At 37.2% G+C, this 59,963-nt stretch overlaps 3 protein-coding genes and 2 non-coding genes across 6 annotated transcripts; 3 read left to right on the forward strand and 2 right to left on the reverse strand.

Moving 5' to 3' along the window:
* Positions 1-1,322: 1,322 nt before the first annotated feature.
* On the reverse strand, positions 1,323-18,658 carry nup98 (nucleoporin 98 and 96 precursor). The gene is made up of 33 exons (XM_058757944.1): positions 18,501-18,658; positions 16,864-16,970; positions 16,664-16,759; positions 15,967-16,149; positions 15,703-15,842; positions 14,995-15,102; positions 14,643-14,826; positions 14,385-14,566; positions 14,138-14,269; positions 13,858-13,990; positions 13,606-13,698; positions 13,376-13,519; positions 13,107-13,240; positions 12,786-12,973; positions 12,565-12,684; positions 12,201-12,484; positions 11,997-12,110; positions 11,634-11,772; positions 11,349-11,526; positions 9,441-9,593; positions 8,229-8,447; positions 8,023-8,149; positions 7,511-7,928; positions 7,177-7,412; positions 6,474-6,743; positions 6,221-6,378; positions 5,994-6,134; positions 4,470-4,624; positions 4,146-4,367; positions 3,790-4,031; positions 3,098-3,252; positions 2,896-3,007; positions 1,323-2,724 (listed from the first exon to the last, which is right to left on the reverse strand). The coding sequence occupies exons 2-33, from the start codon at positions 16,940-16,942 to the stop codon at positions 2,522-2,524; spliced, it is 5,442 nt and encodes a 1,813-aa protein (XP_058613927.1). The 5' UTR covers positions 16,943-16,970; positions 18,501-18,658; the 3' UTR covers positions 1,323-2,521.
* A 3,420-nt stretch (positions 18,659-22,078) lies between these two features.
* On the forward strand, positions 22,079-22,153 carry LOC131529570 (small nucleolar RNA SNORD65). The gene has a single exon (XR_009268139.1). It is a non-coding gene; the product is annotated as a small nucleolar RNA SNORD65 (small nucleolar RNA).
* Positions 22,154-22,313: 160 nt separating this feature from the next.
* On the forward strand, positions 22,314-22,386 carry LOC131529571 (small nucleolar RNA SNORD65). The gene has a single exon (XR_009268140.1). It is a non-coding gene; the product is annotated as a small nucleolar RNA SNORD65 (small nucleolar RNA).
* Positions 22,387-25,140: 2,754 nt separating this feature from the next.
* nsrp1 (nuclear speckle splicing regulatory protein 1) lies at positions 25,141-31,010 on the reverse strand. The gene is made up of 7 exons (XM_058757151.1): positions 30,946-31,010; positions 30,158-30,245; positions 30,023-30,079; positions 29,810-29,938; positions 29,432-29,639; positions 29,250-29,352; positions 25,141-26,201 (listed from the first exon to the last, which is right to left on the reverse strand). Exons 1-7 carry the CDS (start codon positions 30,963-30,965, stop codon positions 25,340-25,342), a joined length of 1,467 nt encoding a protein of 488 aa, XP_058613134.1. The 5' UTR covers positions 30,966-31,010; the 3' UTR covers positions 25,141-25,339.
* A 1,974-nt stretch (positions 31,011-32,984) lies between these two features.
* Positions 32,985-58,122, forward strand: ssh2b (slingshot protein phosphatase 2b). 2 transcript variants are annotated; one of them, XM_058758221.1, is made up of 16 exons: positions 32,985-33,229; positions 35,789-35,832; positions 44,365-44,545; positions 47,693-47,808; positions 47,899-47,963; positions 48,195-48,316; positions 48,402-48,467; positions 48,557-48,622; positions 49,173-49,367; positions 49,730-49,823; positions 49,939-50,067; positions 50,154-50,200; positions 50,383-50,529; positions 51,281-51,481; positions 53,170-54,079; positions 55,482-58,122. In XM_058758221.1, exons 3-16 carry the CDS (start codon positions 44,427-44,429, stop codon positions 56,790-56,792), a joined length of 3,588 nt encoding a protein of 1,195 aa, XP_058614204.1. In that variant the 5' UTR covers positions 32,985-33,229; positions 35,789-35,832; positions 44,365-44,426; the 3' UTR covers positions 56,793-58,122. The 2 variants fall into 2 exon arrangements, with proteins under 2 accessions (XP_058614204.1, XP_058614205.1); XM_058758222.1 differs by lacking the exon at positions 44,365-44,545.
* The last annotated feature ends 1,841 nt before the right edge of the window (positions 58,123-59,963 follow it).

Below are 59,963 nucleotides of genomic sequence, written 5' to 3' on the forward strand. Positions count from 1 at the left end.
CTTTAGATTCCCAGCTCCATTTAGGTGCTTCTTCTATTCAGTTCACCCCACTCATTTTCAGGTTCAGGTCAGAGGACTGGAATGGCCAGCAGAAGCGTGGTTTTGTGCTCAGTGACCCATTTTTGTGTTATTTTTGAGGTCTGTGTTTGTATTATTGTACGGTTGGAAGATCCAAACATGGCCCATTATAAGATTCCTAACAGATTCAGTTACTTATTGATTTTATTATCTGTTGGTATTTGATTTTATCCATGATGCCATGTGTCGAAACAAGATGTCCAGAACCTCCAGCAGAAATCTAGGCCCACAACATCAAAAATACAGCAGTATATTTCATTGTACACATGGGGTACTTTTATCCCTGTGTTCACCAAACCCATCTTGAGTGTTTGCTGCTAAAATGCTCATTTTTTAATTTCATCTGACCATAGAAGCCAGTCCTATTTGAAGTTCCAGTCGTGTCTGATAACTGAATATGCTGGAGTTTGTTTTTGGATGAGCCAGGAGAATTTTTCTTGAAACCCTCCCAATCAACAAGTGATGTAAGTGCTGTTTGACAATCTTTTTTTTTTTTTTTTTTTTAAGGTTTTCTGACCCTGAAACTCAACTATTTTCTGTAATTCTCCAGCTGTGGTCCTTGGAGAGTCTTTAGCCACTCAAACTCTCCTTCTCACCGTGCGTTATGACGATATCGACACACGTCCTCTTCCAGGCAGTTTCATAACATTTTATGTTGATTGGAAATTCTTAATTATTGCCCTGATGGTGGAAATGGGAATTTTCACTGCTCTAGCTCTTTTCTTGAAGCCACTTCACTAATTTGTGAAGCTCAATTATCTTTTGCTGCACATCAGAAATATATTCTTTGGTTTTTCTCATTGTGATTGATGATTAAGGGAATTTGGGCTTTGTTTTCCCTCCCATTTATATTTCTGTGAAATAGGCAGCCATTGCTGGATAATTTCATGTTCATAATCACCCTGGAATGCTCAAAATTGTGAATATGAATGGGAACATACTTCAGAGATATTTTACTGCTTATAATTGTGTCCAACGTGTATTGGAGACAATTATAGGCCCCAATTATAGCCCCCATTTTAAATTTGTATTATCCAATGAAAGGTTAGATTTTTGTGAATTTTTTAAAATAAAAGATCAAAAAGGATTAACAATGCAGATTAATTTCCACAGCCTTCCTTGATCATATTTACCAAGGGTGCCGATATTTTTTACCATGATTGTATATGTCTCTATATCTATATATAAACAGAATATATATACACAGATTTTTATTAAATGAAATTTATTTTATTCATAGTTTTATAAAAGAATTAAGCACATTCATGCACAGCAATAATCTGACAGCCACAAACACCCATTCAATGAATCTTAATTTCCTGAAACAAACCATTTAATGTTTACAATGTTTTTAGAAAATAAACATTACAGGAGACAAGCACATTACTAGTGGCTGAAGCATTTGTAGCACTAAAAAAAAAAAAAAAAAATTATTGTAAAATAACCAACAACCTGAGAGGATCAAGGGTTCACATAATGCTGTAATGTAACTGCATCAGCGAAACCCTATCCTAGTCAGAAGAAATGTCAGGCTGACTTTGATTAAAGATCTGAGAATCACCAGTCACTTATTGTTGAACACTTTAGAAACCTCAAAATATATTTCTATCAACTTCTTTGATCAATAGAATTGAATTTATTTAGTTTTACATTAGGCAAACCTTTAACAATAAGGTCTTTCAAATGAACATGTCAAAAACCCTACAAAAATAGATATGCCCACACTTTTACATTTTTAAATGTTGCCATATATTTTGTTGTCAAGAGAGATTCATTTTAAATAAATGGTTAACCTCCTCGAAAAGACCAAACCTTATTACAAGCCAGGTTGAGCAACCTTCATCATTTACACCCACAGAAGCACGCTTGCAAACTTATAGACTACGGCAGTCCATGGGAACAATAAAAATACTGTACTTACAAAGGTATACACACAGTTACACTAAGATTTAAAAACACTGTGATTGAAAAAAAAGTCCGAAGAAAATTTTTACATTTTTAAGTCTTTATGTATTGTTTGGTGGCCAGAGTACACTGTAGGCTCTAAACACACAACACAATATTATATTTTATCTTTGAATGGACCAGATGATAGATCACAATGTAACTTTTTAACTTAATAGACAAATGTAAAAGTACTCAAATCTGGCATTTTCCCTCCGAGTATCTCAGGAAGATGAAATCAACGGGTGTATTCAAAGAGATACTTTAACTATTCAAGACACTCACATTAATTTCTATAACTACAATACAGGATTTGAAAGGGGGGAAAAGCCCCTACACAAACACACAAGGGAATGCTTTATTCACACGTATCGTGCCTAAATATGCATCGAAAGTTAAACCACGGCCTGAAACAGCCATATAATTGGAGTGCTGAAGGTTAACCCAATCAAGACATGTTATTTCTGCAGATCTGATTGAGAAACTTTTATCTTGATATTCAGTGACTGATAACATACTCTTGCAGGTACGATTGAGTAAGGCTGCGGAGTTCCTCTAAAGCATAGTCCTCCGGCATGGGTAGACGTCCAATGTGTGGCGCAAGCTGGCAAAGAGGGATGTGTCGGAGATCTGGGGTGCCTTCACCACCTTGCTGGAGACTCAAGACCACCCGAAGGATGTTAGCCACACGTTTGGCCATCTCTATAAAGGCAAGAGAGATGCAGGGTTAATGTTAATGAAATGAGGTTTCAAACTTGAGGCACTGAGGAACATAATATCTAGCCAGTTCCAAGGAAAGCAGTTGAAATTAACTTAGCAGCAACATTATTGCAGTATAAAGTTCACACAAAAAACAGCAAATGATTTTCAGACCTGATTGTGCAAGTCGGTCTTTAGCTTTGGAGCAGGGGAGGCGCTCTATTCTACTGCAGAGAGAGGTCACCTCTGTATTCAGTTGCTCCAGCTCATAACCTGGGCTTTCCGTCTAGAGATAAAAGACGACGACAATCACATTAGTAGTTTCTTAAACTTTTGTTCTAGTTGAACAACATACTATCCTGAACAGCAAGAATACCTGTTGGATGTCATGAAGCGTCTGAATGACATGGATGTAATCAAGGTAGACTCGTCCAGACGTGTCCCAGTCCTGAATCTTAACACTGCGCTCTGGCACTGCTAACCCCTCTAGGAACTCCAGAAGGTACTTATGATTATCGTTAATGATGCAGTCTGAGGAAAAAAGACAGAATGACTGAATTAGTACAGTTAGTACATTCATACAGAATTCATCAGAAGCTAAAAAAAAAAAAGTTCAATCAGAAAATACAGATTTAAATATTTCCTTTGACAAAATCCACAAAAAAAGTAGTGTGTGTAATTTTAAGTTGGGGAACCAAATTTAAAGTTACAACACAAACTCTAAGACATAGCTAGAAAATGCTTAAATCATGCAGTGTCAGTCAGATTTACTGACAGATTTGCTGTTTGAGTTTAACAATTGGCAAGTAGTTACTTTTGTTTCATAAAAGTCTATACTTCAAATTTTTATATATTACAGTGCATTTTACAGTTGTTTTCCGCATGGCTCAGATGTCCGATACAGAAAAGAAAGGCTCAGTGGTGAAACCACTTGCAGTTCTGCTTATGTGTACAACATAAATGTGTTGTTTAGAACTGGGCAGCAAAATGAATGTGTGTAGCTTGCATTGCTGCAGACATGACATGTTTTTTGAGAGGCATGTTTGTGTGCTTTTGGTTTATTCAAACCTGAGGCCAGGTGCTGGATGATGAGCCGATGGCAGTGATTCCAATGGCCAGCCTTGTAAAGGTGCAAAGCCTCACTACGTTTGTCTCCCTCTCTACAAGCACGGATGGCCTTGGCCTGATGGATCCACTGGATGGGGATCAGCAACTTTTCTGTGAGAAACTGCTCTTTCTCCATTGACTCTTCTGTCTCCTCAAGGGAGCAATGCAAGTTGAGCATCTCTCTCACTGCACACTCTCTACGCCTGCAAGCAGTTACAAAAAATGGAAATAGTCTCATGTACAATCACTCAACTCATCCTGATCCTATTAAACCTATCAAGGACTAAATGAGTACTCTGAACAGAGCAGACACTTACCCAGAGTCAGGTATGTGCAGCAGCACGAAGATTGCCATCTCCCATAATCCTGCACTCTCCAGCTGGGCAGCATAACTTGCATGCAGCAAGCTCTGGCATGAGGTGGACAGGTGGTTGTAGTTAAGAGCCTGCAATACGTTCCACAGGTGCCAGCTCAGCCGGTAGTCCAGATGATCAGCAGTTACTGTACTGGGATCAAGTAGCTGTTGTAGGCTATAGTGCCTAAAGAGAGGAAAAGATGATAAAATCAGCCTGCATAAATACACAGCTGTGGACACCATCATTAATTAAAAATCAGGAAAGAAAGAAGACAATATTAAAAACCTGTCACTGTAAAGTTTGAGCAGGTGGAAGCAGATGTCATAGAGTGGCTTTTTGGATTCAGTCTCCTCCATCTCTTCATCCAAACCCAACAACTCGAGTTCATCTACGTAAGGAGGTAAAGGAGGGCAAGCATACCTTTTCACTTCCTCTGAACCCTGAAACACACACAAATGCAGTTAATACGGCATTTCAAAATATATAATTAAGCAGCTGATCAAGAATCTCTCAAGGTGGTGCAGAAATGACAGATTTGCTGTTGCTAGTTGCCATGGTACATAATTCTATTAGAACCAATTCCAATTCTTCAAATACACTTTTTCTTACTGCATCGACATTAAACAAAAGTCACTGACATAAGGGCTTTTAACATTAAAGGCTTTTTCACACTGAACGTGAAAATTCAACACAATGACTATTTTGAATCCAAACAATAGATCCCTATGGGGCTATTCCCACCAGGTGGCAGGCACGATCATTCGCGGCACTAAAAAGCAAATTTCTATTAATTCTGCACTGAATTATGTGATCTGAAAAGCACGGTCCGTTTTCTTCCACATGCGTGAGTGTTATATGAGTCAGAGCGCGATCACTCTAGACCTGTCAATCAAGTATCTCCTACCCTTCCGTATAAAAAAAAAAAAAAGAAAAATATTTTTCTACACATGAAAAAGCAAATAGACCGGATTATGATGCATGCATAAAATACATAAAAATAATGGTATTTTTATAACAAAGGATGTTTATGACAAATGATAAGCAGGTATAGTGTTCATTCCATTATAAAATACACAAAGACTGCATGTCTGCCAAAATCTACAACAGATCAAAATCAGAAGTTATTACAAACATTCAATGATGTTTAAAGTGGACTTTAAAGCAAAAACATTAATAACCACATACATTTTCAAGTGTAGTTCGATGCTAATTGTACCTCTAATTATATTTTAAGATGTGTTCTTGTAAACATTATAGATAGTTTGTGTTTCTGGTGTGGAACCAAACTTTATTTATCTTAATTTAATGCTGTTGAGCAACGGACAATGTTAAATCAATATATGAGATGCATATCTGAGGAAAAATGCATTCTTGGTCAGCACCACCTAACTTTAGCGTGCAGGCATGATTAACAGAAGGTGATCAATCATTTCGCACTCTGTGTGAAAGCACCGTTCGTCGGCGATTTGCATCGCACTCCGTGTAAAACAGCCTTAACACTTAAGTTTAGGGTCAGCAAGTTTTTGATGAAAATAGCAGTTTATATTAGATAATTACATCTCAAAATATATTAAAATAGAACAGCTTTTTATTGCAATATTTCACAATGTTACAGCATTTTTGATCAAATAAATGTAACCTTGGTGAGTTAATTGGTGAGTAAAAAGTTAATTCATACAAAATCACTTACAAATCTTAAATTTAAAAATTCTTGCCCTCCTTATGAAATTTTATAATTTTGTAAAAGAAACCAATATAGTTTTTCAAAAACAACAACAACAAAAAAAACTACATTGTCATGTGAGGTACCTGAAACGCAGATTCATATTTGGCGAGTGCATCAGCTACAGATGCAGTGGGAGGCAGCATGTACCACAGATGGACAGCAACACACCGCTTCCAATCAAGCTCAGAGCACACGTTTATACAACTGTCTGTTGACTGCCACACCTTTAAATCACCAAAAAAATAAATAAATTACAAATCATAAGTAGTAAACACAAAAAACATGAATCTAGATTTAATGGTATACTTACCGGTTTTCCTGCAAGCAAAGCAAATATTCGCAGCCTCTCCTCCTCTATGAAGGAGTCGGTCTGCATGCTGTTCCAGTCACTGAGCTGCAGAGCCAATAGATCTCTACAAAACTGAGAGCCAACAGCCTGAGATAGCAACAGAGCAAGACGATGGTCCCCTACACACAAACATCATCTTTATTAGAACCACTAAAGTTATTGTACAGTATGCAGCTTGACATTGTGCACATTTTGTTCTTGAATGCTTACTCACCACTCTTCTGGGACAATTTGCAGGCCTTGCTTATGCAGTGGCCGGTAAGGTAACTGAATATGGCCTCAGCATGGCTGCGCTGAAGGGCTCGGCCCACCTCCTCCTCAATGCACTCAGCCGCACACTCAGAGAGCCAGTGCGAGAAGCTCCTTCGCCTCTCAAGCTGCTGCTGGTAGTCTGAGAAGTGCTCAGTCTCCACATCCCGCTCACCCAGACGACCCCAAAGAGCAGCACACAAGGTCCAAACTTGGCGCCAATGGGCCAAACAAGCTAATGTGGAAAATAAAACAGATTTTTTTTATATAATATGCATTTTTTTTTTTTTTTTAAATTTTAAAATTATTTAACATCCATTAAGAATTTTATAAATACACAAACACAACCGTCTAAAGGTTTAAGATTGGTAAGATTTAAGAAGTGAATAGAAAGTTAAAAAGAACAGTATTTATAAGAAATTGAACTGTTCTATAGCACTGTAAATGACTTTACTGTCACTTGCTAAATATAAGAAAAAGTTATGGTCCCCACTCACTTCCATAATATTTTTTTTCCATACTATGGAAGTCAACGGGTTCCAATAACTGCTTGGTTAACTATAATCTTCAAAATATCAAGGTTTGGAACAACTTGAGAGCGAGTAAATGATTATAGATTTATAAAACCTCCTGAGAAAGGAAGAGGAAAACAAGAAATCACTGCATACCATCCCCCCCTCCTCCTACATCTTTGTTGACTTCCACAATCCACTCTGCATAACCATGCAGAGCATCCACTCCTTTTGCTGGCTGGATGAAGGGACAGTAGTCCTCTGTGTTGATTGTGCTGTGCTTTAGACCGATCTCCAGTGGTCTGTGATACAGAGCAAGGCTCTCTGCTGACTGTTTGGGCTCCAGGCCGACCACCTGCTCCATACGCACTTTAAATTGGCTTTCAGTGATCCTAGTATAATGCAACAATAGGAAAAATTAGAGAAAAATTCTGCTGCACTTTAGTTGTGCGTTGTTTGCACTGATAGACTATGGAGAAGCTAAACTTACGGTTTGCTTTTGGTAGGTTTGGGTAAGAAGCCAAATCCCATGATCTCTGCTGACTGCTCCTTCATTGCCTCTGTGACGCTAAGTTGATCTCCACAGTGCACCAGTGTCCAGTTGGGACCCCAGCCCACTCTGAAAGATCGCCCTCTGAACAAAGCAGCGTCCATCAACAGACGGCCTTTTCCTAGAGTTATGGAGCTCTCCAGAGGTACTGGCCCCCCTTGCCTGCGGGCCCCCACAGTTCGAAGAGTAGGTTCTGGAGGAGGGGCCGGCAAGAGGAAGGAAGGACCCAACGATGGCCATGGAGATTCTGATGCTAGTGACTTGCTAAGCTTCTGAGGTATTCCACTAAAAGGAGCCTCTGACAACTGGGAAAAAAGTCCTCCTCCTGAGGTGAACTTGGTTTGTAAAAGGGCTCCAACTGTGATAGAAAAGCCACAATATCACACATGTTTCAAGAAGTACACTTCCCACAAGTAAGTAAATTGCATTACATATATATTGGGCTGGCATACTTGATTGCCGACCAGCTCCAGAAAGCAAAACTTTGGGGAAAGCCACATCCTGTATGAGCTTTGAAGAACCATGCTCTTGAAACAAGTCACATTCATCATCCTCTGACAAGAGAGAGGCCTTCATAATCTGTATAGAAAACAAATCAACATTAAAACAACAGAATATGACTTGTTTCTAATCTATGACTTAATTGCACACACGCTACCTGTAAGGTATGAGGGTTGATGCCCATTGAGGAAGCAATCTGACTGGATGCAGACACTGGCTCGTGCTCCGCAGGAGTCTCAGATCTCAGCTTTTCCTCCAAAGTTCTCTCTCCATCCTCCTCACCCAAAACACTGTCTGCCGGGTGTTCTTGAGTAATGTCAGCCATGTCACTGTCCAACTCCGACACACGGCTGAGCAGCTCAAGAACTGCTGTACTCTACACACATGGATACAAAGAGATCAAGTCAAGTCGTCGCTCTTGATCCAAAGTGCAGAGTACAGTTAAAACAGATTTTTCATCCCTATCAGTCCACTTCAGCAAACTTAAAGCAAGCTTTCGAACAGAAATCAATTTTTCCCAAAATAACTTCAGACATCAAGGTTCTAGTTGCTGCCTATTCAAAACATTGCTGTGAAAGCATTGTGTAGCCATGAAACGTCCTGACACAAACATTTTCTTTATTGCACCTTTATTTGTCAGTAAAATACATAAAATCAAAACAAATTCACACACTGCCACTCATACATTTTTCACTGCTATACTTCCAACTAAATCAATCTGAAACCCCACAAGCTCATATTTGTAAAATATCAGACAGACTTTTAATTACTGCATGTAATGTCATTTAAATCACCTGTTAAAAGTAAATCTAAAATACAAAATGGTCAAACAAACTTTGCTTGTGTTTCACAAATATCATGACATACAAATATACTTCATATTTTGGCAAAGATAAAAGAACCCAAGCATAATGCTCGGCTGCATCTTAATCCACTCAAAACACATTCAGAAATACCTCTGTATTTTCATTCTGTCTAAACAAAGTAATATTTTCATTAAAGAAAATGAAATGCTGTAACAATTAATATTCCACTGAAAATGAAAAGTCTAGTCTTAACATTTAAAGCACCTGCTAATCTCAACTGCAAATAACAGTCAGCTTTACAAACTATAAATTAGATAAAAGGCAACTCCCTTTGTTATATGAACTTTCTCTGTAAACACTTAATATTTAAAACGTGTGCACAGCATTTCAATAACTTCCGATCTCTTGGCATCACAAATGAAAGGCATTTGAACCACTAAATCTCTTTGCCCTCTCCCCGCTGCTAGTGTTGATCTGGACTGCGGGGAGCACAGCAGGTATAAGTGAACTTGAGTGGCCCCGGAGACCAATGTGTGTCAGACCCAGTGTGTTCCTCAGTCTACCTGAGCCTGTGGCGCCATCTGCTGCTGGGTCAGTGGAAGCTGTGGGATCCCAGGTGGAACACACGTCTTCAGCTTCTTCAGGTCAAGCTTTGCCGGGGGGACTTCCTCTTCTTCATCAGATTCCTGGAGTCCGTACTTTGAGAAGTGGGCCACCTGTAGAGGAGATTTTGGTTACATCTTCAATATTTATACATAGGGTTGCAAAGGGGCGGAAAATTTCCAGAAACTTTCCATGGGAACTTTGGAAATATTCCAAATTTGAAACTTACCAGGAATTTATGGGAATTTAAGGGAATTCATTGGAAATTCATAAAACTGAATCATATACAAACATATACATATATATTTTTTTTTTGGATCATAGGCTCACTTGCATGTAAACTAATACAAATTTTAAAAATGACATTTTTGGGGGGGGAATCTGTGATGCTTTTTTCAGGATTTATTGATGAATAAAAACTTATGAACAGTTTATATATTTTAAAACAGTTTTATATTTTCTAACAATATAAGTCTTTGCTACTACTTTTTTAAAATTAATTTAACACATCCTTGTTGAATAAAAGTATTAATTTATTTTTTTTTTAAAACGAGAAAAGATACTGACCCCAAACTTTTGAATGGTAGTGTATTGTTAAAAAAGGATTTCTATTTTAAATAAATGTGTGTGTTTTTTTTTTTTTAACTCTTTATTCATCAAGGAATCCTGAAAAAAAGAATCACAGATAGTAATAATAATAATAATAAAAATATTAAGCAGCACAAAATTTTCCAAAATTGATAAATAAGCATATTAGAATGAAGAATCATGTGACGCTGAAGACTGTAGCTTTGATCACAGAAATACATTATATTTTAAAGTATATTACAACAGAAAACCATTATTTTAAATTGGAATACCGGCAATACTGCACAATATCACTTTTTTTTTTTTCTTCTGTATTTTTGATCAAATAAATGAAGGCTTGATGAGCAAAAGATATGCAATGTTTCAAAACATTAAAAATAGTAATGTGTCCAAACTTTTGACCAGTACTGCACTACTGTATGATAACAGAAAACTTGCTAGCAGGAGCATCACAGCTTGAGCTAAATAGCACATAGCCTACCTCATAAACTGTCTAGCTACTGTATAAACACTTTTTGGTATTTACTAGTTAAATGTGAATCCCATAGATCAAATATATTTAGAATATCAAAACTTAGATGTAGTCTTTGGGCTCAAATGCAGAAAGTGCGGCTTCAGAGAAAATGGAGGGGAATCCCCCTCTTAGGTGACTAGAGAGGATTGTGTGTGGGGGGAGGGTCAATTTTAGACTTTTGTTTTATCTCACCTAAATGTTTGTTCAGTCAGTGTATTTGTTTTTACTACGGTATAGCCTAATTTAGTTGCACAGTATATTACACACAGCACAAGGAAGTTTTAAACATTTTTTGTAATATTCATGTAATTTATATGAATACTTGCCAAGATGGACATTTTGATATTTTGTGTGCAGGATTTAAGAAATGATATGTGCATGTAATGGTAGATAAGCACAATGCATGTAGGGGGCGTGGCCTCGATAGCCCTGCAGTAAGCAGTGTGCTGTGTGCAATTGAGCAATGTGTAGAGTAGAAATTAAACTGAAATTGCATTAAATCTGGTTGTTTTAACCAAGATTATGCTGCAAGTTTTTGTTCTCAACCACATTTAAGTTCCCAGTTCCTGCAATTTAGTAAATTTCCAGTTTATTTCCATTAATTCCCGTTAATTCCCATGGAAAGTTTCCAGTCTTGAAAATTCCCGGAATTTTGCAACCCTATTTATACATGACAACAGCTAACTACGCAATTCAAGATCAGTCAGAAAATAAAATGTGGATTGAAAATAGAGCAATAAATAGAATGTGGAGTAGACGCTCATACCTCAAAGACCCAGGAGCCAGTTTCGGGTCGGTATTCCAAGAAGCGGGCACCCTGTTTACGCGAGGCTGCCTCAAGCCGGCCCTCGTAGTTCATCTCAGTCAGCCTCTCTGGAATCTTAATCTGAGCGCATGTTGTCTTGTCATTGGGCCACACACCATCTAGAGTCACCTCAGCACGTCTGCGTGTTACAAGAAACAAAATATATTGGAACAACAAAGAGAAACTCCGTTTTAAAGAGCAACCAAAGTGGTTGAGGAAGAGGCAAATGTGATCCATGTACTTTACCTGTTTAGCCCCTCTCCAACTGGGGGCTTGTCTTTGTCATCAGGGTACACAATTATCTCCTTACGCCTGAAGTGCACAATCTCATCCAGGTTCATGTTGGTAAGATTCACCTCACCAGAGAAGAAAACTGATCCATAGCCTGCAAAAAACAAAACACATTGCTGTCATGCTCCACTCATGCTACTACCAGTAGTCAACATTTGAAGTGGATCAAAAAGTTCAAAGTCATCTTAAGACAAGAACATATTTTGGTTTTAGGACAACTTTGATGAAAGGTTTTGATTCACTTCAAATGTTGACTAGTGTAGATTATCATTTGTTCTTGGTGCACGGTGGCTTTTATATACTTTTTAATACTTTTACCTTTCCTGCCAACAGTGAAGTTCTCCACAATACACTCCCCATTCTCATTCAACATCCTTCCCAGCTCTTCCATTGACGGAATGGTGTAGTAGCCCACACGGCTAAGAACTATACCTGAGAGAGAACAGAAATAGCTCAGAATAAGATTTGTAGCCTATTAAGTACAGTGTATGTTTTGAAGAATGTCAACCACGACAAGCATACCAGCTGGGTGAGGAGGTTTCTGAGCCTCCAGCTCCTCGTCTCTCTCCTCCTGAATGGAATCCTCTGCTAGAGAGATGTCCTCGCTGCTGGCCTCCAGGCCATTGCGATGACTAGCAGTTCCCCGCATGTTGAACTCAGAGATTGTGTCCTGTAGCAAAGGGCTTGGCTGGGCGTGTGGAATTGGTTTGGTGATCGGGTTGGTGTAGAACTTGGAGACCTCCAGATCATCCTCCCCACTTCTCTCCACAGTTATGTCTCTGGTCTCTCCTTCATCCATACTCAGACTGATGTGTGACAGGAAAACATTGAAACATATGGTTGCATCTTTACTAACTGTAATGGTTGAGAACTAGTGTGAACTTACCCGAGCCCGTTTTGTGGGTATTCTGAAGGGGAGGCCAAGTCATCAGCCTCTCTGTTCACAGAGCTGTTATACAGACTGCTGTTATTCAGATTCTTCAAAACAAGCTTCTTTATGCTCTTCCTAAAAGAAAAACATGCAGACAGGAACACTTTAGTTAGTGCACTACATCTTGAGCTACATGTTCAATAAGAGTAGCTGGAGTTATGAAGTCAGGTTCTTACCTAGGCATGAAGGCTCCATTGTTAAGAGAGGGTTCATCATCATCAAGTCCATCAAAAAGCTGAGATTTGGAGGAGCCTGAGGAGGACAGAGCTTTGGGACGAACACGGGTGGCAGGACGAGGGGTCAGTTTGTACTGAGTAGGGGTAGTCAGGGCTTTCTGGGCAGCTGGATTTGTGGGCTTCAGACGCTAATGATGGAGAAGATATGTTAGCAGTGCATGTACTGTGCTAAATGGTGAAAAAACAAGGTCTTTTTTTGATAGACTATAATCTATTCAAATAACCAATGTGTAAGGACCATGTAAACTGTAAAAATCAAACCTCTTCCTTCTTCTTTGGATCTGACAGTGGATTTCTGAAGAGGGGTGAGTCTCCAAAAGGAGAGTAGGCCAATGCATTGATCTGCTGTTGGAGGACGGCCTGCTGCGCAGCTGATGCATTGGGGTCAGTCAGAGCTGTGAACAAAACATAGTATACCAGTCATATATTTTACAGAAGCTCAAAGAGATCTACCTTGCATGAAGTACTCAATTTAACACGACTACAACCAGTTATGGGAATGAATTCATTTATGAAGCATCAGCACTGACCCACAGGCTGTTGAGGAGCACCAAAATTCAGAGTGTTGGCTCCAGTGTTGAAGCCTCCAGTCCCAAAGGTGCCCACTGACCCTAGGGTGGAGCCCAGCTTGTTCTGGTTGTTCCCAAACAATGACGTCTGGCCAGTTCCTACAGCTGAAAATACAGACTAATACTTAGAAACCATGTTTTCATTCTTACAATAACAAATGACAACAAAAATCATGCACCCTAAAACATACCTCCTCCAAAGCCAGTTCCCAGTCCTGTTCCCAAGCCTGTCGTAGCAGTTTTGTTCCCAAAGAGACCCCCACCAGTACCAGTTGCACCAAATCCTAAAAGTACACCAACATTGACATTTAAGAAGAAATATATCGGAAGTGCACACTGGTGAAATGGCGCCTACCAGTTTCTTCACCAAAACTGAGAATAATTTGATTACAGCAAATACTAGTCAGCGTTAACATTATACAACTTTATTGTTAAAGGCTTACCAAAGGTTGAGGTGTTTGTGTTAGTCCCTAGAGTAAGCGTAGGCTTATTTGCAAACAGACCAGTGCCTGTTCCAAAGGAGGGTGCGCTAGTGGTGGTGGTGCCAAATCCAGCAGGCTTATTACCAAAAAGATTCTGTGAAATAAAGAGGACAAGTTAACCATTTAAAAAACAATGCAAAGAAATTTTACATCTGAAAACCTAAAAATGGACTTTTGAAAAATGCAGAAAAGTGAAAGGTACAAAAAAAAGAGAGGTAACTGTAGCCTCTCCAGATGTCACCTGTGTTCCCACATTCCCAAAGCCAGTGTTCGTTTGGCCGAAAATTCCTGTGCCGAAGCCAGTGGCCGTACTTGTGTTAGTGTTTCCAAACAGTCCTCCTGCCTGAGAGGCAGCCGTGTTGCCAAACAGCCCCTTAAAAATAAAATATTGGATTAAACACAGAATTAACCTGATGTTAGATTAATAAGATCAATTAAGAATATTTAGTAAGTCAGTGCAGACATTTACTACAACAGCTTGAACTCACCATGCTGCTGTTGTTGCCAAAGGAGAAAGTGTTGTTTTGGGTGGTGGTAGCTGAGCCAAATGGTTTGAAGAGACTGGAAGCTTGCTGCTGTTGTTGTTGTTGTTGTTGTTGCTGCTGCTGCTGCTGCTGCTGCTGCGGCTGGCCAAACAAACTTCCTGTAGTTGTACCAAAGGCCCCAGTGCCTGCAGTGCAAAGACTTAGCCCACTTTTTCAAGACAAAAAAAAATCCAAACAAAAAATTAAGGAAGAACCACTTACTTGCGCCAAATGAGGTCTTATTCTGGCCGAAGCTGAAGCCAGTGTTTGGAGTTGAGGATCCAAAGAGTCCAGTGCCAGTACTGGGAGTAGCTGTGGCTGCTGCACCAAAGAGGCCACCCGTGCCAGCTGCCATGGGGTTGGAAGGACCCTTCCTTCCTGCCTGGTAATCCTCAAGCCTTAATTCCTAAAATCAAGGAAAGAAAGGCATATATTTTTCATCATGGCTTTAAATCCTCAAGACTCTAAACAACACAATGTGTTACACATTTTGTTCTCTGCAGACAGTTTATCAAAGAACCTGACAAACAGTGCTTGTGACAATTATTTCAGCAAGCTGCTGAATCCAACCTACCTCTAGGGATTTGTTCTCATATTCCTTCATGGCAGTGATACACTGGTGTTTGGTGTTGATGCTGGTTGTCACACCTCCTTTTACCATTGTGTCACTCCCAGTTGGTGGCTACAGCAGAACACAAAAGATTTAGATGAAAAACCATATATGAAAACGGGTAGCTAAATTACCAGTATGAAGAAGTAAAAAACAGTACCGTATTGACCTGAATATAAGAATGTTTTTTTCTTGGAAATACATCTGAAAAAACGCGGTCGTCTTCTATTCAGGGTCTAGACTTTGACATGTCAATAATACACCCACAATAGGTGGTGCCAAAAACGCATAAAACGAGTGTGCCATGAAATATGTAATGCAATGCGTGTTGTAAAGATTGCGAGTGAAAACAAAAGAAAAAGGATAGCCTAAATATTACAGAATTCAGATGGGCTACCTGTTATTTTTATGGTATATCAAAAAGTGTATATTTTTCAATGTCATTGTTGGTACATTTTACCAGTGTTTACCATACACTCAAAACAAATTAAAATAGGAAAAATATGCAATATGAAAATAATTTAAGAAAAAATGCATTTTACAGAGAGAGAAAAGAAACAAAACAAGATTTGGTTTTTAAAAAGCATTTTTTCAAAAGGTAAAAGGAGGTCATCTTATAATCAGGGTTGTCTTATATTCAGGTCATTACGGTATTGCTATTTCTAAACGAACATTGAATTTGATTGTTGTGCCAGGGGGAGCAGCAGTGAAACTTGATGACCCAAACAAAGAGCCTGATGTTCCACCAAAAGGGTTGGATGTTGTGTTGGTTGTCCCGAATAATCCACCGCTACTGGTACTGGTACCAAAAGCTGCAAAGCAATTCAAACAGTTACTTAGGTCCATTATGTTTGAGCTATTCTTTTAATCCAAGACACTACTTCTACAATAAATCAAACAATTTATAGCTACGTTGGAATGCCGCAGGAAACTTACTGCCAAAGGTGGCTGGTTTGTTGGCACTAAAGGCATTATTCTGCTGGGAAAACAATCCTCCACCTCCAGTGTTGGTGCTTCCAAATAGGCTGTTTGATGTGCCACTGGTGGCACCAAAACCAAACCCACTACTGGTGGAAGATGTGACAGGCTGACTGAAGGTACTTGAGCCAAATAGTCCACCTTGAAGACAGACACATATTGTAATACATTCTTGTGGGATCACTCACTTCTTAAGCGATAGCACATCAGTTTGTAATGCAATCTTTCCTCAAAACCATCTTCAAATCAATTTTCAGTCTTCTCAATGAGTCACCACTTGACTGAATCTGATTCATTCATTATTAGCAAACTCACTTTTGAGATGACAGTCAACAGCAATTTTTTTTTGTTGTTCTGTTACAGCTTAAGTCAGCACTATCATGCTCTATTTTGCAAAAGAATAACATGCAGAGTAAACTAATCTTCTCAACCTTCAGTGCTCAAATCAGTGAGAACTACTGGTCCTGCAAAACCAACAGGCAGGATCAAATTGCCATGTTACATCTACACAAATAAATGAAACCAGAATCTTACATAAGGAACAACTACAAGCAAATTAAAAAAAAGCAATGTTTTAAAAACTGATAGATTCTATGAGCATTTAAAGATGGCTGTGAGATTCTGCAAACACCTACTGCTACAGAAAACAGCATACCAGGTTTGTTCTGGGTGGTCCCGAACAGTCCCCCTGTGTTGTTTGTTGTCCCAAATGCTGAAGATCCAAAGCCCCCTGCTGCTCCAAATCCAGTATCTGTACAGTATTAATTCTTACTTCTCAAATCTACTGTACAGTATTAATTCTTACTTCTCAAATTTATTTACATATAAAATACTTTAGCATACATATTAACTTACTTTGTTGCCCAAATGTTGAAGTAGTCCCAAATCCTCCTGTCCCTCCCCCAAAGGGAGCACCAAAAGATTTGTTGAACATCTTGCACTGCTATAGAGCCTGCATATGTCTGCACAAAAGACAAAAGCTTTCAGTTTTAGCACAGGAAATACACTCAGCTGATTTATGAACAATCAATTTATTCAATACATAAATGGTTACTAATAGGTGTTCCAACATTGTTTTGTTCACTACCATGCTGAATTTTGCTCAATCTCAAGACTTTCAATATGCCAATGTTACAAATGACCAAAATAGTTTATTTCTGTAAATATCACTAACTGGTGTTTCTGCTAGGAAATGATTGGAAGTTAAAAAAGAAAAAGTGTTGTACAAAATCTTACACATGCTTTCTGCCCCCGATTAATGGTTCATAATTTTAAGTAAAGGGACTTCTAGTATAATTCTAAAAATGTGGTACACATGTATTTTTACTGAGACATCTTTAATGTTTTTATTAAGTAAATGCAAGAATACATTTTATATTGTCAGTAATATTTCAAGATGACCATACACTGGACTGAAGCAATGTAGGTTTACTTCAGTATCCACACACCTTCTCAGTTTTTTTAAGGAAAAACATGTACAAAAAAAAATCATAATTGTATTACATTGCTTTACATGTTTTGCCCATGCTTTAACCATGTAAAAACAGCAAACGCACTAATAATTGTTTTTTTATTTTTTAATTGAAAGCATTTGATTATTCTTACTATTATTTCAAAAGTCGGGCTTTGCAGGATTAATAAAGTTTATTTTATAAACTTGGAATGGTGGCTTGTACACAGCCACACAGTCTAACTGGACAAATCAATATACTACAGCTGCGTATTTAAAAAAAAAAAAAACATTTTAATTTGCATAATTCATTTTCATACTTCTTCAAATATCCATTAGAGAAACAAATTTGCTTTCACGAGAATTCTAAGCGCACCAGCTATAACCTAAAGGTAAAGCAGAGAGAAATGTGAGAACACGAGTATAAATTAAAAAGCAGCACAAACATAAACATCATGTGTCAGATACATATGATGTACGGTAAACTAATTTGTTTCAGGTATCGTTAAATAACTTGTAATGTCTGTTATTGTTCACGCAAGTTTTGACGTATATTAGCAATGTTAGGCGCCAGAAATTTCATGTGCCAGTTGACCTACGGCCTGTGAGAAAGTGTTGTTTGTTTTCTTTGTGTGTGTGTGTGTGTGTGGTTTTATTATTAACATCAAAAGCTCATCAATAAATTTCATTGCATATTTTGGTTTGCTCCGGATTAAACCTGAGAGAACCAGTTTGCACGGACAAGTGCGAACCAACGCAGCTAGGAGCCAAAAAAATGAAAGGCAAGTTAGCCGTCATGTGCTTACATTAAAGTTTCTGTTTCAAATACAAATATGTAGAGCTGTAACGAGCTGCTATCAATCCATTTAAAATGTAACATGTTTCAAAAACCTTTTGATTTACTTAATCTACCATACAGATATACAAATGCCATACGCAAAGTTTCTACTTTCACATTCACATGGCTCACTACAAATGCTAACTTGCTAGCAATCAGGCTTGAAACGCACTTTATCCAACAAACAGGTTTAATCAGACTTACCGTTTATTCTGCATAGATTGGTTAATCAAACGTCCAGCAAAGAGCTCCTCACTCGAAAGGCTCGATATTTATAACAAACGCGAATCCGGAGTTGTCCGTTTAGGATATCAACTTGCTAACTCTCGGTCCCTGCTCAGTGTTGATGGAGGGAAACGACTTAGCCAGCTAGCCGATAGCAATCAGCGTCATATTTAGACCTCAGACGTCATCACGCATCACGTGTTTATTTCCTTCAGTTCGTCTTTTCACGTGATGTACGCACGTGGCGGATGTTTTTATATAAATGTTCGTTTAGGAAAAGATGTTGCTGTTGTTGGTATGCGTACTCCTGTATCATTACTAATGTTCATAAATCCAAATGTCCAACCTGGAAACCAATAAACATACCCCATGGACATTTGGAAAGATTAATATGAAATCAGCGTAAATGCATACAGAAATATAGGCCTATATCAAATATAACACGGCCATAGCAATTTTCAATTTTTATATAGAATGTTAATTCACAGTTAACGGCTAATTCGGTCCATTTAAAGGCAATCTAGTCCCTTTATAAAGGTTTTTTTTTTTTTTTTTTGGCGAAGAATCATACCATTGGAATGGAGTCCATATGTACACAACCCTTAGGTGTGGCACACTATTGTGGATGATCAACACACGATTTGTTATACAGTATTGAGTAGGTAGAGTTAACTAGGTTTTATGTGTTAGTAGGTTTTTCCAGCAGAAATGAGCGGCTCGCGCTTAGGGTTCAGGAAGAACGATACCAGCGATTTTCTTACTATAGGGAGGTGAGAGGGTCTGTATTATTTACTATCCACCTTTTTCTTGACGTAAAAATGGACGCGGCCATTTGTAAATTTTATGGGTCTAGCTTCCGGTCTCATCCGCGTCCAGCTATTTTTAGTTGTACAAAACAGTTCGTTTTGCTGCTTTATATTGAAAATTAGTGTGTCTTATCACATTATTTTAATGTATTATCTTAATTATGAACACACTGGTTTGTAGTGCAAACAGTTTTACCGTTTACTGTACGTTGTTATTCTTCTCGTTATTTACCTATAGCGGCTAATGAACCGGAAGTCTCACCCATAGGCTTACTTCCGCGTTGAAGAAAAAGGTGGATAGACCCTTTTTCTGTTAGTAAACATTGTGACGTTATTCTGTGGGCGGGGCTTAGGTGGTGGCAGAAAGATCCCCCTGACCGCTTCACTAATGCTAGCTATGAAGTCTGTTAGCTTGTTTTTTTTAAAACAATAACTGGAGAAATTCCGATTTTACCTGCATATGTAAGGTTACTCACTATCCGGGACCTTGATTAGCTTTAATGGACGAAACCAGATTGGCCGACCAGCACACGCTTTTACTCAAAGGATAGACGATCTGACAGGATTACATCCGGTTGAGTGACTCACATCTAACGTGTATAGTAAAGACAAACTCACAGTGTCTATCTAGTCATGAAGATGTATATATATTTCCATTTCAGCAGGCAACTATTTTTACAGCTACATTATTATTCCAGCCACAATTACTCATAACAATGTATATACAATTACATATGATTAAGCATATAAATCGTCAGTTTTTTGTTTAACACACATGCACACAGACATTAGTTCATACACTACATAGTAGTGAGATGCATAAGAAATCTTTAGACGCGCCCATAACAACAAAAGACAATACTTTATTGAACCTGCAAACGCTAGCATTTTTGACGATCGTTTCCGTCCAGTCCGCTCGGTTTATCTCGTTTAACCACAGCTGTCCTCAGTTTTTTTTGTTTGTTTGTTTTTTTGTCTGGCAGTGGCAGCAGCGTTAAAATTTCAATATTTAAACATTTCTAAATTCTGACTTTATTCTCGCAATTCCGAGATTACATCTCACAATTCTGATAAGAAAAATCAACTGGTCATTCTGTCTTTTGAGTTTCTATCCCACATTTCTGGCATTTTTTTCCTCCTCAGAATGGACAAACTAAATCGAGTTATAAAGTCCGAAATATGAAATATAAAGTTGCATTTGCGAGAAGAAAAAAAAAAGTCTCAAAAAAGAATTGTGAGACAAAATAGATCATGTTAAATGTAAAATGTTATAGGTTTAAATAGTATTTCATGCTGTAACTGTAGGGCAAATATAATATATTCCCAATGAACTGCATTATGTAGACCAATTGTTTTAATCAAATTTATGCTTTAAAAGTAGAGCAATCATAGCAGGTTTCATTCATTAGTCTGTCCGTTTAAACGTCTGCGTTTAGTTTCAAATGGCATTCACGTTGCGACACTCAATCGCCATTTACGGATACCATAGGAATGAATGGGAAGTGCCGTAAGCTAAATCCCACTTGTCGCAAAAAGCCAGTGACTTCTCTTTTTTCATGGTAAACTCTAAAAATAGTTCAATCCAAACGTATTGTTTAGTGTAAAACTTGTTGAAAATTAGCAGATAGGCTGTCCATTCATTAAATGATTAGCCGTTTCCTCTAAAAAAAAGAAAGCTGTTTATTCAGCGTAGTGAAGCCTCTCTTCATTTGACATCCATTTAAAAAAAAAAAAAAAAAACGGCCTCTGATCTCCTTTCCAACGTACTGCCAGACCGGAAGCGTTAGCTTTAGCCGTTACTGCGTTTTCGGCTAATGGTTGCAGGCTTCCCTTCTAGCAAAGAGCATTGCGGCGTCCCAATGTGCCTACTAACGCACCCTACTGATCGGCCTACACGCACCCTGTCACTGTGAAGTGGCCTGTCAATCATCTTGTCACAGTTAACATCCTCCACATTTCATTTCATTTAACTTCCTACCGTATTAGAGAGAAAATAAGTTGATCTGCCAGTCACGGTCTTATTTGCTCATATTTTCTGCATAATGATGCATTTAAGCAAGAGCTGATAAAATGTAAAAACTGGAACTTGAATGCAATGTAAGTCGCTTTGGATAAAAGCGTCTGCTAAATGCATAAATGTAAATTTAAAAGTTAACGACCAAATGGATGTTTATAAAAGTTCGCATTGCTGTTGCAGATGAAATATAACACGGATAACAATAAATAAATAGTTTTTACCAGTTTAAATGTTGATTATTAGTAACTAAAAAAAATAACCTTTTTGTAAACCTCTCTACCTAACGGTCGATCGCGCGCATCCGCCACGTTTGTAGTTTTTCTAACGCTGTAGTTCTGTAACCGAATCCTTCGCCAAAGCGCAATGAGAGTGTGCACGGATACACACTTCAAAAATCGACCTGAAATAGTAGACTTTTGGCATACTCTTTTCAACATGCTATGCTTTGGTACACACTTATTGTAATCTCACATACTATTTAGGATGGATAGTATGAACATTGGAGCTTTGACTATACGTTTTGACCTGTGGAGGGCAGTACGCCTGGTGGCGTCTACACTCGTAGATCCTGAAGAAGAAGACTAGTACATATAACACGAGGCGAAAGCGAACAAGTCCTTTCTGTTCTGATGTAGCAAAGAACGAGTGTGTGCTCAGGAAAAAAAAAAATCCGACTCTTTGCTGGTAAGATACAATGGACATATTTTTGCAATAATACCTCTTTCCATAATGTGTTGTGATGAAACTTAAACTGAAAATAGCTGGAATTACCGTCAGATGGTTCAGTGGTGATGATCGGTTTTCTGAACACACTAAGTTAAATGTATACGAAGTATTCTAAGACATGTAAGAGAGCTGTTCCTTAACAATGTGTGTCTTCCTAGGTGTTTTCCGAGGTCTTCACAAATTTATGGTGAGTTCTGCAGAAATGTTGTTAACGTTACTTATTTTAAATGCTAGCCGAGTTCAATATGATGAAACCTAAACTGAATAGCTGGAATTACCGTCAGATTGATCAGTGGTGATAAACGGTTTTCTGACTCGGACAAAAAAAAAAAGCCTTTAGCTTCTGTGAAAAAATGGCCTACAAATGACCTAAATAGTGTGTTCATTTACCCAACAGATTCCGATGAAGGAGGTTTGGACGGCTTTATCCTTAATCTTCATATTCCTATGAATTTCATGTTTGTATTTTATATGTATTGTAACTCAAGTCCCAATAAAAGTTCTTATTTGTTCAAATATTTCGTTTTCTTCATTTATCATGTTTCTGTGGGTTTGGGAAGTTCCTGACATGTTGGTAACCTCCTGAAACCCAGCTATGGCGTTTTTGCCTCCGTAGTGGACATTCTATTTTAGTGAATTTCTCTGAGACCTCACAAGTCACCGTTTAAAGCCTAAATGTCCTGTACAGAGCACATTCAGGGCTTTTTAGAGATACTAAATATTTGGAAGTTTCGGTCCTAGGTATTCCTAGATCTTTAAAGATGGCTAAATTTAATTTGGTAAAGTTTTACATCCTTATGGAAAAATTATTATATTTTGTAATTGTCATTTAAATCTGAATTTTCAAATTATTTGTCAATTCAAATATGACTTCCTGTTATGATACCGGACACTTCATACAAGTCCACTGTAGAGGACACCAGGACTAAAATCGTGTTTATTTATTTTGGGAGATATCATTGAATGGGAAAATCATTTTTTCTTATGAAACATTAGATATGAAAATCTGACCAATTATTACTTTGACAATTTTTTTTTTTTTTTTTTTTTTTTTCAACATGCTCTCCCAACAGCAACACCTTAATATGCAAATTAGATGGGAAATTTTAATTTAATGTTTAATGGGAAAACAAGTTTTTGGAAGTTTCCACACATATTGCATAAAACAAAATGGTATATCAAATCATGTTATGTATTTTATAACATAGTTGAGAATCCTCGTTAAAGTTTAGTATTAAAAAAACAACTGAAACTTTTTTTTTTTTTTTTTTAAATCCCATTGTTTTGCCTTTTTGATGTCTCTTCATGCCATTTTATTTTTAGAAAAACTGAGTCCTAGTGTCCTCTACAGAATAAAATATAATTTTTCAAAAATGTTATTTTTCCTTTTTTTTTTTTCTTATGCTCTAAAGCAGTACCTGGTCCTGGGCGCCCCCCAACACTGCACATTTTGTATATCTCCCTTATCTGACACACCTATTTCAGGTCCTGGAGTTTCTTCTAATGAGCTCATGAGTTGAATCAGGTGTGTTTGATTAGGGAGACATACAAAATATGCAGTGTTGGGGGGCGCCCAGGACCAGGGTTGAGAAACACTGCTCTAAAGTATACGATACGATACACTTTATTGTCAGACAAAGTCTGAAATTTGTCTTGCGTTACAGCAGGTTCACTCAAAATTGCAATACTTTATCACGTAAACAAACAAGACTTTCTCAAACATAACACACACAAAAAAAACTTGATGTACAAATGAATTCTTTAACTTAATTCGACTGTATCTTGGGACCTTATACCGTCGATTAGATGGCAACAGCACAAATTCATCATACAACACATGATTAGGTTCAGAGACAATATTACTGGCTAATCTTACCAGATTATTATAGTAGGATAGTTCATATGCTTTTTGAAGTGGCTGACCCACTATTTTGGAGGACATTTTTAGTAAGTTCATTAGCTTTGTTTTTAGACTAACAGATAGACTCTTATACCAAACTGAGTTACAGTATTGCAAAACACTCATGATTACAGACATAAAAAATAAGAAGAGAATCTGCTTTCTTACTCCAAATGACCTCAATCTACGGAGAAAGTAGATTCTTTGCATTGATTTTTTGCAGATACTATCTATATGATCTCTCCATGATAATTTGTTGTCTATCCATACTCCTAGATACCTGTATACTTCAACTTGTTTGATGTTCTCTTCATGTATGACAACAGGTGTTGTACGAATGTCTGAAGCAGGCCCAAATACTATCTCCTCGGTTTTTTTGATGTTAATACTGATTTCATTATAGTCACACCACTCGACCAATCTATTTACCCCCAATTGATGCTGTTCTGAACACTCTTGGTTATTCAATAATGATATTAACACAGTATCATCGGAGTACTTTAAAATATATTGGTCAGTCCTGTTTGATCGACAATCATCTGTATACAGAGTAAATAACATAGCAGAGCTTACACAGCCCTGAGGTACACCAACATTTGTTTTTACTTCTGTTGACAAGACATTGTTCACTTTAACTCTTTGGGTTCTATTGGTAAGAAAAGAGGTGTACCATTTAATTAAGTATGGATTCACGTCTAACTGCATTAGTTTTGACACAAGAGTGTTAACTTGAATTGTGTCGAACGCAGATGAAAAGTCAAGAAATAATGCTCTAACATAAGAGTTACGTTTATCTAGATGTTTGGCAATCATGTGCACTAAGGCAGCCACTGCGTCCTCGGTACTGCTACCTTGTTTATATGCAAACTGACACTGATCAAGTCTTCCTTTGACATTATTGACCAAATGTTTAAGTAGTATTCTTTCTAAACATTTGCTAATTACTGATGTAAGAGCTATGGGTCTATAATCTTTGTATTCTTTTGGACAGAGTATTTTTGGTATCGGTTTTATGGTTGAAGTTTTCCAAGGCCTGAAAGATTGGTTGCCATACTGGAGCTAGTTCACAAGCAAAGCTCTTAATAAGGCTAGGGGCGCATCCATCTGGACCAGCAGCTTTTCTGATATTAATAGACCGAAAAGTAATGACATGAAAAAAAACTAAATTCACAAAGCTTTTTGTTTTTTCTTTATTAACTGTTGACAATAAAGTGAAATTTTCAAAAAAAGAAAGAGCTCCATTATCCCCAAATTTACAAACACTTAGGTTCACTAAAGCATTTAAATTATTTGCCTTAACCAAACCCATATGTACGGTTTCAAAGACTGAAATGAAGTGTGCATAAAAGTGAGATGGTCAATCCATTTGCTAGTCGTCATCTTTTTCAATATAGGGCTTTGCAGCAAAACGAGCAAGTTGCCGGGCCAGATATCTCTCTCTGGCTGAATTTACAGTCTGGTCACTGCAGCGTTTTGCAAACTTACTAGGTTTCTGTTGTGCATCACTTTTGTCTTCAGTTTCCATAACTTTTTCTTCTTTATCATTGTCTGTCTGTCTCTCGCTCGTTTTTTCCTCATCCTGGTTTTTCCTTTTGCTATCCATTTTCTCGCTTTCTTGGTCTCTCTGATCTTGCTCTCCTTTACGGTCCCGTTCCCTATCCTTTGGGCTGTTATCTCGTCTGTCTCTCTCTCGTTCTCCTTTATGGTGTCTTTCCCTGTCTTTTGGACTGTTGTCTCTTCTGTCTCGATCTTGCTCACCTTTCCTGTCTCGTTCTCTGTCTTTTGGGCTGCTGTTTCTTCTGTCCCTGTTACTATGTCTGTCATCTTTGTCTCTGTCCCTCCTGTCTCGGCCTCTGTCTTCTTTTCTGTCCCTGTCTCGCTCCCTTTCTCTTCTGTGGTCCCTGTTCTCCTTTCTGTGACTGTGCTTCTCTTCTCTGTCTTTGGTCCTCTCTCTATCTTTATCCTTTGCTCTGTCCCTGTCTCTTTCCTTGTGACTCCTTTCTTTAATCTCTTCCCTCTCATGCTCTCGCTCATCGTCACTATCTGAAAGAGGGGATTTTTGTCTGTAGTGCCGTTTTGCGTGATTGCTGTTTGTGGTCTTAGTGAATGCAGCTTTGTTATCACTCTGGTCCTCATCGCTGTGGGATTCTGCCTCGCTCTCTCTTCGATTCACTGTGGGCTCCGGGGTCGGTGACCTTTCTGCTGCTGCAGAGCCTGTAGCTTTCTCCTCTCTAAAACAAGTTAAAGTTGATTATTAATCATTTTATTAGAGCTACACAGACCTACAAATAGTTTCTGCATTTTAAAATGTGATATCAAATTCACTTAGGGATGTAATTTGAGTTTCAATGTATTTCTTTTCTCATGCTGTATGAATTTAAATCTATTATGGATAGAGCATTTATATTTTAGCCAGGTTTGAATTTAAAAACATTTTGATGGATTAATTGAGGGACTGGGGTCTGTTCTTTGTACGTCGATAACTCTTGGATTGGTTGGTTCTTCAAAGCTCATCCTGAAGTTGCTATCATAGCAACAGCTCCATAAGCTTAAACCTGCTCGGGAGCAGGTTTATTTCACGTACACCGGATTATTTTTAAGCAGAACTGATACTTAAAATCTGTCCCAGCCACCGCTACGTTATTACAAGAGTACCATAACTGGTCCAGGGACAATAATTTTAAATAATAATTAAAAAATTAATTTGAAAATAATATAATAATGTTGTGTAGTCTATGTACTACAGACACAGCCAGTTTTACTCATTGCAATATTTATTAGTGATGAAACAAGGCATTAATGTTTGCCTACAAAACCACCACTCTGCACCCCTTTACCTAAATTCATTACTTCAGACCTATGTGCCCTCTAGAAGCTTGCATTCTGTAAGTGAACGTTGCTTTATTGTGCCATCCCAAAGCACAAAATCACTTTCACAGACTTTTAAATGAAATGTTCCCTCCTGGTGGAATGACCTGCCCAACTCAATCCGAAGAGCTGAGTCCTTAGCCATCTTCAAGAATCAGCTCAAAACTAATGCTGTCAAACGATTAATCGCGATTAATCACATCCAAAATAAAAAGTTTTTGTTTACATAATATGTGTGTGTGTGTGCTGTGTATATTTATTATGTATATATAAATACACACACATGCATGTATATATTTAAGAAAAAATGGTATTTTTATACATTAAAGAGATTTATATATACATGTAAATATATACATGTAGGGAGTCGGGCTTGTAACCTGAAGGTTGCTGGTTCGATTCCCGCACCTGCAGGAATTGAAGGTGGGGATTGTGAATGAACAGCACTCTCTCCACCATGACTAAGGTGCCCTTGAGCAAGGCACGAGCCCCTAATTGCTCCCCGGGCGCTGGAGTAAGGCTGCCCACTGCTCCGGGTGTGTGTTCACTGTGTGTTTGTGTGTGTGTTCACTACTCACTGCTGTGTGTGTGCACTTGGAAGGGTTAAATGCAGAGCACCATTTCGAGTATGGGTCACCATACTTGACAATACGTCACGACTTAACTGACTTAACTTAAATACATTAAATATTTTCAAAATATATACTGCATGTGTGTATTTATATATACATAATAAATATACACAGTAAACACACATATATTATGTAAACAAAAACTTTTATTTTGGATGCGATTAATTGTTTGACAGCACTACTAAAAACACATCTCTTCCATCTTTATTTGACCCTCTAACTCTAGCACTCTATATTCTGATTCTATTAAAAAAAAAAAACTAACACTAGCTTTTCTAATCGTTTTGTATTCTATCTATTTGTTTTCTTTTTATTTACTTTACAATTAACAAAAGCATAAAAGGCCTCTAACACTAGATTGCTCTATTCTTTTTCTATTCTATCTGTTTTCTTTATATTTATTATATAATTTAAAAAAAAAACTTGCTATATGTACTGCGTTAAGCGAACTGAGACTTGTTATAGCACTTGCATATCATTCCTCTTTTGTTGATTTTGATTGCCTCCATTGTCCTCATTTGTAAGTCGCTTTGGATAAAAGCATCTGCTAAATGACTAAATGTAATGAAACACTTACGTTATAATTGTATTGAAGTCTTACACACATACTATACAGTTAATCTGAGTCGTGCATTAATTTGAGTAGTGACAGATATTATGGGAGTGGCTTGATGGAGCACAGGAGATACAGAAAACTTGATCTTGACCCTTAAGAAACTTTAATTAATGCTGTCACGTAACAAATCCTCTTCAAAGATAAAATTGAATTGCTAATTACAACATTAAAATTAAAATGTAAAACCTGTACAAATATCATGAATATTAATAATATAAAAAATTGGGAATAAATAATTGGGAATCATGTTAAAAAAATTACGTAGTACTGTTCGCTTGTTTGTTTCCTTATAAAGGTCCAGAAATTTGTCAAGTTTTTTGTCAGGTGTCTTTTTCAATTATATGATGTCATTATGTTGCGGTCTTGCCGCCAGCCAATTGCTGCATTGCTGATCATGGTTTCGAGTATCGATACATCTTCCCTTTTCAGGAAAAATGAGAACGTGCAGTAATCTTGGACAACTTAATCCAGATATTTTAATCAAATCTGCAAATTCGTTTGAAGAGCTGAATTAGCCAGAGATTAGTTATGATGATCCGAAGACCTGGAATCATTCAAATTATCTCAGATGCGAGGTATGAAAAACGGACCCCAGGAGTTGTGTGGATTACTTTTGGATTGTCTTTTTTTTAATCAGCTGTTTTAACTCTTAAAGCACCCATTCACTGCAGAGGATCCATTAGTGATCCAGTGATGTAATGCTAAATTTCTCTCACCTAAGGGTGAGTAACTTTTCATTTTTGGGTGAACTATTGTGGGGTGTGTAAACTTATGAGCAGAACTGTACCTAAAGAACATTTATCTGTAACAACCTGGAGCATTTAATTGTGTTTTTATGCACTTTATACCTGAAGTTCCTGCTTGTTTTGCACTAATGTATGATACACATATCTGGCTACACTGTCCAAAAAGTGTCTGTCATGCTGCTTGATATTGCAAATCGTTATTTGTGTTCACATTTTTTTCATTCATTATCATAATCATGAACACACTGGTTTGTAGCCCAAATGGCTTTATTTTTTTACTACACTTTGTTATTCTTATAGTTATTGACCTATAGCAAATAATGAATCTAAAGTCTCACACATTCACAGGAATGTTACTTCCGTGTTGCACAATAAGGTGGATATCAATCGGTAAATCACTACCAGCACATGCCTCACCTTTGAGCACTACGATCAGGCACTGCCTCCTCTCCGACTGTCTGGTTGAGAAGATGCCTATAAAATCCACTGAGATCCTTCTGCTTCTTGACATCCAGTGCAGCTAAAAATGAAAACAACAACTAAGAAGTATGTCCACTTTAATACTCATTACAACAATGAATTATACTACAAGAACTCACCCTCTAACTCTGCTTCCCTCTTCTCTCTCTCCAACTCCTCCTGTCTTTCTTTAAGTTTTTGGCGATAAGCTGTGGTGACAAAGGCCTCTTTATCAGCAAACATTTCGCCCTCTGCTTCTCTTTCTTTCTGGATCTTTCTCTCATCACGACGTTCCTGTTCCTTCTTCCTCTCTTCGACTGCATGGAGCAGCTGGTTAATATACTTGGGCTAAAAGAACAACAAATGTTCATTTTGAATTTGAATTGTTGTCAAGTGGGAATTACAGTGTGCTACTACGACAAATGACTGCAAAACATAATGCTTTAATATAACAGCTATAAAGACTTACATTGAGTAAAAATGTGTCTATATTAAACGAATGAATATTTAAAATATACCTTTCTGTCTGGGCCACCCAGCAATTTCTTATTGCTTTCCAGTCTCTCTTTCTGAATATCATCATACACACTATCATACTCATAGACAGTGCTGTCCTCTTCAAGTGCCTTTTGCATCTCAAGACGGGTCTGAAGTGGGAAGAAAAAAAACTATTTTCAACACTGTAAATTACATAATTATGCAACTGTTCTTGGGATGTCTTCCATTCTTACCTGCTTCATCATCTTCTTTTTGACTGACTCCTTCTGCAAGCTCTCCCCAACTGAGGTCTACAGTATAAGAGATTGTGTTTTATTACAGTGCACTTAATTAAGCGTAGAGAAAGCAACATGCAGATTCATAGTCACCTCATCATCAGAATCATCTCCAAACACAGAGGGGCGGGAGAGAACAGCAGATTTCGATGCACTCTTCCGGGGCAAAATGAGCCCATACCTGAAATGCACATAAGAAAGCATGAATACAGCTTAGTGACTATCTACTATGTGGGATGGTTAATTAAGACTTAGTTTAACACGTTCATCTTTTTTATCAAACATTGTTCTCTGGTGAAAAAAACCAAAACAAAACAACTATTAAAAGCAGCCTATGCTGTTTGGTTGGTCATAGCTAGTTTTAGAGACGTTTTTGCTTGGTGGCCAACCAGCTAAAAGCAGCTGAACACCAGTTTGGCCAAGCTGGGAGACCAGATTATACCAGCTACGTCCATTTGAAACCAGAAGAGCATTGAACCGGCGTAGGATGGTGTTAGCTGAATTTTTATTTTTTTACTTTATTTTATTTATTTTTTTTCAGTAGGGGAAGGCAAGCAATGCACTGCCAAGGACAGTTAGCAAACAAAAAAGCAATAATATTACACAGAGAGAATTAGAGGTTTAGGAAAATGCAACATGTAAATAAGTTTATTTACGATTTATAATGTAGCTAACGTGATTGTATGCGCATGTGTTTTGGGGATAGCAGTATTAGCTCATTGGCTCGGACCATATATTGATTAGCTCATTCTTATCAAGATACTGTTTTACAACATTCTTACACAGCCATTGTGCAATGTCCGTCGATATACACAATAAATAATTTAACTATGTCTTGTGTAATTGGACAAATTAACTATAAGTTAACATGACACACTTACTGTTTACCAGAGGTCGCCATCTTGCTTCGATAAATATCTGGCGTGTAGCAGATTCGATCATTTAAAATCGATTCAACGTTAAAACAGCAACACAGAAACGGAAGGCAAGTAACCACAATTATTTTACAAAAAAAAAAAAATGTATATATATATATATATAGATATATATATAAATTACTCTTTGCATGATTATAAATGAGTCATAATGATAACGTCTACATTGTTATGAAAGTGCTGTTTTTGAATTGAAAGATATTCCTTTTACATATAATAAAATTGACTTTTGGGAGTGTCTGTAAAACGTTTCACCAAGGGAACATGTATGGAACATGTATGTTTATAATTGTGAATGAATTAAGTTTAATTTTTAATTTTTATTTTTAATTGCTGTATCTCAATGTAATGTAGGGTTTTTAACTGCAGCACCACCAGTGGCCCACAATTTAACCATTTGATAAAGCTCTCAATGAAAGAAAAGTTTATTCGGTTTTCAATTAAATGTTTAGATATATAAATAAAGGAATTTAGAGAAATTAAATTCAAGCAAATATAAAGATAAACAGTTAATAATGATTAAAATACAGTTCGTATACAATATAGCCTATTTAATCTATTTCCATACACAAGACATACAAATATTCATTGTACGCTAAACATGGAACGGTATTGCTGAAAGTCAACTCTTCAAGATGATACAGAACAGGCTGCCACTAGATGGTGACAATCTCTTTAATATTGCACTAAATCACCAAGCACCACACCCCAGACAAGTTAGGATCATGCTTTTGTAAAAAAGAAAGCACACATTTTATTCATTTAGCAACAGTCTTACAGAACAAACAGTGTTACGAATATCTGAAGATGTTGTTCATGTTTGTTTCCTAAAATGTAGGACCATGTACTGTATACAGTAGGCCTACTCTATGTCATACATGTATTACAAAGGTTTATTTGATTACAGGTTGGTCTGCTTTTTTGTGGTTTGTGTTGTAGCTTGTAATTGTGTACAATAGTTGTTATTTCTATTATGTGTATAGACATACAAGCATATTTAGACTACATGTTCATGATATGATTTTTGCCCCTTTTAAAACAAGAGTTCACATTTGTGCTGGTTTTCTGTAAATGCACAATTTATTTATTTATTTTTTGTAATGTGTGTTGTGCTATGTACTGATTTGAATATTTTAAATGGTTTTAAATACACTGGATGGCATTCCTTCTATCCTTATCCCACCATTAACCCAAACTCTGTTATACCTACTGTAATCCTAATCTCATTTTCTCTATTCTCACTGTTAATGCCATTCAGTGAGACTTGGGTAAACAGTGGATCCATGGATGTGGTTGAATGGTTAGAGGCAAATAGAGCAAAATAAGGTAGGAGAAAGTTTCCACTAACATACCGGGTGAAGTTGTGTGTGTCAAATGCTTAGGGCCATGAAGCAAAACTGTGTATTATCTATTCATCTTTGAAAGTATCAGATGGGCCACAAAGAACTAAGTTGCATTTTCTTTGGCATGTTTGAAACAGCAGTGTGGGAGTGGAGGTTACAAGCAAAAGAAAAGTCACAGCTTGTCTGTAAACCCATTTCCTGTCTGCACATCATCTGAGAAAACAGAGATACTGTTATGTATGTTTGTATAGCCTACATTTATGTATGTATATCTTATATTTATTTGGCCTATTCAATTAATTTATTAAGAATTATGTCATCATTTACTCACCCTCATGTTGTTCCAAACCTGCATGAATTTCTTTCTTCTGTGGAACACACATTTTTTGGTTCTCATTGACTTTTTTCCATACAATGAAATTTTTCAAAATATCATATTTTACATTCCACAGAATAAATAAAGTAATACAAGTTTAAAATGACATTTGATGTGAAAATGATGACTGAATGTTCATTTTTGGGTGGACTGTTAATTGAAGCAGCGGACATACATGTGGTATTTTACAAAAATAGCCTAAATTATTAATAGAACCCCACTCTGGACTCATAATTTCACATGCTTCTTCAGTACACACACAGTTAACCATGGCTTGAGGCCACTGAATCTTGACAGCTGGCGGTTCAGGCGCATGCGCAGAGCAGTCGCAGAGAGGAAGCGCGACAGAGCAGTAGCAACGGACGAGCTGCGGCTGATATCCCCTGACACAATTATGTCTGTCTCGCCACCGCCAGTTTCTCTCAGGTATCCGTTTACCGGAGCCTGAATGGCGTTGGTAACTGTGCAGCGGTCGCCTACTCCAAGCGCAACCTCCAGTCCGTGCGTTTCGGTAAGTGACTCGCATCGTTTTTTCTCCGACACCTTCTACCGCCTCGGTACTTTTGGGTTCATTTCCGCTGTTTCCTATAGCCCGTTTGTCCTCAGACGCTACAGAAATACGCATGCGTGAAATATAGCCTCGGAATAACATTGCTGTCCATATGGCTTAACAAATATCTGGCGAGCGTGAGACATGGGCTGTATCTCAATCGTGGAGATTTTCTGCTAAATGTACCGGTTGTTTGCAGTGGCATGCCACAGTCAGCAAGTGTTTTGTAATAATTGCTCAAATGACTCCAAAGACTAGGCTGTGACTCAAAGCTTCTTTTTTGACAATGTATCAAATAGTTCATATTCATATGCAAATGTGACGATGACGATGTGATTGGTCTTCAAACGAAAGTCGTTTTGGAACCAGGAAGTAAACACAGCTGTCCCCTTAAAAACTGATCCAGTCATAGTAAACAGTAGGATAGTGAAATGGGATTATAAATGTGTAAAACTAGACTGAATAGCAGGAGGCAGCTTTTTTGCTTAAACCAACGTAAAACAGGGGTTTTCAAAAAAAAAAAAAAAAATTTCCTTCCATGTATATATAAAAAGCATGCCTTTTATTTACCCATTATTAGATCGGATTTATTTGCATGGCTCTTCAAAATAAATATTATTTCAAATTTAGAAAGTTACACAAGACAAACAAACTATTTTTGTTTTATAGGGTTTATACTAGTTTCATTAAATTATATTCTTTTTTTACTTTGTTTCTTCACTACTAAAAGCAAGGACTGTTGTTAATATAATAAAATCATTGTAATTACTTATAATTTCCAACCAGTCTTTAGATGGTAGGACGAATATTATAAAATATATATATATATATATATTTTTTTTGTCTAACACAACACATTCAGTAAATAGGCTATTTAAGACATTAACTTTGAAAGCCATGTAAAATTTTCACTCAGATTTTACTGTTTGTAATCCAGTTTGATTTCACTTGGCGTAGAGAAATGTTAGCATTTGTAGGTCATTTTGTATGTAAGGGTAAAAGGCAAGACCTATTATGATGCAATTCATTTTTACCACTACTGAGTTGAATGACATGTCAGTGTTGTCTATTCAGTTGCTGAAACTGCAGCCATGAAGGTGCTGGTAAAATCTGGGTCAGTATTGAGGATGAAGGTTCGGTTTCAGGTTCTAGGAGCCAATATCTACTTTCACTATTATCTTCTTGAGCAGTAGGTCTACACTTCAAAAAGACTTCCAACCTGTTTGCTAAACGTGTTCTGTTAAGTAACCAGTGGACAAGTATTATCTCTTATATGCAATTTTGTTGTCTTTCTAAGATCTTGTATCATGTGATATCTGTGAGAAATCTCATGTGAGAGTGTCTTGTGAGTCTCCTGAAGTTTGATTTCTGTGGTGCACCAAGTTAATACTATACATGCTACGAGTCTGGTTTTGGTTTGCTTTGACTATACTCTTATGTGAACTGTGCTTATGACTAAGGTATGCATTGGATAGTCAAATATTTTGGAGGTCTGGATTGCCAGTCATTTGCTGCTCAAAACCAAATGATTCAAACACAGATTTCATGGAACAAAACATTTCCATAATGCAAAACACTTAGCTTTTATTTGTGCTTATGCAAACTCATTCCCATCTTGGGTCATATCTGTCATGAGTTGCTTGAAATAATTTTTTCTGTGATAACCTGTCTTTTTGCATTCAATGTATTTCCAAACATGGCAAATCTCAGTCTTATAGATGCAATGCATTTCAAATTAGGCCTAATACTGATGTGACTCTTATTTTTGCAATAGAATTATTATTCCACACAAGTAGGCTGGTGGAAATTTCTTCAGTGTTTAGAGAGCTTGTGTTGTGGAAAAAGCAAGCTTCCAAATATCCTGTCAGCCTTTATCACATTATTTCTTAATATGATATCTGGAATAAAGATGCTATGCTACTCTGAACTGTTTCTTTAAAATGTATCGATCACTAGCAAAAAAAAGCTGCTTGAATTCTTGGACAGATCAATAGTAGGAGCACAGAACAGGACATTACCCAAACAAAATGTAGGAACCAGTTAATGCATTTGTTCAAGTTATGGGTTATTTTTCATTTTATGAAGCAAGATGGCTGTTTCAGTATTTTGCGAACAAATAATTTGCGAACAAAAAACATTTATTACTATTATGTATATGATAAAGTAGGGGTTGTCAATGGAGTACCACAGCGGTACTGCAGGGCATCTGTCAATCTGTGTTTGAGCTCAGTTTAATTTTTGTGAAATTTAAAATATTTAGAAGCAAAAATACAACATTAAGTTAACTTCAACTAAAGCTAACCTTGTGAAGCTAAAATACAACACTCAAATTTAGTGGATGCTCTGTCTCTGGATGAACTGATTTTTTTTTTTAAAACCCCCAGTATTAAAGATCGATTTTATGCTAATTTTACAGTTTCATCATATTGTTTATCCTGAGGATTTACAACCAGAGGTAGTATATTATGCTATAGATCAGTACGAATAATAAATCTCTTTCCTTTTATTTATTTTTTAAAGGAGTCTGGCAGTGGGGAAGATGACCGCCGATCTCAGCCCAGAAGGTAAGAAAACCTCATTCTGAAGGAGCCTTGATGTCATAAAAACCAGTACTTATAAAGTCATAGAATGAGTCAAAGAAACTTGCCACAACAATTGTACAGGGTTGTTTATTACAGAATAAAAAAATTTTCCCCTGCTATTTTCTTCTGTATCACTGGGCCTCAGATGAGATAACAATGTTACAAAAAGCTGTTCTGACTTAGTTCTGATCTTAAATGCACACACAGAAGTACCCAGATTCATTTACATGGTTAAAATATCAAAAATGTTAACCATTAGGCAGTCACAAGAACAAGGACATCCTCCACAAAAGGACGCCTTGCTAATAAGTCCTGCATTATTACATAATGGCGATACATTGCTTTAATTTATTGACAGAGAGTAAAGAAGCTCTCACTTTCATGATGTCTTTAAAAAGTCAAAATTATGTAACAAAATCTTTCCCTTAGGTGGTTACAATGTTACAAGATAATTTTCTCTAAAGATATTATAGCTCTATGGTATCTCAGACCTTTAGAGCTCAGTATCTGTGTCAGAAATCAATAGCATGCTGTCCTAAACTGAGACGTCACTTGCTCTTGTCTCATGAGCACATCATATTGTTTTCGTGGTGACATTTTAAACAGACATCCTTAAAATGTAAAAGACTAAAAGTATACTTCCATTTTTTGGCAGAGTATTGAATGTGATGGGAAGTTCTCATATGTCAGTGTCATTATGTTTCCATCCACCTATTTTTATGTGCATTTTGAAATATTGCATAAAAAATCACTGGATGGAAATGCCAAGATGCACATAAATTCTAAAAATGTGCATAAAAAAACTTATGACGCACATTTGAGTAGGATAAACTTTTTATCCGATAAGAAAAAATGCACATAAACTACAATAGAAACACATTTACCGAATAAATTCCTCCATGCGCATCGAAAAAGTCATGTGACTTTGCGCTATGAGATGGGATAACTTGACTAGCAGCGGACCGATCTCGTTCACAGCATCTATATGTTGTTATGGTCATTCTGAAATGCCCGAGTAAAGTCTGTCGTCAAAGTATTTCTGTTTAATTGTCTTACACGACTGCGTTCCCAAACAGCTGGCATCCACCTCCGAAAGCAATGACTGCATTCTGCTCGCTCTGAGGCACAAGTAATTTATCTATTTATATGAAAATTATTATATTCAGTCGCTTCTTCTAGTTTTCTTAGTGATATTTAGTGCCAGGTTACCAGGAAGTGATGATATTGTTGTCTTTGACTCGTTGGATGGAAACGGTGCTTTATTCGCAAATATTTTGTGTTATTGATATTCCAGTTTTGCGCATACGTTTAATTTGAATCTTTGGATGGAAACATAGCTATTGAATAGATATCAGACCTCTGTAATAACACAGAAATGCTGTAAATTGACAGATCATTGCAGTGCAGCTCTAATTTCCATGGACATTATCGTCATGATAGCTGTGATGTGAGACTTGAGGTCCAGTGATTTTGTCAAGTTTGACAGTTATTTTTCGACAACTTGATGTGGTCTTTTCTCTTGTGTTGGCTTATCACAGAGAACAAAGTAGTTCAGCCAGTTTTGCCTTTACTCAGGTTTCCGTAAAAGTTGTTGATTTAGAGCTTCTGCTTCCCGCAATATTTCCCATTTCTTTCATAGTCAACAATAGTATAGCAAAACACTATATGTGACCCTGGACCACAAAACCAGTCTTAAGTCGCTGGGGTATATTTGTAGGAATAGCCAAAAATACATTGTATGGGTCAAAATGATTGATTTTTCTTTTATGCCAAAAATCATTAGGATATTAAGCAAAGATCATGTTCCATGAAGATATTTTCTAAATTTCTTACCGTAAATGTATCAAAACTTAATTTTTGATTAGTAATATGCATTGCTAAGAACTTCATTTGGACAACTTTAAAGGCGATTTTCTCAATATTTTGATTTTTTTGCACCTTCAGATTCCAGATTTTCAAATAGTTATATCTAACCATACATCAATGGAAAGCCTATTTATTCAGCTTTCAGATGATGTATAAATCTCCATTTCGAAAAATTGACACTTAAGACTGGTTTTGTCGTCCAGGGTCACATATGATTTAGCTCCAACCTGTGTGTGCATGCATATTTACATCACTGTAAAAATGGTAATTATTCCACTTAATATAGCAGCTGAATATATTGTTTGTAATATATAGGTTTGACTAAAGCTGACACACAACCAAACCACTGGAGTTTTATTAAAAATTTGACCTTGTTGGTTCATTAACATAATTATTTCTGTGAATGTCAGTATATGTCTTACAAGGCATAGAAAAATATTCTTCTGTCTGTAGGTACTTGAAACAGGCCAGTATATTCTGATTTATGAAGAATGGGACTGCAAGCATATCTTTCCACTGGAATAGTTTTATTAGTCATTGCCTAAGGGCACCAGAAGGGTGAGTAGAGTTGCATTTAGATCAAGTCAAAACAGAGATGGAGACAGCTGTCAGTGAAAACACGGGAGGGAGGAGAATGAAAGGGGTAGATTAAATATTGTGTATTGCAGAGATTAGTCAAGTGCATTCATGACTGATCTAGCATATAATGTATTTGCAAAGGTGTAAGTCAGCTTATACTAATTGTTTTACTTTTTATTATAGATTTACTTTGTTAAGAGAATCTTGTACGTACTTGTCTCTAAGCAGGAAACCTTAGACTGGTCCGAAGAAAAATAAGACTTGTTTAAGCAAGTCTGAGAAGCTGTGTTAAAAAGGTTTTAGAAGAGGATTCCCCTACAGATTAATAAGATTAAAAAAAAAAAAAAATCTTCAATTGCAGAATTGAGTATTTAATTGGAATTGTCAGTCAACACACATACTGAGTAAATCAAGCTTTTTCTGTAAGAAAATAGATTATGTTCTAGGTCACCTTAGCTTGTGCCTGTCTCCTTTTAGTCGTTTTTTTTTTTTTAAAGAAATTAATACTTTTATTTAGCAAGGATGCATTTAATTGGTCAGAAGTGACCATAAAGACATTTATAATGTTACAAAAAATGTAAACACATTTCAATCTTATTTTTCAATAAAATATCTATTTTCAAAATTTGATAATAATTAGAAATGTTTCTTGAGCACCAAATCAGCATAGAATGATCGTGTTACACTGAAGACTGTTGAACATTCAGCTTGCCATCATGTCATTACATTTTAAAACAGAAAACATTATTTTTAATCATTTTTTTAAATGTTGATTTATTTTGTAAATTGTAATATTCCCTTTTTTGGTCAAATAAATGCAGCCTTTAAGAGCATTCTTTTAAAAACATTAAAAAATCTTACAGATTATAAACATTTAAACAGTAGTGTACAAAGTCATTCATATTTTGTTTTTAGATTTCACTCCCTTGTGGATTGCAGAAATGAATTTTTAGAAATCAGTTTTAATTTATATTTGTAATAATTTATTCCAGGTGTATAAATAGAAACTCTTCTGTGTAAAATACATATTGACACAGTCAGTCACGTGTGTTCTGATAACATGCTGTAGCCTTTAGTCAAATAGCCTTTTGATGGTCTACAGGTGCTATTGAAAAATTTTCTTGTATGAACAGCTGTGTTTTATATGTACTACTGATAACATTCCCACAATTTCTGAGAAATCCCCTCCACACACACACCATAAAAATTGCGTAAACGAAGATGTCTCTGGGATTTTTAGGGGCGTTCTTTCACGTAACAAAACTGCTGTATGCAAAATAAATAGACTGATTCCTTTACAGTAAAGCAGTGGGCCAAAGTCAGCCCGTGATGACCATGATTTGGATAAAGAATCAGATTAATTAAATTAGGCATGGGCCATAATAGTAAAGTTGACTAGTTTCTTGTTTTTGCATAAATCCCTCTCAGAAAAGTCATCCCTTTTATAAACATTACTGCTAAAGCCGTACATGCAAATGTCATCTTTGGCTGTTGCAATGTCTTGCAACATACATTAAATTGTGAATGATTTTCTTTAAACATAAGAACACATACTGTGTGAACACCCTAAAGTTACTGAGGATTACCTCAAGACCACTTGGTTGACAATTCATTCAGACAACTCAGACTAGTACAGCTGATTAAAAAAAAAAAAAGAAAGAAAATTTTATATATATTTAGATTTTACCACACCTACACCTAATTAACTGTCCATTAGTTGTTTTAACAAACAATATCCCAGTTGCTCTACATGGCCACTCTTTCCAGGATAACTGTTATGACTGTCAGGAAAGCTCTCTGAGATCATATGAAATTGGTCCTCATTTTCCATTCACCCACGTGAGCCATGACCTAATGAATCCAGTTCATAAAACCCCTTGTAAATTATGTCAAATGATACCTTGACATGCTTGGTCATATTGATTATACTGTACAGATTAAGAGAGATCTGTAGGAAACTTTTTCCTCGTCGAAGCAGAGACCAGGAGACGTTGGGATATCTTTCATACAGAAGTTACACTTTATTGAGAACTCGCCGTGCGTCGCTGCAGTCATCCAAGTCTAACTAAAGCAGTGATACATTGTAGTTTATATACATTTAGGGGGCAGTGCTTAGGAATGGAAACAAAGCTCCTGGGTGACGACCTTAAACAAAGCTTGAAAATGAAGTATTCAGGTATAGCAACCTGCCCCATTTAACCACTCCTAATCCAATCAGCATAACTGCCCAAAGATTGGGGCAGGGGCACCAAGAGCCATTATAAACAAAAGGTGAGAGTCTCCGAGAATGGCTCATTGGACTTACAATAAGAGAACAGGAACTGGCATGAACCTCTTGCTAAAAACTTTGTTTAACAGAATCGTTCATCTGATGTCATCTTCACCATAAATGCTAAATACAATGTACCTAACTTTTTCAGTTTATATACTATTACATTGGAACCTAGATTTAACATTTTATAAATTTGTAATCCAACAGATCCTTCCAGTCAATATGAAGCGTATGTACTAAGATTTGCATTTTGTCAGTGTGAGCTTGTACTGTGGTCAGAAATGAACTTAAATGAACTTGTATTAACAAAGGTGGCAAACGTGTATCTACATGACAAATGCTATTGCTTTTGATATTGTTAGTTGGCATTGTCACTTTGTAAAGAAACACTTTGTGTCTGCGCACATATACATACAACTCCTGTTATCATCACTGAAGCTGTCTACACTGCAAAATAAATCTCTTACTTATATCTGATCTGTACTTTGTTGTGTATGAGTAGGGCTGGGCAATTCTTCCGATTTAATCGATTAATTCGAATTTAATATTTTGCCACGATTTTATTTTTTAGAAATCAAGGAATCGCAATTTTGAATAGAAATATTACTAAACATTAGAATTAGACACTTTGACAATATGCCAATGATAACAGTAAAGAGAAAAGAACAGTCCGTGAGATGCACCCGTATCGCTAACCGCCATTTACACAGAGTGCGCTTTTGTATTGACAAAGATGTGAAAACATGGACAGTCGCATCTTTAGGAAAAACATGCAAGAAGATGGGAGTGAACTTGAACGCCGCGTTTTTAGAATGCCGTTTCATGCATGAGACGCTGCAAGAGATGTGAGTGCAACAGTCAAATGCATCCAAAAAAAACACAAATAAAAAACCTGTAACTGCTACTGTATTTCTGATATTTCATGTTTTGTTTTGCATCATGGTGACAGACTGAAAACTGCTGTTCATTGCGGAACATTTATAATAATAATAGTCTACCGGTGTTATATCGTTAGTCATTTTGAATTTGAATTACCTTGACTTTGGAGATTTTTCTTTTTTAAAGCATTTTCCTCATATTATTTCTGAACATATAATATGTATAAGACAAGTTTGTACAAGATATAGTTGTAGCTAGTTCATGCATCTTTTCGGCAAAGATATTTAACAAGTGATTTGTTTTACATTTACATGATGTTGACAACTTCATGTGTGGTGCACTTACAGTAGAATTTTCTTTAACTTGAGGGTTGATACAGAAAAAGTTACTTGAATAATGTTGTAGTGACACGAGAGAAAATGTTCATTTTTTTGCCATATCGCCTAGCCCTATGTATGAAAGATTTCACAAAAGTGCAAAATTCAGTCAGTTGTTTACAGTGATGGGAATAACGGTGTTATAAATAAACGGCGTTACTAACGGCGTTATTTTTTTCAGTAACGAGTAATCAAACGAATTACTGTTTCCTCCGTTACAACGCCGTTACCGTTACTGACAATAAAATGTGGCGTTACTATATTATATTATTAGAATTAAATTTTTCAGTTCAACTGAATGGATGCGCAGTGTAGCTGTATTTGACGTACCATAAACTCTAGTGTGAAGGCGCACGACTCACCGTCGCTTTCTCTCACAAACACGCAGGCAAAGAAAGATACAGAGCAAGAGAGTCGTTCATAACATGCAGAATTGACGCGCTACATGTAAACTATATTCTTTGTTGCATTTTCCTGTCAAAATAACGGAGTTCCTTTGGAATTCTTTAGCTTTTAAGAACTGCCGGTTTCTCTGGTAGTGGGCGGAACTAATGCGCAAACGACAATTTCATTGGCTGGCGCTCACCTATTATCGTCCTTGTTTTGATTTCAGCAAATCAATTAGAGCGAACGCAGACAACGTGATTAATATTCATGAACCCAGCAGCTCATTGATCCTTAGGGCGTTTTTTATTGATGACAAATATGCCTTCACTTGGTTATTCTAATTATCATAATATTATATTATAATGCTTGACTGACTGGTACTAAGTGTCAGTAGATAAATAGTGTAGATTAATGTAGAATGTTTTATAATAATAATTTATTCTTTTTGGTGTCCATTTCATTAATTTAACATATTTAATATTGGGGGCATCCAAAGTTATTTGACATTTGAACATTTTTTAAAAAGTAGCGCAATAGTTACTTTCCCTAGTAATTAGTTACTTTTATAATGATGTAACTCAGTTACTAACTCAGTTACTATTTGTGAGAAGTAACTAGTAACTATAACTAATTACTTTTTTTAAGTAACGTGCCCAACACTGGTTGTTTACAATGTTGACTCATCCAAATGCCTTTAATTGGCCATTGCATTCGTAAGCTCGTCAGTTACAGGTGTGATTGTTTAAAATGCTCAGCCCTGCAAAACACGTATAAAGAAATCCGATGCAGGCAGAGCAGATCTAAATGCAATGGCGCATTCAACGTTTCTCATTCATTTTCACATTTTACTTTAATTGGGACAGCCGTAATAGATTTTGTTTATTGTGCAGATGAATTTTGTTCCTCTTTATCGTGAATTTGTTCATTTTGAGTCCCTGTTAATTTCCAACCAAGGTTTGTACAAAAAAAAAAAAAACTACATAATTTATTTTGTGATCAAAATTCAGAGCAGAACAATCTTGCTGCATTTGAAGTGACAACAAATAATGCTTTGCTAGTAATTTATTTTATTTATTTATTTTTCTTTGTTTGTTTATACAAGTTTCATTGAGAAAAGCGGTATTTGTGTTTTGTTGGTCCTAGCAACCGGTACAGGTTTAAATACATTGCCATAGCACATTGTCACATGACTGTCAACCTAAATGTTTACACGGGCCTTGTGTTTCACCTTTGGTTTAGGATTTCAGTAGCTTAGTCGGTCACAACAGGGGAAACTGGGTAGTACAAAGGGCGAGTGCAACCCATGGGAAAAGACCTATCCTGTCCCCTACCAAGGGCTCCCATGATTGCTATCATGACCAAGGGAAATTCCATCATCTTTCCTGCGTTACCTGAAAATAGGACAGCCTCGATCGAACAAACACGCATATAGAGCTAATAGTTTGTTTAAAAGCACTTACTGCAGTTTCCTCACTTTTGTTTCTAGCTTCCCCCCATTGTATAGCTGTTTCAGTGTGTAGGGCTCATGTAGTGTGAGGCTATTCTCATTCAGTGTTTTGCTCACATCAAATGTGCTTTGTTGTTGGAGATAATTACATTACATTGTCCCTAGTCTCATGTATTGATAGACTAATTCAAATGCAGTTTAGACTGTAGACACAGACTACAGATTTTATGATTTCCTCAGCTCATTTTAGGTTTATCACAGGTCGTACCAACCACTATAATGATTCTGTTAGACTAATTAATTGTTATTTTGCAGATTACTTTAAAAAGACTTATGTCTTTAAAAGACTTTGTCATGCAAATATTGAAAATATGTTTCAGTTTCTATTATATTGGAATCAGTTTCCCGAAAGCTCTAAATCCAGTTCACTTGTGTTTACTCTGTGGGTTGATAAGGAGTCTGCTGTCCACCAGAGCACATGTGTCCTGACTCCGCCCACCATCTCAGTGTCTGCCTGTATTTACTCGCAGAGCAGATGGATACACCAGAGATCCGAACTGAGAGAGTCTACACAAAACAACACTAGCTAATACATGATGTAGTTTTTAATGAGTTACCACTGAATTTGCTCTGAATACATTTATCCAATCGCTCTGTTGCTCGGAGGAACTTGAGTTGTTGCCCGTGTGTTTTAATCGTTTCTTCAGCATGTGGTAAAAGGATGGGAAAGCTCCAGTGAGGGTTTCCTCACCACTGTCTGACATAAAGGATGACTTTAGGTGGTTTGGCGACTGCTTTAAGCACCTCCACAGAATGCCTGTCTACACACAATGGAATACAAATACTGCTGCAGAGCGGATTAATGTACCGGAACGACATCAACCAGTTGTAAGTTTCTCTTTTTATTTCTTTTTAATTTATTTTGGGAGTTCTTTTCTTATTTAATTCTTTATTTAATTTTAATTGAATAGTTTATTCATTTCATTTCAGTTCTTTTTTTCTTTTTTTTTTACTCTCACACACACTGATTCCAAAGTTCAGTTATATTGCGATTCCATTGAGCTCTTTATCTGTGATGACTGAATTTACTGTTACTTTCTGTAATGAAGGATGTTCAGTTTATTAAGGAACTAAATATAAACTATATTCAGATGATTTTTCAATCTGAGAAGCATGTTACATGTATGTTGCGTATGTTGTGTCACATGGTGAATGAGGCAGTCAAAACAAACAAAGTATAGTCTTACACCTTACGTCACTCCTACACCATCTTCCTGTCCTCCGTAAACAGGAAGTCCTTGCCACACACGTTTTTATCATTATGCAAAAACAAAACATTAATTCCGTTTAAGCATACTGCAGACAACACGTCTCATTTTAAGTGTGGGACAAAATCTTAATTTTGAGCAATGTTTGTATATATACGTAAATAAGGATAGCATTGTTGCAAAGTGTGATCTGGGGCCTTTTTTGTCTTTACATAATGTTATAAGCAGTTATACTTGATTCAGATAAATCAACGAGATCAAAATTGATTCAGAAATGTGCGGGGCTGCTTTCGATAATGACTCAATCTTGATGCTGTCAATGCACGCACATTGATGAAGTGTTCGGTTCACCATTACGTGTTTGTCATCTCGTCTTTCCCCTCCCTTTTCCTGCTGTAAAACACAAACCACTGCTTAAACGAAACCATGTGTGTTAGTATTTCATCGTACAGTGCGAGCAGACAGACAACCGTAGATTGAAGTGTGGTTGGACAGTTCTTGACCTCTGTCAAACTGCCACTTTATTTGTGTGCTGTTCTGAGCTTGTTAGTTACTGTGGTGGGCATTCACAGAATAGTTTGCACATTTCAAAAATTGTAGAAGGATTTTTGGGATTTAACTGGGAACCTCCTCATTGAATCTATTCAGATTGCTCACTCACTCTCTGAACCACAGGTTATGATGTCCCACTCAAAATAAGGCAAGAACCGTTACTGTGTTTGTTTCCTTTTTGAATATAATTCACCGTCCTGCTGTTACAAACCTTTATACCTTTCTTTCTTCCATGAATTATGAAAGTAAAACTTTTTTGTCCATATAATGAAAGTGGAAGAAAGCTGTCCAGCTCCCACATGACAAAAAAAAACTATATTTTTGTGTTTTCTTTGTTTTGAATTCTAGTTTTCTGAAGCCATTCAGTAAGTTTGTGTGGTGAACAATCAGAAATTATTTTAATCAAAACGTCACAACTTGATCTTCTGGTGAAACAACAGATCACATTTGTATCTGCCACCATCCAGTCAACAACAACAATGGACGTTGGATTGAAGCAAGACCCCGTCCTATATTTTTTCTTTTTGATAATCTGTTTTACTTGTCACAATACAGAAGAAAAGGACGTATAATATTAAATCACAAACACAAACTATCCCGTTAGATTACTGGCTGGTTCATATGACAGCGTTAAAACTACATATTTATATTTATTTTTGTTAGAGTAGTTTAATTTGTGCGTGTGTGTATTTAATATTTAATAAAGTATGTTTAATACAAAAAAAATTGTATTGATGTATTGTTAATATTCCTAAAGCTTGTATGGTCAAATATGCTACGAAAACAAAATCATATAAGAAATAATCCTTTATAGTAGTTATAAAAAATAGCATAACAGGTTCATGATTAACAACAGATCATTAAAGAGATGCGACAGACTTTAGACACACAGTCACATGTACATACTCCCATAATACTTCATTCTCAAGCTTTCAAGCCAACCTACAATAACACCCTCATAAAAAGGCATATGGTTACACACATGACTCAAAACAACAGGCACACATGCACTAAAAATCCGTGCCTCTCTCACTTCTCTGTTCTCTCTGCTATTCACACTCGCTGTTGTTTTACAGTCTGCATAGTCTGAATGTCATTGATTGGAAGGAGATATGTTGCATGGGATTATTCAAAGAACAGAAACTCGCACACACAGATCCCCCAGCTGTCGCAGTGATGGGGAACAGAGTGTTCTTGTTTGCGTCCTGCACAGAGAGTTCGGTGTGTGAGCTAATGCCCTCAAAAAGGAGTCCTCCCATATTCCCCTACTGAACTCAGTGTCTCATGTTCCACTCGGGATGTAAAACCCATCAGAATTCATAGAAAAGATAGAAATAACACCGTGTTTCTTTCACAGTTAAGATGGATGCCTTCCTCTCATGGCTTGTTTAAGAATAAACTCTTTTCTAAATTTCTAAATGCAGACAAACTACTTTTAAAATTTCACAAAATAACCTCTTAGAAATGCACCAGCATAATTAAATAAGTTTAAGCATTTGTTTTTCTGTTCTGTCGATTTTTAGGTTCTGTCTCTTCATTTTAACTTGGTTTTAATGTGTTTTGCTGAAATCATACCATTGTGGTCATATAGCAACATTTGCATGTGCAAGCGCTCTTCAAAAATTGTAAACATATATTTGTATTGCAAAATATTACCGTGTAAAGATAGTTACAGAAAAAACTAAGCTCAAAATGCATACACCACCGTTCAAAAGTTTGGGGTCCGTAATATTTTTTTTTTTATGTTTTTAAAAGTGAAATGAAAAATTATCTAAATATATGTTACACAAAAATACAATAGAAACGATCATTTTGCAATTTAAAATAACTGTTGTCTATTTTGATATGTTGTAAAATGTAATTATTCCTGAGATTGCAAAGTGATTGCATTGTCACATGATCATTCATAAATCAAACATATATCGAAGAAAATAATATAATAAATTATATAAGGTAATATTTTTTATTATTATTAATGTTGAAAACAGTTGTGCTGCTTAATATTTTTGTTTAAACTGTACTTTTTTCAGTATTCTTTGATAAATAGAAATAAAAAATTACATTTATTTTAAATATTAAGTCTTTTGTAACATTATAGATGTCTTTACTGTCAAAAAAACAAAAAAAACATGCTGACCCCAGACTTTTAATCGGAAATGTATATATATTCAAATATACACTATAGTTCAATTTCTCTCTCTTTCTCTGTCCTCAGCATCAGTGAAAGCTTCCTAACAGTAAAAGGTGCTGCCCTTTTCCTTCCACGTGGGAATGGCCCCTCTTCCTCCTCCTGCTCCTCCAGAATCACAGCACAGCGCAGCAAACATGCAGGTAAGGGCATTTGTTAGACAACGTGCAAAATGGGCAATAAAAAGAATGTGAATATTAATATTTAATGAACGATTTTAACTTTTGGAGCAGGGGACCTTCAGCAGCACCTGCAGACAATGTTCACATTACTGCGGCCAGAGGACAACATCCGTCTGGTGAGCACCACACATACACACAGTAACTAGCTCTCCACCAAAACCTAGTGAGCTGTCCATGAAGAGCACATTTTTGGGCACAGTTTGGCCAAAATCAGACCACACTACATTGAAACCTTCACATATAGAAAGAATCCAAAATGGGGAAGATGTAAATCATAGCATAAAAAGTCAAAAGGCTTATCTAAAATACTATGTTTTTTCTGAATTAACTCTCTACTGGTCCTGCAGGCTGTGCGGTTGGAGAGCGCTTTCCCACAGTGCACCCGTTACATGGTGGTGGTCTCCACTAATGGCAGACAGGACACAGAAGAGAGCGTAGTGCTGGGCATGGACTTCAGCCCCTCCGACAGGTTTGCATGTGCTGCTTCTTGTACTGTTAAATTAAACCAATCAAATATATTAACAACAAATAATTACATTTTGTGTTTGTTGCAGTTCCTTCTCCATAGGCATGGTGCTTCCTTTGTGGAGTGACACACGGATCCACCTGGATGGTGACGGGTAGGTGTGGCAAATCTGTTAAAAACTGACACATCTGATTCTCCTGCAGGTGGTTCAGAGAGTGTTTCACTCCTCTATTTTCTTCACAGGGGTTTCAGTGTGTCTACAGATAACAAGATACACATATTCAAGCCTGTATCGGTCCAAGCCATGTGGTGGGTGCCTTTCCCTTTTTTCCTGAGATTCATTAAATAGTTGTTTTTGTTTTTTTTGCCGGACATTTTCAGTTGCTGAAATTTTGGTGCATTAATATTTTGAACACTTTTACTGAAACTTATTATTATTAAGTTTCATTATGTAATTTAATCAAATACAGTTACATATAATTTTTTTTTTTTTTAAAGTCATAGTCAGAAAAGTCATTTGCCCTCTATTTTTTTTGAAGAATTGTATTGTTCCACTAATTTATTTTTTATTATTCATGTTTTTTTACATATTTTATTATTTTTTATTTTCATAAAAACAAACTGTATGCATTTATGGTAAAAAAAAAGATCAATATGAGAGCTTATTATCATTGAATTGTTAAATCAGTTGACCCTAGTTTCATGTCATCTATCATCCCTAGGCTGTTCATTTAAAGGTTTTGATGTAATATTGATGCTGGGGTATTAAAGGCTGATATTGTACCAAAGAAACAATTTTAGTATCAGTCCAACCCTGATATGGTGGCATGTTTTGAGATGGAGCACCCTTTTCTCTCAGGTCTGCCCTGCAATCTCTTCATAAGGCCTGTGAAGTGGCCCGCTGTCATAACTACTTCCCAGGCAGCCTCTTCCTGACCTGGGTGAGTTATTACCAGAGCCAGGTGTCTTCAGATCAGGCCCGCATCAATGAGTGGAACGCCATGCAGGACGTGGAGTCCTGCCGAGCAGACTCACCTGTGCTCTTCTCTGAAGTGTGAGTGCTAATTTGTAAATGGTCCTGCAATTTGAGCAAACTGACACCAATTTTGATGTATCACGGAACTTTATCACGGAACTTTATATTTTAGAACAAGACACTTTCTCTAAATATGGCTAATAGATAATATATATATATATATATATATATATATATATATATATATATATATATATATATATATATATATATATATATATATATATATATATATATATATATATATCTCTCTTTGCTTGCAAAGTTGTGCCAGTGGATGTGTTAGATTTGCACAAATCATTGATTTTTATTCAAGTGGTGAAATGTTAACAGAAATATGAAAGTGTTTTTTTTTTTTTTTTTTTGCTCTGTGTCTCCAGGCCAACTGAGCGAGAAAGAACAGAGAGACTCATCAAGACTCGTTTGAGAGAGATCATGACGCAGAAGGACCTTGAGAACGTCACCTCTAAAGATGTATGATCCAAATACACATCCTAAAAGTCTCGTCCTGGATGATTTATTTATTCATTAGAATCTTCTCACATGTACTTAGCTCACAAGTTGTACCTGCACACACACTTCTGTTTAGATCCGCACAGAGCTGGAGATGCAGATGGTGTGTAACCTACGGGAATTTAAGGAGTACATTGATAATGAGATGATCGTCATTTTGGGGCAGATGGACAGGCCCACGGAGATTTTTGAGCATGTTTACCTGGTGAGAGTTATGTCACCAATACATTTTAAATATACATTTCAGTTACGTTGTACCATAAGTCATTTTTGGATTTCACATAATTATAGGGTTCTGAATGGAATGCATCTAATCTGGAAGAGCTGCAAAACACCGGGTGAGTTTTGTTGACATCCTCGTCTATGAAAACACGCATACCTATAATACCTGCAATAGAGGCTACTTTGCCAGACTGTTTTAGCCATAAACCTGTGTTATCCTTTATTATTCTCTCTGAAATCTCTTCCTGGCATTAATGATTACACAGATGTTCGCTTATGTCTTTGTGCTTACTATCAGGGTGCAATACATCCTTAATGTGACGCGGGAGATCGATAACTTCTTCCCAAGCCTATTTGAGTACCACAATATCCGAGTTTACGATGAAGAGGCCACAGACTTACTGGCTTACTGGAATGACACTTATAAATTCATCTCTAGGGCCAGGTGAGTATTAATAACCTCCTAATGCTCACTTTGGAGTAAAACACTGGTCTTCTAGATGTAATTGTTATACAAAGATGTTTATTAACAAAGAACTTGTGCTCTTTCTAAATACTTATGCTATGTCTGTTATGTCAGAATTACCACATTTGCGAGATTCTACTCTGAATCATTTTGGTTTCACTCATAACTGCAAATTGATCCATCTATGGCTGTGTTGCTAATGTCAAGAAAACACTTTATCAGTACATGAATTATATGGATGTATTAAAACTTTGTCCGATGCCAATAAGACAATAAAATATAACTGATAGCTAATACTATTATTATATTAAATATTAGTGCAATTTTAAAATTCAAAACATTAAAATAAATGGGCATATTTTGGGCATCACAATATTTTAGTATTAAAAATGGATATTTATTTTAAGATGTTATTAAATGTTATTAAATTGTTTTTAAGTCAGCGCCAATAGCCTTGTGGGCAGCGCACCGACATATAGCATCTTCAGTAAGAAACTGACTGTAAAATGACTGTAATTCTGATGTAATGTGAACACTAGTATTAGTATAAAAAAAACAATGTTTTAGGTTTAAAGTCTCTTTTTGTTTCTCTCTGCTCCTTGGTTTCAGATAAAGTCTTAATTCAAATTAATTGTTAACCTGTGTTTTAGTTTTGCTTCACCAAAAACTGTCATGTTGACTACTAGCACTACATCGATCTTTTAACACAAGACTAATATAATACCTACAGGAAAGCAGGGGCAAAGTGTCTGGTGCATTGCAAGATGGGCGTTAGTCGTTCGGCCTCCACTGTGATTGCATATGCCATGAAGGAGTACGGCTGGGACCTGGAGCAGGCCTTTGAGTATGTTAAAGAGCGGCGAGCCGTCACCAAACCCAACCCATCATTCATGAGACAGCTGGAGGAGTATCAGGGAATCCTGATGGCCAGGTAAATGTGTAATATGTCAATGTGTGTAGTCACGTGAATAGCAGGAAATGTCTGTGTGCGTTCAAATATTTAAACCTGCAGGTATGCCACTCATCCTAATGACCGCAGACACGTTCACTTCCATTTTAATGACATGTTTCTTTTCACAGTTGATTATAGAGCTCTGATTGTATTCATTGAGAAACTACAGTAGCTGTTTGACCACATTCCACTTATTAACTTGTGCGTCTTTGATTGTGTGCTTGCGTCTCAGAGGTTGTAGGTTTGTGCATGTGGGCTCTGGTGTGGGTGGATATGCATGTGCAACAATGCACTTGCACTTCCTGTAAAATCACTGAATGGGATTATTCATGTTTTTGTTTAGGTCTGACAAAACCACTCAAGCTGTAAAATATTTTAAAATGATACATGTCTGTAACATTTTACTTTGACGTCTATTTGACAGCCAAGCTTTCATAATTTAGTTTTCCATCATTTTCCATTGTCATTTTGACCCATTATAAGCAGTTAAAATTTTTATTTGTGGCATACACAGTGGTGGCCAGTCATGTTACTGAATACTTAATGTTTAAATGTAGGTGATTGAGTGGTCATATATTAATGTTAAAATTATAACTATGACTATGTCAGAGTGACCCATTTTTGCAGCTTAGTTTGCATAAATGGTTTGCAGGTTTATGCAACTTAGGGTACACTACCATTCAAAAGTTTGGGGTCTGTATTTTTTTTTATTCTTTTAATATTTTTATGTTACAAAGATATATTAAATTGATTAAAAGTGACAGTTTAAACATTTGTGATGTTAAGATTTCCAATTTAAATAAAGGCTGGGGTTTTTTACTCAAAATATTCTGGGGGAAAAAATGTGGCGCAGTTTCCACAAAAATATTAACCACCACAACTGATAATAATAAGAATGTTTCTTGAGCATTACATCAGCATATTAGAATGATTTATGATGGCTCATGCTACACTGAAGACTGGAGTAATGGCTGCAGAAAATTCAGATTTGCCATCACAGGAATAAATTACATTTTAAAATAGAAAAGTGTTATTTTAAATAATAAAAAACAAATCCCATTATTACAGTTTTAACTCTATTTTTGATCAAATTAATGTACTTTTGAAAAACATTAAAAAATATTTCCAACTTTTAAATAGTAGTTTGTTTATTGCATGATAGTCTTCATGATAGACAATTTAAGTTTTTGAGTTATTTATACCACAGTTTCCACAGTATACCACATTTCTGTCATTTTACAGTCTTATACCACAAGCCGTCATGTGTATATACTGTAAATAATGTGTTACTACAGTCAATATTCACTTAGCTGATAAGAGCAGAGGGTGTGAAATAAGACAAATGTGCTGTGAGTGACTCTGTGCTCACCTGCAGGACTATGTTATAATTCATTAGTAGTTTGCATCAAAAACAGCATTTTTTTCACCAAAATATTAATAGTGCACAGAAGAAAAAAATACAGAAAACAAATATATTGTAACACTCTCTCAGTTATTCTACTTAGATTACTTTTAGTAATTAAAATCAGTTTTTCTTAATATCAAATAATTTATCAGCAACCAAAATATATTGTAAACCTCTAGTTCTTTTATACCTTGCTGTTTTCAGTAGTTATACCGATACCTGGATGTTTTGTTTACCCAACCTTTCCTTTTCTCCATACTAGCAAACAGAGACACAATAAATTGTGGCGTTCCCACTCGGATAGTGATCTGTCAGAGCACCATGAGCCACTCTGTAAGGCCACTGCTGCACAGTCTCTCGGACGCTCCAATTCCCGCAACCAGACCTTCGGCCAGACGTCACCCTCAATACACGAGCTCCTACAGACTCTCACACCCACCTCAGCCAGTGCTACTGAAGCTAAGGAGCGGACAGAGACTGATACGAGATCCTGGCCAGATACCCACATTTACAATGGCCTGGGGAACCCAGACGACAACCTCAATGAACCCACAGAGACCCCTTCACTCCCCAGACCCAAGGCTGCCACTGTGGTCCCAGAGGCCAGATCTGATGTCACCTCCATGACTATTGCAGAGACTGTCCCATTGGGTCGTCCTCATCCACCTGCCGCTGTACATAACCCACCCTCATCCCCTAGGCTTCTCTCAGATGCAAAGGCCAAACAAGGTCTGTCTGAGCAGCCTGAGGTGTCCAATCTTGTGCCTTTGGAGAAGTCTTGTCCAAAGGTGCTCTCATCTGTGAGCGTCAGGAGTAGGACTCCTGAGCCATGCACGCAGACCCCAGACTCTTCAGGGCTGCAGGATCTCAGCCAGCAAGTGCCTAACACGGGGACGGACTGTGCGGGGCTAAGTTACAGCAGTGATGAAGACCACCACCCCAGTGCCACAATACACAGAGCTGGGCTCTCAACCACCCCTCCCTTGACTCTAAGCACAGACCGCATTGACTTCTTCAGTGCCAGAGAGAAGTTCCAGGGCCTTTCTCAAGAGGGTCAGATCCGTGGGACTTCTGAGCAGGCGGTGCAGCAGGCCCCTCGGGACAAAAGCCCGAGTACAGAGACGAAACAGCTACTTCCTGACAACCCTATCAAAGAAGAGGAACAGAAAAATGTAAGGTGGTATTGATAAATTGTGGGAATGTGCAGTCTTGGTGTAGTTTTGGAAACTTCTCTAATAGGGATTGATCATTTCATTATTTATTCACTCTCCGGTCATTCCAAACCTGTATGACTTGTCTTCTGTGGAACACAAATGAGAGATACTTGAATAATAAAGACATTTAAATAATGCAGGTTTGAAACAAGATGAGGATGAATAAATAATGGCAATATTTTGGGTGAAATGTTCGTTTAACCCTACAATGCTATAATTGTGTCTAATTAGTTCACCCAAAATGCACAAATTAACAAAGGAGTTTATTTACTTTTATGTTAATTCTCAGTTAAATAAATTAAACCTCTGTGAATGACTATAAATGCTTATTTAAACAGCAGAACAAAGCTTTGAATGCATCTGTCTTAATATTATGTTATCATCCTGCAGCAAGGGAATAATGTTCCTGAGAGTAAGTGCCAAACTTTATTAAAATCAGGTTCCGCTCCCATACTGTGTCTCACCACAATCATGTTTGAATGAAGTCATGTCCCACACTGCCACCCACTGTTGATGAGAAATGCTGCATGGGATCCCTCATCTGTCATGGTGTTGATCAGTCTGCTGCAGTTGCATTCAGTTTTCATGAACAATTAAAGTAAAAGGTGAAGTGTGTAATTTTTTGATGGTAAAAACTTACTCCTGTTTCAGTTTAATGTTCCTGTTCCGGTTTAAACTAAAAGGACACCAATCATATATTGACTTACTAAAACGTTTAATACTAGTTATTTTTTCGTCAAAATTTAACCTATACAAAAAAAAATCAAAATCAAAAGCATTTCCATCTGATGTGTGCAAGTGAACCAAATTGTCACTTCTGGCAAATTTGGTGAAAAATGTCAATGCCAATGGAAGTTGGAATCACTGGAAAGCCAACTGTTGCTCTTTATTAAATGTAATTGATCTAATGAATTACAATATTAAAATAAATGAATACATTTAAAATGTAATAAATTACTTGCAGCTTAGAACGCTCTGATGAACTTCCTGCTTGCTAGCTCTAGGCAGCAGATGTCTTATGTTCATTTCTGGGAGGCCAGTCATTTGACATGCTTTGGCTCTTGCATTTCAAAATGACCAGATAAATATGTTTTCTTTTATTCTTTTGTTTTTTCCATCTAGGAATTTATTCCACCACCCAGAGTACCATAGCAATTACACAGTAACTTATTGGCAACTACCAAACACACTAGTATCAAGGCTATGAGTTTAGCACAGTGAAGCACCACTCACATTTGTGCAATTCCACTTTTTGCCACTAGAGGCATATAAATTGTACACTTCACCTTTAAAACACAAAATAATGAAGGTACATATTCAATACAAATAACCACCCCATGTCCCTGTTTTTCTGCTACAGGAGAGCTGCAGTGTCTCAGTCCATAACACAGTTTCAGAAAAGGAGTCCATACGGCACAGTGTAACCCCTCCCCCCCCTCCTACCAGCCAACCTGTTTCCAGTAGCAGCAGTGAGGACGAGGAGTTCACACAAGCCACATCAGCGGAAGCTGAAAAGGAGAAGGTGGAGCATGGGAAGGACCAGCAAAGCGACTGGCCAAAGGGCACCGTGCGCCGAGCCACCAGGGAGCTTGAACAGAAGATCAAGCAGGAGGTCTCGTCAGTGGCACTGGTGTCCTCGGCCCCCGCGTGTCCCTCGCGACGCTCCCCCGTCAACACCAGCAGCAGAGAGAAAACTGAGGAGACCTCATCCCACACACACCTCACACCTGATCCAAGCACTGTGTCAACACACCATCACCAGCCTCAGAACAACACAGACAAGGTGGAGAAAGACGAGAGTCTTTCGGCTGATGAGGACAGAACGGGAAGAGAGAGCGAGAGACGACTCAGGGAGGGAGAGCGCATGAACACCGGCCTCACGCACTCAAGACAAAGCCATTCCATTTCATCTAGCTCCTCTCTGGCCATGGTTCTACAGCTGGAGGGAATCACTGAGCTGGAGAGTTACACAGACTCCGACTGTCTGCTGGGACGCTGTCCAAAAGACATGAGGGAAACCTGGGAGACCCTGAAAGAGCTCGGGGCGTTCCTCTGGCAGGTGAGTGGCTGCTCAGACAGGCGCCTCAGCCAACCGTGGTCCAGGAGGGAGCACAGAAAGGGCCGGGCTGCGCGAGAGAGGACCAAAGAGGTGGAGGCTCGGATCCGGCAGGCTGGCCTGACCCCACCCTCAATGATGAAGCGCTCAGCCTCGTTGGCCAAACTGGGGTCTTTGGAGCTCTCGCCTGTTGACCTGTGCGAGCTTGACTTCAGTCCTGCCTTACTCTCTGCTCCCACCAGTAAGCCACGTTCCCACTTGTGTAGTGATGATACCTCAAAAAAGAAACGCGTTTTTCCCCATTGCACTCCTGCTCTCCCTTCCTCTTCTGCCTCTCCTGTTTCTTCCACTGGATCTCATATGCTCGGACACGCAGAGAATGATGATGAGACTGAAGAGGCAGAATATAGTGACTGTGATGTTGTGCCCGTGCCACTGCCACTCTCCCCACCCTCCAATCAGTGTTGGAGGCGGGATAATGCACAGGAGGCAGCAGATTATGCCCCGTTGCCTGCTCCTGCCTTGATACCCGTGGCGACGCGCCAACAATATGGGAGGACACATCCCCTGCGGAGGCTGAAGAAACGGACCATTAACCCTTACCACACTATGTGACTTTTATTCTGTATGTGTGAGTGTACGTGTGTTTGTGCCTGCCAGTGTGAGTTTGTGATTAAAGAGATAGTTCACCCAAAAATGAAAATTCTGTTATTTACTCGCCCTCATGGCTATCCAGACCTGTATGACTTCTTCTGTTGTGGAACACAGAAGACGATGTTTTGAAAAATGTATTTTTTTCCCCCTTAAAATTAAAGTCAGTGGGGTCAGATTTTGGACCCCATTGAATTTAATTGTATGGACAAAAACATTCTTCAGAATGTCTTTTGTTTTTCCACAGAAGAAACAAAGTCATACAGGTTTTGGTTGCCATGAGGGTGATTAAATGATGACAGAATTATAATTTTTGGGTGAACTATCCGTTTAACTTGCCACGCATACCTCAGTGGGCCTTATCCAACTGGAAATCAAACAATGTGGATATTTTAGAGCACAATGTGATTTGAATGTTTTTGGTGGGCTTGATGGCCCATAGAATAGGAATCATGTAATCCTGACCCATCATTTGAGTAGAAAACAATTGCTGCTCTTAACGAACAATGAAATGTTATGACTGATATACTTTTTGCACAGTGTCTATCAGGTCATTCTTTGCATACTATGGTAATACATTGCCATTTCATCCTTTACGTTGTCAGTCTATTAACGAAAACCACAATGTTCTCTACTGAATTGGATTCTGGAGGTGTGTGTGTGTGTGTGTGTGTGTGTGTGAAAGAGAGAGAGAGTGAGCGTGTGTTAAGGGTTGAAGGAGAGCCATAGATGAGTATGTTTAAATGCATTCAGAAATGAATGACATGTAATTGTGAGTGTAAAATTATTACAGATGTGAGATTATTATGTGTGTGCATGTTGGTTTTAATGAGAATGGGATCAGTTCTGTGGTACTTGTAGAATGTAGAGTTTATGGGCCTCAGTCTGTGTATGTATATTTTGTGGATGTGTATGATATGTATACTTTACCATGGGTGTGTGTGCATTTTCTGTCTGTTTCCGACTTCGGTGCAGTTTCTTCCTCCAGAATTTTCTGTTTTGTTAAAGATGACAAAAAAGAGACATGGGGGATTTTAATATGCACTTTTTATTATTGTTTTAAGTTGTTGTTTTTTTAAACTGTGGTTTGTATTCTGGAAGCATGTTCGCAAGACTATTTAGAGTTGCTTGTAAGGGTGTTTGTTGTACAGTGCTAAAAAGAAAGAAAACTGAAATATGTCTTTCTGTTTGTCGTAAGACTGGAAAAATATTTTCTCTTTTTATTGTGCTTAAACTGTGACAATTAAAGAACATTTCAAATGGACAAAAATGCTTTTTAGGTTTTTTTTTTTTTTTTACCAGATTCCCACAGTCATAAAAATCTGAACAATTTTGAATAAAAAATGTTTTATTTTTGTTCAAAAGCTATATTATTTTTTTAAAGCTATATATATTTCTAGTTATAAGTAGTTATAAATATTTTGTCAGGTAGAAATTCTTCTTTGTGAGTCCACTCTATTGGTCCAGTCTCTAAGAGAGGAAACCCTGTATTACTCTGAATGTATTACTTGTTCTTACTGTTCAGGACACAGTTAATGTTTAATTGATGCTTGCTACACTTTAAAAGCGGAAAATATCTGCACATCTGATCAGTCATAATAGACCAAATATAGTCAGGATTATTTAGTGATAGATAGTATTTTAACTTAAACCTGACAAAACAGTTTTTACAGTGTACAGTAATGCAAGAAAGCTACAACAAACTAACTTCAGGAAGTATCAACAAATGGCAGGGGGTCTATAGCAAAGGTATCGCCTGACTATCTGTAGGATTGGTTGTATATTTTAAACATCCATGCAATTGTACTTAAATCAAGGGTGTGAAATGCAGGGGTTTATGCTGTGTGCTTACGGCCATCTGACCTCAGTGTGTGCTCTCACTGCAATCTATAGTCCTGTCACCGGCCCGAGAGAAATAGCCCGACACCGACAGCCATTTCGAAAATAGACCAGACTGCCTTGACCCCCCTGCCCATACACTATGGCAAGGCAATTTCACATTTAACATTATGATTTAACATTAATTTGAATTTCTAGTTAGTAATCCTATAGTGATTAGTATATATTAAAGTACAGTATTATACGGTTCTCTATACGTGATTCTGATTGGTCTGTTATAACATCCCAAGATCTGCTATTTTCTGTAGGCTACAGAAAGCAGGGGCTTTTTTCATGTATTTTGTATCACACCACAGACTTACTTTCTTAATTTCCTGCAAAATTAAGTGCTATTTTGCTTCAAAGTTCTTGAAAACAAAACTGGATGACTTTAGTATTAAAGGTGCAGTATAATATTGACAGCAGTTGACATGGGTACTGCAGTCTAAATTCAAAATATTGTTTATCCTGACCTCCTCCTTAGCTCATGTGAGTTGCCAGGTTGAGGACAAGCAATAGGAACAAGCACAATTGATAATGGAAGACGACAAGCCCTATACTGTAATTGTTTGAGTTGTTTTATCTGTGTTTTATTATTCCTCTCATCATCAAGCTTTTTAGAGCTTTTTTTTAGATGGATGTTGAGGCTTTTTGGGTCAGGTAGAATCTGCTATCTTTGACCTAGTTGATTTGCTGGGTTCCATGGCTGCAATACGTTGTGTTTTCCTAGCTACCACCCCAAGTACCCGAGCAACACCTTAGCAACCATCCCAAGTACCCTAGCAACTGCATAGCAACACCATAGCAACCACCCTAGGTACCCTAGAAACCGCATAGCAATAACTTAGCAACCACCCAGAGTACCCTAGCTACCGCATAGCAACACCCTAGCAACCACTACATTTAGCCTAGCAACTGTCGTAGCAACCACGCCAATTACCCTAGCAACCACCTAGAATACCCTAGCAACCACTCTGAGGTCTTTAGCATCTATCTATCTATCTATCTGTCTCTGACAGACTGTACTGCCTTCAAAACATTCAAACTTTAAGCTTTTAAAATTACTCTAAACTTCAAACTATTTCAGATTGAAAACCATCAATCTTAAAACTTTTTTAAACTTTTCAAACTTTTTCAAACTTTGTGGTCTGGCTTCCTCAAGGCAAGGCAAGTTTATTTATATAGCACATTTCATACACAGTGGTAATTCAAAGTGCTTTACATAAAAGGAAGTGAAATAGTAATTAAAAAAATAAT

The sequence above is a fragment of the Onychostoma macrolepis genome, chromosome 21, assembly GCF_012432095.1.
Source record: "Onychostoma macrolepis isolate SWU-2019 chromosome 21, ASM1243209v1, whole genome shotgun sequence".
NCBI classification, from domain to species: domain Eukaryota; kingdom Metazoa; phylum Chordata; class Actinopteri; order Cypriniformes; family Cyprinidae; genus Onychostoma; species Onychostoma macrolepis.

What these genes read in the sequence shown, in the direction of transcription:
- nup98 (XM_058757944.1), bottom strand. Translation starts at nt 16,942, where the DNA reads ATGTTCAACAAATCTTTTGGTGCTCCCTTTGGGGGAGGGACAGGAGGA. An exon ending in CAAACCAGCCACCTTTGGCA is followed by an intron (nt 15,843 to 15,966) that starts GTAAGTTTCCTG and finishes ATTGCTTTGCAG; the next exon opens with CTTTTGGTACCAGTACCAGT. An exon ending in AAACCTACCAAAAGCAAACC is followed by an intron (nt 7,413 to 7,510) that starts GTAAGTTTAGCT and finishes GCATTATACTAG; the next exon opens with GATCACTGAAAGCCAATTTA.
- ssh2b (XM_058758221.1), top strand. Translation starts at nt 44,427, where the DNA reads ATGACTTTAGGTGGTTTGGCGACTGCTTTAAGCACCTCCACAGAATGC. An exon ending in ATCCACCTGGATGGTGACGG is followed by an intron (nt 48,468 to 48,556) that starts GTAGGTGTGGCA and finishes TTTTCTTCACAG; the next exon opens with GGGTTTCAGTGTGTCTACAG. An exon ending in AGAACGTCACCTCTAAAGAT is followed by an intron (nt 49,824 to 49,938) that starts GTATGATCCAAA and finishes ACTTCTGTTTAG; the next exon opens with ATCCGCACAGAGCTGGAGAT.
- nsrp1 (XM_058757151.1), bottom strand. Translation starts at nt 30,965, where the DNA reads ATGGCGACCTCTGGTAAACA. An exon ending in AAAAGAAGATGATGAAGCAG is followed by an intron (nt 29,939 to 30,022) that starts GTAAGAATGGAA and finishes TTCCCACTTCAG; the next exon opens with ACCCGTCTTGAGATGCAAAA. An exon ending in TGGGTGGCCCAGACAGAAAG is followed by an intron (nt 29,640 to 29,809) that starts GTATATTTTAAA and finishes TTGTTCTTTTAG; the next exon opens with CCCAAGTATATTAACCAGCT.